Genomic DNA, 63,024 nt, shown 5'->3' on the forward strand with positions numbered 1-63,024 from the left:
GAGCATTATTCGTGTGACTATAGTGCTAATTTCCGTTTTTTTTTTACTTCAACTGCAGCCCTTTATCTTTATGCTGTGTGTATTCTCTGCTTCGAGTGTATTCCTTGTAAACAACATTATTGTAAGTTTCTGATTTTCAATCTTCTCTGCTATCTGCTTTTGTTTTATGGGTGAGTTCATCCCATTTACATTCACAGTTATGAGTTCTAACTCTGTGTTTCCCTCCTGTGTATTTTCCTCCATCCTGCTTTTTCTGCCTATCTTCTCTCTATTTCCTTCCCCCTGTCCCTTCTCAAAAGTGTTTTGCTTCTGACCACCACTTTCCCAAATCTTCCCTCCCTTCTTTTAGCCCACCTTCCTTTGTTTTATCCCTCACTCTCTCTACTTCCATGGAGGGTAAGATAGATTTCTATAATCATCTGAGTGTGTTTGTTATTCTCTCTTTGAGCCAACGCTAATGAGAGTAAGTAAGGTTGAAGTATAGCACCCCACCCCCACCCTCCATTTTCCCCTTCACTGCAAAAATTCTTTTGTGCCTCTTTTATATTAGATAATTTTTAACCCCATTCTCTCCCCTTCCCATTCTCCCAGTGCATCCCTTTTTCTTACCTCTTAATTTTATTTTTTTTGGATATCATCCTATCATAGTCAACTCATACATATACCCTCTGTCTATGTAGACTCTTTCTGACTCCCTTAATTTATTTACTTGTTTTTTTGAAACAAATCCATTTATACAAGTTGATAGGAAACAGAAACAAGAGAAAGTATACAGATGAGAATACACCAGATGATACAGAGCATGAATGAGTTCTCCCTGTGGGAGTGAGATATCAGCTCAACCAAGAGAGAGAATGAATGTCCCAGACCTCACCTAAAGGGAAATTTCCTCAAATTTCTAGTGGAGTAAGCTGAAGATAGTGATATGATAGTGTTGTTAGATCCTTTATGTGTTGGTCTCTTCGAAGGGTCTCTCTCTTGTTTCAGGGACCTCTCCCCAAAGAAAATCAAGAACTTTGTGTCTTTTCTCTCAGAAAGTCTCAAAAGACAGGACTTTTCTTCTCTCTAGCCTTTGACAACTCAGCTCCTTACATAGACTGTGGAGCATAGAGTAATCAGTCCCCACCAATGATAACTCTCATAATTTTGTAAGTCTTAGGACTTACAAATATTGTCTTCCTATCTAGGATGTAAACAGTATAACCTTATTAAATCCCTTATGATTTCTCTTTTCCATTTACCTTTTTATGCTTTTTACACTTGTGTTTGAATGCCAAATTTTCTATTCAGTTCTGTTTTGTTCATCAGGAATGCTTGAAAATCTTCACTTTCATTAAATGCCCATTTTTTTCCTCCTGAAGGGTTGTATTCAGTTTTGCTTGGTAGATGATTCTTAGTTGTAATCCTAGTTCCTTTATTCTCCTATTATATTCTAAGTCCTCTGATCCTGTTGGATGTTGAAGCTGCTAAATATTATGTTTTCTTGACTGTGACTCCATGATAATTGAATTATTTCTTTCTGGCTGCTTGCAGTATTTCATTATTAACCAGGGAACTCTGGAATTTGACTATAATATTCCTGGGAGTTTCATTTTGGGATCTTTTTCAGTATGCGATCCATGGATTCTTTCAATTTTTATTTTAGCCTCTGGTTGTAGGATATTGGGAAGTTTTCCTTGACAGTTTTTGAAATGTGATGCTTAGGCTCTTTTTTAAATCATGGCTTTCAGCTAGTTCAATAATTCTCAAATTAGCTCTCCTTGATATATTTTCCAGGTTAGTTTTTTTTAATGAGATATTTCATAATTTTTTCTTATTTTTTCATTCTTTTTATTGTTACTTAATGTCTCATGGAGTCATTAGCTTTCATTTGCCCAATTCTAATTTTCAAGGAATTTATTTTCTTCAGTGAGTTTTTCTACCTCCTTTTCCATTTGGTTAATTTTACTGTTTGAGGAATTCTTCTCTTTGGATTTTTGTGCCTCTTTTACCATGTGGCCTATTCTGTTTTTTAAGGCATTGTTTTTTGTGTCTCTTTTACCACACTGTTGACTCTTTCTTGCATTAATTTCATTTCTTTTCCATGTTTTTCCTCTGTCTCTATTTGATTTTTTTTTAAAAATTCTTTTTGATCACCTCCAGGGCCTGAAACCTATATACATTTTTCTTTGAGGTTTTGCATTAGCTGCTTTGATCTTATTGTCTTCTGCTGATTATGTGTTTTGACCTTCCCTTTCACCATTGTAACTTTCTCTGGTTAGATTCTTTTTTTGGATATTTAATCATTTACCAGTCTTTTTCTTGACTTTTAACTTTATATTAAAGTTGGGCTCTGCTTAGTGGAGCTGTCTCAAGCTTAGGGTTTTTCTTTCTGCTGTGCTGAGAGCTAGTTCTATAAGTTTCAGTTCTGCCAAGGTGGTATGATCTAAGGAGAAGTGTGGTCAATGTTTTCTTGCTTATGCTCTGGAGTGACCATAAGCATTCTTTTCTGCCCTGGAATTGTGACCAAGGTTCCTGCTCCTGCTAGTCTTCTTCCTTGTCCGGGTGCTGGGACCCAGAACCATGTATGGGCAATGCAGCACAGTCCTGCATCCAGTGCTAGCCAAGGTTCTCTTGTAATCTTCTTGTGATCAGTTTTCTGACCCTCTTACTGTCTATAGGCTGAGAGCTATGGAACCTAACTACTGTGCTGACTCAGTGCCAAGCCTAGAGGCCTGTATTGGGCTACCCGAGTCTTTCTTACCTCACCTCCCGAGGTCTTCGGCTGGCCACGCCGGATGCACGTATGAGAGAAAGGACGTTCCAGAGTCAAACAGGGGTTGAGCTTTATTACAGGGTTTCGGTTACAAGTGCAGGGGGATCTTCTTTCTTAGGAGGAAGAGGGGGAGATTTCCTAAGGAGGCTAAGCTTAAGGGATTGGAAGTAGAAGTACAAGCGGGGAGAGAGGGGGAGGGGAGAGAGAAAAGAAAAGAAGCGGATCCCTACTTTTCTCTTTGGCTCCACACGTGCTAAGAGAGCTTTTAGGCTTCCTCAATCCTACTTAATCTTCAGCCACACAGTTTGCATCTCAATACCGTGCTGTTAGGTAACTAGGTGTGCTCCAATCCGGGACGACCGAGGGCAGGGAGACTCCACCCATCAGGTATCTCCGGGGGAGAGGCAGAAATACCCGAGCTAGCCAAGCTAGCTCGGTCTGACTTTCTCGAACCCCCGCTGTTCATGGAGGGCCTCGTAAGACTCTAAGATTTAGAAGTCCCACTTTTACCTGCCCGAGACTGTCCACACGGAATTGAGCTTCCAGTCCCAACAACTCAGTCTCCCCCAAAGCCTTCTGCTGATTTACTGGGGCATATCCTTCTCTGGTTCAGGCTGTACTGCACTCCATTTTCACCCCAGTGAGACACACTTTTCTTATTGACCTTCTAAGTTGTCTTGGGCTGGAAAATTGTTTCACTCTGTCCTTTTGTTGGTTCTGCGACTCTAGAAATTGTTTTTTTTTAATGCTTCATTTAGTATTTTATTTTTCTCCAGTTACATGTAAAACATTATGTTTAATATTAGTTTTTAAAACTTTAAGTTCCAAATTCTCTTCCTTCCTCCCTTCCCATATTCCCCACATCGAGAAGGCAAGCAATTTGACATAGGTTATACATGTGTAGTCATGCAAAACATATTCATAATAGTCATGTTGTGAAAGAAAACATAGAGGAAAAAACCTCAAGAAAAACAAAGAAAGCAAAAAAAAGTATGCTTCAGTCTGTATTCAGACACTATCAGTTCTTTCTCTGGGGGATAGATGGCATTTTCATCAAACCCATTTCACTCTGCAGCTTCTAGATTGGACCACAATAGGTCCCTGCCCAAGCACTACTTAATTTTTGGGTCCTCCAGGCTCAGAGTGAATGTCAATAGTAACTGTTTATCTTTTGACCAGTAACCCTGAACCCTGATGGTCTTCCCCTCCCAGTTTGATTTTTTTTTTTTTTTTTTAGTTAAAGGGGCCATCCCTTGACTCACTTCTTAAATAGGCCTATTCATTGAATGGGCATTACCTCACTCAAAGTGAGAACCTGAAAAGGCTTTAACCTTAAAGGGCCAGGGTTTTCCATTGCATACTGGGTCATATCCAGTCATCCTAGCCACCCGGACCCAGAGAACTCTGGAGGAGAAAGAGGCACCTTGCACATCCCTCCCTTACTCAAATCAAAGCCAACTGCAAGTCATATAATCATCTCCCTGATGTCATAGTCCTCTTCAAAAATGTAGGACAGACACAGCAATAACAACCACAACCTTCACAGTTGTCTTGGATCATTGTATTGCTGAGAATAGCTGTCTTTCACAGCTGATCATCTTATAATATTGCTATTAGTTTGTACACAGTACATTTCACTTTGCATCAGCCCATGCAAATCTTTCCAGATTTTTTTGAGAGCATCCTGCTCATTATTTCTCATAGTACAATAATATTCCATAATCACATACTACAACTTCTTCAGCCATTCCCCAGTTGATGGGCATCCCCTCAATTTCCAATTCTTTGCCCCCAGAAAAGAGAACTATACATATTTTTGTACATACATGTCCTTTGTTTTTTATCTCTTGGGATGCAGACTTAGCAGTGGTATTGCCAGGTCAAAGGGTATGTGCATGGTTTTATAGCTGTTTGGATATAGTTCCATATTGCTCTACAGAATGGTTGAATCAGTTCTGACCTCCACCAGTGCATCAATGTCTTATTTTTCCCACATCCCCTCAAACATTTGTCATTTACCTTTTTCTGTCCTATTAGCCAATCTAATGTGTGAAGTAGTGCTTCAGAATTGTTTTAATTTGTTTTTCTCCAATTAATATTGAGTTAGAGTATTTTTTCATATGACTATAGATAGCTTTGATTACTTCATGTGAAAACTGTTCATATCTTTTGATCATTTATCAGTTAGGAAATGGCTCTTATTTTGATAAGTTTGACTCAGTTCTCCATCTGTGTGAGAAATGAGGCTTTTATCAGAGAAACTTGCTTTAAATTTTTTTCACAGTTACTATTTGTAACTGTACTTCCCTCCATCCTATTTCCCCTCCTCCATTTATTCCTTTCTCTTTCCCCTTTCACCCTGTCCCTCCTCAAAAGTGTTTTGCTTCTGACTTCCCCCTATCCCAATCTGCCCTCCCTTCTATCACCACTCCCACCCCCTTCTCTTATCCTCTTCCTTTCCTACTTTCCTATAGAGTAAGATAGATTTCTATACCCAGTTGAGTGTGTATATTATTCACTCTTTGAGCCAATTCTGATGAGAGTAAGGTTCACTCTATCCCTCTCACCTCCCCATCTTCCCTTCCACTGTAAAAGCTTTCTTGACTTTTTTATGTGAGATAATTTACCACATTCTATGTCTCCTTTTCTCTTTCTTGCAGTGCATTCCTCTTTCTCACCCTTTAATTTTATTTTTTTAGATATCATCCCTTCATATTCAACTCACACCTGTACCTCCTATCTATATATACTCCTTCTAACTATCCTAATAATGGGAAAGGTCTCATGAGTTATGGATATCATCTTCCCATGTAGGAATGTAAACATTTTAACCTTATTAAGTCTCTTATGATTTTCTTTTCATGTTTACTTTTGTATGCTTCTCTTGAGACTTGTATTTGAAAGTCAAATTTTCTATGTAGCTCTGGGCTTTTCATCAAGAACGCTTGAAAGTCCTCTCTGTCATTGAATGTCCATTTTCCCCCAAAGAATAATACTCAGCTCTTCTGGGTAGGTGATTCTTGGTTGTAATCCCAGCTCCTTTGCCCTCTGGAATATCATATTCTTCCAATCCTTTCATGTGGAAGCTGCTAAATCTTATGGTATTATTTTGTTTATGGTATAGAATTGTTTCTTTCTGGTTGCTTGCAATATTTGCCCCTAAACTCTGGAATTTGACTACAATATTCCTGGTAATTTTCATTTTGGCATCTTTTTCAGGATGTGATTGGCAGATTCTTTCAACTTTTATTTTACCCTATGGTTCTAGAATATTAGGACACTTTGATAATTTCTGGAAAGATGATGTCTAGGCTTTTTTTTTCTGATGATGTCTTTCAGGTAGTCCAAAAAGTTCTCAATTATGTCTCCTGGATCTGTTTTCCAGGTCAGTTGTTTTTCTCTATTTTTTCATTCTTTTGGTTTTGTTTTATTGTTCCTTGATTTCTCATAAAGTCATTAGCTTCCATTTGCTCCATTCTATTTTTTTTATTAATTAATTTTATTTATTTTCAGCGTTCTACAATAACTACCAGATATCTTAGATTATTATTTCCCGTCCTTCCCTCCTTTCTCCCCACTCCCTCCACTCACCCTTCCTGAGACAGCATACAATTTTGTATAGGTTCTACACATACATTCCTATTAAATACATTTTCACTATATTCATGCTATGTTGAAGAATTAAAATGAGTGGGAGAAATCATCTAACAAACCAAAATGCAGTACACACACATACACACACACACACACACACACACACACACAAATGATCTGCTACAATCTGAGATTGAATTCCACAGTTCTTTCTCTGGATGTGGAAGGCATTTTGCCTTAGAAGACCATGGGAAATTTTTTTTAAGTCCTTGCATTGCAATGAAGTTCCAAGTCTACCAGAAAAAACTCTCGCACACTGTGGTCGTTGCTGTGCACAAAGTTCTTCTGGTTCTGCTCCTTTCGCTCAGTGTCAGATCATATAAGTCTTGCCAGGCCTCTCTGAAGTCTTCCTGTTCATCATTTCTTATAGCACAATAGTATTCCATTACATTCGTATACCATAATTTATTCAGCCATTCCCCAATTGATGGGCATCCCCTTGATTTCCAGTTTTTGGCCACCATAAAGAGTGCTGCCATAAATATTTTTGTACATGTGGGACCCTTTCCCATTTTTATGATCTCTTGAGGATACAGTCCTAGAAATGATATTGCTGGGTCAAAGGGTATGCATATTTTCACAGCCCTTTGGGCATAGTTCCAAATTGCTCTCCAGAATGGTTGGATCAGCTCACAGCTCCACCAACAGTGTATTAGTGTTCCAACTCTCCCACATCCTCTCCAACATTTATCATCTTCCTGTTCTGTCATGTTTGCCAATCTGATAGGTGTGATGTGGTACCTCAGAGTTGTTTTGATTTGCATCTCACTAATCAAAAGTGATTTAGAGCATTTTTTCATATGACTATAGATATCTTCAATTTCTTCCTCTGAAAATTGCCTGTTCATATCCTATGACCATTTATCAATTGAGGAATGACTTGTATTTTTGTACATTTGACTCAGTTCTCTACACATTCTAGAAATGAGGCCTTTATCCCCGAGATTAGCTGTAAAAATTCTTTCCCAGTTTTCAATATCCCTCTGAATTTAGGTAGCATTGGGTTTGGTTGTGCAAAACCTTTTCAGTTTAATGTAATCAAAATTATCCATCTTGTACTTCATAATGCTTTCTATCTCTTCTTTAGTCAAAAATTCTTCCCTTCTCCATAAATCTGATAAATACACTATTCCTTGCTCCACCAATTTGTCCATAGTATCCATCTTTATACCTAGATCATGTACCCATTTGGACTTTATTCTTGTGTACGGTGTCAGGTATGGGTCTATGCCTAGTTTCCGCCACACTTTTATCCAGTTTTCCTAGCACTTTTTGTCGAACAGTGAGTTCTTATCCCAGAAGCTGGGGTCCTTGGGTTTATCAAACAGTAGATTGTTATACTCATTGTCTACTGTGTCTTGAATACCTAGACTATTCCACTTGTCTACCCTTCTGTTTCTTAGCCAGTACCAACTGGTTTTGATAATTGCTACTTTATAATACAATTTGAGATCTGGTAGCACTAGGTCACCTTCCCTAGCATTTCTTTTCATTAATCCCCTTGATATTCTGAACATTTTGTTCATCCAGATGAATTTTGATACTATTTTTTCCAGCTCCAGAAAATGATTATCTAATAGATTAATTGGTATGGCACTAAATAAGCAAATTAATTTAGGTAGAATTGTCATTTTTGTTATATTGGCTTGGCCTACCCATGAGCGACTGATGTTTTTCCACTTACTTAGATCTGACTTTATTTGTGTTCCATTCTAACTTTTAAGGAATTATTTTCTTCAGTGAGCCTTTGGACCTCCTTTTCCATTTGGCCACTTCTGCTTTTTAAGGCATTCTTCTCCTCATTGGCTTGTCTGTTTTTTAAGGTGTTATTTTCTTCAGTATTTTTTTGTGCCTCTTTTACCAAGCTATTGACTCATTTCTCATGATTTTCTTGCACCACTCATTTCTCTTCCCAACTTTGTCTCTATCTCTCTTGCTTGATTTTCAAAATCCTTTTTGAGCTCTTCCATGGCCTGAGACCATTTCGTATTTTTTGGAGGCTTTGGATGCAGGAGCTTTGACTTTGTTGTCTTTTTCTGAATGTGTATTGATCTTCCTTGTCACCATGTAATTTTGTATGGTCAGAATTTGTTGTTTACTCATTTTTCCAGTCTATTAGTTGTCTTTTAACTTTTTGTTAAAGTAGGGCTCTGCTTCCTGGGTGAAGGGTGCACTGTCCCAAGCTTCGGGAGTTTTGTGTAGCTATTTTCAGAGATACTTCTAGGGACCTGTAAGTTTTCATTTCCTCCAAAGTGGTATGATCTAAGGAGAGGTGTTTGCTACTCTCCTGGCCTGTGCTCTGGTCTGTGAGTGACCGTAAGCAATATTTTCTGCCCTGGAACTATGAGGAAGGTCCCCCTTCCACTGTAGCTACAAGCTCTGGTGTGTTATTGCTCCTCCTCACTCTGGGACAAGCAACAGAGTCCTTCCTTGGTGCCAGCAAAAAGACCTGTAATAGCTTTCTGACCAGTTGTTCAACACCCTTACTATCTGTGGGCTGATAGCTCCAGGAGCAGCCGCTGGTACTACTGCTGATCCAGTTACTCTCAAGGCCTGATCCTGGATGTTCCTCTCTCACCCTCATGCAACAAACCTTTCTTACTGGCCTTCCAAGTTATGTTGGGCTTGAAATTTGTTTCACTCCATCTTTTTGTTGGTTCTGCTGCTCTAGAATTTGCTTAGAGTCATTTTTTAAAGGTATTTGGAGGGCTTTGGGGGAGAACTCAGGCAAGTCCCTGCCTTTACTTTGCCATCTTGATTCTGTGCCTCTTAAAAAGCAGGAGTCTGGGGGAGTCAGCTTGAACACTAGAAATTAGCAAATGATGCAGATCAGGACTTCATTTATTGATTTGTGATTGGTTAGACTTAAATGATGGAGAAAATAGTAGGAATGCAGATCAAACTTAAAGGTGCATCCTACCCTTCTTTCTCCCCCTGAGAGCTGGTTGTTAAACATTTCTCAGCACTCTCCTGGAGAAGTATCCCAGGTCAATGTCATTCTTTTATTCAGCACTGGACTTTGCTCCTATTATGTGTGATTCCAGGGTCCTATTTTTTTTTGCTCCTATTTATGTGTGATTCCAGAGGAAAACTCTGATGTCTATCCTTTCCCCTTACCTCTACAAATGCTTTCTCCCACACTCACGTCTGATAACATTAAAACCTCATTCTTTAAACTTATTACTTTTATCTCTGTTAAAAATAAAATCCCTTGGAGACATGAAACTCTAAGCTATCATTCATTTATACCTTGTGCTAAATGAAAGATCTGATGATAGTAGTTTTTTTTTTTTATATTTCAATCTTATTTTCAGTTCCAAATTCTTTCCCTCTCAGGCCACTGAGCCATTGAGAAGGCAAGTAAAACAGAGTCCATTAAAAATATGTATAATAATGAAAAATAAATTCCCTCATTAGCCATGACAGTTAGTTTTGATAGAGAGAAGAGAACACTAATGAAGAGAGGGGCACATACAGGGGAGTTGGAGGGGGACTTATTAAACCTATCCAGTCTCATTAATCCCTTTCCCTCAGTTCTCACAAATGTTTTATTAGCACATCTGTCTTTTAGGGGAGCATGTAGACCAGGGATAGAGTTTTCTTCTGGAGCCTCTTGACTCCAAAAGAGATGATTCAGAAGATTGTTGAGGAGCAAGTCTGAGGTTTCCCCTCAAATGTCCTTCTTTAGCCTTTGCCAGTAAGACACTGGCACAGAGATCATAGTGGACGTGTCATGGAGCCATCGAGGTGTCAGTGAGACCTCATGTACAACTGGGAAACCCTGAAGTCAAGATAGTCTGTAAATCTCTTTAACCTCAATCCACAAAAGAAAGGAATTGTGTATTAAGGTAGAGTAGTTACTGCTGATTATGCACAATAGAAAACCAGACAAGCTTCCCTTCTAGGTAAAACCCTGATGAATTAACACTGGAGAACTTTAGTTCTAAGAACTTTCACCCAGCACCCTTCACTCACTTGAGTGAACATAAGCAAACTTTCAGGCTGGAGTCTGGCGGGCTTTAGCCATAGGATCAGAATCTCCTGTAAGAGAACTGGGCAGCTAGGTGACCCAGTGGATAGAGAACCTGGTTGGGAGTCAAGAAGGGCCTGAGTTCAAATCCAACCTCAGACACTTACTAGCTGTGTGACTCTGGGCAAGTCACTTATCTCTGTTTGCTTCAGTCTTCTCATCTGTAAAATGAGCTGGAGAAGGAAATGGAAAGCCACTCCAGCATCTCTGCCAAGAAAACTCCAAATGTGGTCATGAAGAGGCAGACACAACTGAGCAGCGCAGCAGGATCCTCTATGCCAGTGTCTGGCTGGAGGGTGGGGATTCCCCTCACAGTGACTCTGCCTCAATGTGTCTTTACCCCTTCCCCATCCTCACTTCCTGCATATATTAACTCTGATTAGCCACATGAAGAAAAGGAGGAGAGAGAACAGAAGGAGTGGAGCTAAAAGGGAGCAGAATACATAATGGGAAAATGACTAGAAAACCATTTGGGCCCAGTCTTTCTACCTTTTTTCTTTCCCACCCCCTCTCCTCATTTTCCCAGGCAGCAGTTACTGAGAGTACGGATTGGACCCAGCAGTTCCTTTATCTTTCAATATGAGGAGGCTGGTACAGTATTACAGGCCAGTTTTGGGTACTGAGGTGGGATCTGTAAATAGACACTAGTCAAAGGGTTAGTAACAGTAGTGGAGAGTAAAAGAAAAAGAGGAAAACTCCAAAAATATTAAGAGAAATAACATTGCTAAAAGCTTGTCACACAAGCAGATGATTCAGCACAAAGTATCCTGAAAACAGAAAGAAGAATAAGTAAAACATCAAAAAGAAACCAAAACACATTAAACAAATATATCATGCCTGAGGAAAGATAGTCCTGTGGATCCTTCAGAAACTGTGAAACCACAGCAAGAAACTCCAGAATGGTTTAAAATAGAAATAAAAGGTCTGGTGATATTTACAGTATCATACAACTCTTTCTCCCACCTTCCATTCCTTTCTGTAAGGAAACTGAAGTGGAAAGGAGGATGTTTTCTTGTATGTTTTATTTAAGGCCAAGCTTGGACACTATTATTTCACATCATTCAGCTTTGACAGAATATATGAATTCCATATAAGCCAAAGCAATTAACCTTAAAAACAAGATGACAGAGATAACAAGAATATCTCGCAGAAGAACATGACAAATAAAACCCCTGAACATCATAATAGAAAAAACAATCTGAGAAAAACATTCAGGACTTTCATATACAGAGAGCAAAGCAGTGACCAAGAGAATCCAAAGAGTATCAGGAAACAAAACAACACCCTAACAAACTCGAGCTTCAAACTCTAAGACACTTTGTGGTTAAATTTAATGATTTAAATGACAAACAGCAAATTTTATAAGAGATCAAGAAAAAGACCTTCATATATGAAAGGCAACTTGAATAACACAAGATTATTCTACAGTCACATGAAATCAGTGGAAGAATGGAACAGTATATTCTAAAAACAAAGGAGATCAAGCTGCAACCAAAATGACATATTTTGCAAAGCTGAATCTATTTTTCAATGAAAAAAGATGGATGCTCATTTCTAGTGGGTACAGATCAACAGGAAATACCTAGGAAATTGCATTGGGAATAATTACTGGTAAGCAGAAAAAGACTTTCTTGTCCTAGAGATCTTATTAATCCTTAAGATGTTAAGATACTGGTAGGAAACTTCAAATTAGATGAATTTTTCTTTGAAATCTTTCAAAAAGATTTAGAGTTAGAATATCTGGGTCTTTAGATCCTGCTTCCCAGTTCTAGTTGTGTTACTATGGACAATTAATATCACCTCTGAGAGTCTTAGTTTCCTCTGCAAAAAAGGTGACAATGATACTCTCCGTAGTTTTGTTGTGAAGAATATCCTTTCTAAATCATAAAATGCTACAAAAATATGAACAATTATTATTTGAATATAATGAATTTATGAATTAATTTAATTTATGAAATTAGCAAAGATGGCAGAGTAGGAGGAAAAGTATAACCCAGCTTTCCCATTCAAATTCTTCAACAAAGATCTAAGAATATTAGACTGAGTAGTGATCAGGAAATCTTAGGATAAACTACAATAAGTATTTTTTTCCAGCCCAAGGTCACAAATTAGCCCCACAGGCAAGTGACCAAGGCAGGAAGTATGGAACCAAGGGAGAACTAGCAATTCAGTTGCTTTGATACCAAAGGAGGATCTCTCAGTTTCAGGTCTGGTATAGGCAATCTGAGCAGTTGCTTAGCTTCTCTGAGGTTAGACCAAGGCTAGGTTAGCTGCATTATTGCTCTGAACCTGCAGAACCTTTCTACCAATTGACAGGGGTGGGGCCCAGCAACTATCTACAAGAGCTCTGCTGAAAATTTATAGTTGTGTTGCCTAGACTCATACTAAGATCTGAAACTTAAAAAGTCTAGGAGGACAGCGATCAGACTGTGCCCTAGATAAGAATTCTTCGGGACTGCTGAAAGTTTATTCCCTGGCCCAAGCCTCCCCTATAATCCTTGAAGAATATATCACTCCTAGAGAAAGTATCAGCAGGACCCCAGGGAATGCAAATAGAGACTAAACAAAACCTTGACATTCCCTGCAGGACCATGTAGATCCTGGCCCTAATACAAAGTTCCAATCCATGAATTAAGGCTGAAGGAATGATTAAAAAAAAAGACTACTAAGATAAAGAGCTGTTCCAGCAATGTCCAAGAAACAAAATTTGAATAGAAGAATAACTCTAAAGCCTTGAACAAAAATACAGCTTGACCATAAGGGCAATTGGAATTGCTAGAAAAAATGAAGCAAGAGTTTTTAAAAAAATGTAAGCCCAATAGACTGTAAGTCCATCATCTAGCACAGTGTCTGGTGTGTAGAAGATACTTAATAAATGCTTGTTGAATGATTGATCAAATAATGGAGGTTTCTTTATCATCAAAGATATCAATAAACATTTACCAAACCCCTACTTTATGCATGACACTGTTCCAGGAAGCGAGAATTTAGAGTTATGAGGTTCAGTTCTAGCCTTCTAAGAGCTTCCAGTCTCAAGTGGGAGACTCAGATGCATTCACTCCATAATACACTTATATAGCATCTGTGTATGTAAGCCCAGACAAAGTGGGATTTTTGTTGTTTTCTTTTTGGAGTTCAGTTTCCCAGGCTCAGGCTAAATTGTGAGCATCTGAGAGATTGATCTCTTTCAAACCCTGATAATTCACAGCTGTGCTGAGTTATGTGGGTTGTGATGCCTTCTGGCTCTGAGCCTGTTAGTTGAAAACTGTATATACTGGGAGGTTGGCATTTTGCTTTGGAGGTTTGCTTATGAGAAGGATCTTTTGATTCTCTGGATGGGACTCTGAGTAGCTATTTGTTAAGAATCCTCCCTTCCCCGCTCCCACACCCCCTCACTACTCAGAGATTTGTATTCTCCTGGTCTGGTAGTGTATATAGGTGGTTGTATTACTTTATTCAGATAGTAGGAACCTTGTCTGTTGAATCTCTGTGCTAACTTCTCTATGTTTCTCTGTTGTATTTTTTCCATGTTCAGAGTATTGACCTTTCCTGTAGACTAGTGAATGGCATATATCTTTAATTCAAAAAGGATTGTTAACCCCTTTGAAGCCATCTTTCCTTTATAAAGCAGATCAAAGAACCTCTGCTAGCAGACTATCCTGGGTGTGCTAGGGTGCTTGCTATTACATTATACAAGATATCATGCCAGGTACTGGGGGGGACAAAGAAGAAATAAAACACTTTTTTTTTCTTTTAAGGAGTTTATAGTCTAATAGTCAGACCTAAGCATTTACCATTTAAAAACATGTAATAATTTTTTTTAGCTGACTTTGTTCATAAGGAAGTTCATAAGTGATGATCTTCTTATGTAATAATAATAATAGCTTTAGACTAAGTTCAGTCACATCTGTTCCTCTTTTTTATTATACTTGATTATATAATACTTCATATATTATATATACACTTTGATTATGTAATATATAATGATATACTATTAAGAATATTCTTGATACATGAAAAGATGGGTGATGCTAGATGGTGCTATGGATAGAGCCCCAGACCTGGAGTCAGGAAGACTAATCTTTGTGAGTTCAAATCTGGCCTCATACACTTACTAGTTGTATGACACTGAGCAAGTCACTTAACCCTGTTTGCCTCAGTTTCCTCATCTGTAAAATGAGCTGAAAAAGAAAATGGCAAACCATTCCAATATCTCTTCCAAGAAAACCCCAAAATGGGGTCACAAAGAGTTGGACATGATTGAAAACAACTCAACAACAACAGTAACAACACATGAAAAGATAACCAGAATTATAGAGTAGTAGATGCCAGGTAGCAAGGGGTATAGATGATGTACTATGAAAGCTCAAGGAGGGGGAATTCATGGTGAATTGGGACAGCCATGGAATGTAGGAAGAAGTTTGTCCTTGATCTGAGACCTGAAGAGTAGGTAACATTTAAATAGGCAAAGATGTAGGGGCAGAGGGGATGTTCCAGGTAGGGCTCAGGCATTAAATAGCATAGGCTAGTTTGTTGCTTGGCTGGTTGTTGTCCATTCTCAAAGAGGATCAAAATGGCATCACTATGTTAGCATCAAGTTTCAATATGTCTGTCTGAGGCTGATCAGAAAAATACCACAGGTTGGGCACAAATAGTCTGTGTGAACGTTTGGGGTGGGTCCTCTAAATCTGCACATCTGCATATCCTTTGAGCTGTTCCAGTTCAGCTTTGCTCATACAGCACAGCGCCTTCTCTGATGTGGTCATGCCATGCTGAGAGGTCCTTTGCCAGTGTCACACAATCAATTCCAAAAGTCTTGAGAGAGACCCTGAAAGTGTCCTTGTATTGCTTCTTCTGACCACCATATGAACACTTGCCCTGTGTGAGTTCTCCATAAAAGAGTCTTTTTGGCAAGTGTACATTTTGCATTAGAATAACACAGCCAGCCCATCGGAGTTGCACTCTCTGAAGCAGAGTTTGAATACTTGGCAGTTTAGTTCAAGAAAGGACATCAGTGTCTAGTACCTTATCCTGCCAGATGATCTTCAGAATCTTCCTAAGACAATTCAAATGGAAGTGATTCAGTTTCCTGGCATGGCGTTGGTTGGTATACTGTCTAGGTTTCACAGGCATTATAGCAGTGAGGTCAGCACAGTGACTCTGTAGACCGTCAGTTTGGTAGTCAGTCTAATACCTCTTCTCTCCCGTACTTTCCTTCAGAATCTCTCAAACACTCAGCTAATGCATGTGTCAATCTTATTATTAATGTGTACATCCCAGGAAAGTACACTACCAAGGTAAGTGAACTTATCCACAGCATTCAAAACTTCTCTGTAACTGATGGTTCCATGTATGGATGGTGTGATGGTGGCTGATGGAGCACCTGTTTCTTGGTGTTAATTGTTAGGCCAAAATCAGCACAAGCACATGCTACACCCCAAATAGGATAAGTAAATCAGGTAGGAATTAATTCTTGGTAAGTTCTGGTCTTATGAGCTCATCAGTAGAGGGAACTCCTTGTGTGTAAGCTCTTTCTACTGATATAGATAAATAACTCTTCTGTAGCTTGGGATCCTAGATGTAGAGCTTTTGGAAAGAAACTGAAGGACTATCTAGTTTAACTCCTTCTTTTTACAGTAGAGAAAACTGAGAATCAGGAATGTTTTATGACTCACCAAAGTCCACACAGATAGTATATATTAGAAGTAGTACTTGAACCCAGGTCTCCCTGGCTCCTGACTGTCCTTCTATCCTTTATGACATAATACCACAATATTATCAAATAACAGTAACAATAATTCTTAATATATGCCAAGGAGAAATAGACTGAAAACTTTGAGTTTGAATCCAGAGGTCACATTGAACTCATGAAAGTGACACCTAAAAAAATTCCTTGGTCTCTATCAAGCAAGACACATAGAACATAAAAACATAAATAAAGCTTGTGTTTATTCAGTGGTGTTCAACCCTCCATGACCCCATTTGGGATTTTCTTGGCAAGGATACTGGAATGATTTGCCATTTCCTTCTGCAGCTCATTTTACAGATGAGGAAAGTGAGGAAAACAGGGTTAAGTGACTTGCCCAGGGTCACACAGTTAAGGAAGCATCTGAGGACAGATTTGAACTCAGGAAGACAAGTCTCCCTGACTCCAGACCCAGAAGCACTCTGTCTGCTGCATTGTCTACTTACTCATAAAAGAGAAGGCTATGACTGTATACTCTGAGACTTTTTGGCATTTTGAAATCAAGACAGAATGGGAAGAAAACATTTTAAAAAGCATTTAAAAACACCCATGTGATTGCAATCTTAATGTATACTTTTGGAACTGTAAAATGGACCGTAATAGATTTGGAAAATATTCTCACAAACTTTAACAAAACAGAGGGTCTGTCCCCCTAAAGTGGCTATCAAAAGATTAACACTTTCTGAACAAAAAGTAGGGAGAGGATTGATAGACATCCTTAGAGCACATGATACACAGGTCAGAAACTTGCAGAAATATGTATTTTTTACCAAGCAGACATTACTTCATTGAGCAACAGTAAAGGGTAGGAACAGTTACAAGCCACTGGATTTGTCAAATGTAACCAAAAGTGGTTTACCTTCAGATGAGTCTATGAAATAGCTAAGGTCCATGAATGGAATTAAAAGGCCCTACATGGGTGATTTTTTCCTGAACTCAGTCAACTCAGGGTCATGTGGATTTGTTTGTGCAAACAGAGGGGTTTGTGATAGTAATTCAGAACTGAGTCATTGCCACCAGAAAGTACAGAAGAGAAGGGTTATCCTTAAGGAGGCTGGACTTAGTGATCAATGTAGATTATGCAATAAAACATTAGAAACTGTGCGGTATATCACTGTATATAAATATATAAAAATTTAACACCTATTGAATACCTAGCAAAACATGACCTACTGGCTAGAATTATTCATCAGAAACTTACTATCATTCCTGGACTGACAGGTGACAAATGCCCGCACTACAAATATAGATTTCAAAATATCCTGGAGAACTCAACCAACAAACTACACTGGAACCAGACCATTATCACAGACTGAACTGTGACCAATCATTGCCCTTACATAACACTGATCCATCAAAACTTAGGAACAACATTTTTTTTTCTGATGACAAGAAAATTTTATTTATGCTACACATGGATACTGTGCATCCATATGTTGTCTCTTTTCACATCCTTAACTATTAACTAACTGGTTGGTCTCTTCTAATTACAAATTCAGGTGAGGGTACTTGATCCATTATTCTAAAATTTCTGGAATAGTATTGTAGAAGCACCACTTCTCCAGTGCAAATCCCTGAAATATACTGTCTTTGTTTCAAGGCATGGACCATGTGACCAACAATTCTTACTCCAGATATGCCAGTTGGGTGTCCCAAAGAAACAGTTCCTCCACTAATGTTTACTTTTTTGGGCTCAACACCCAACATTTTCATATTTTCTAGTACAACTAAACTAAAAGCTTCATTTACTTCCCACATTGCAACATGTTCTTTTTTTCTTTTCTTTTAAAAATTTATTTATTTATATAATCCTGTATCTGAATATTCATAATATCCAAGCTACTATGGAATGAAAGACTTCACTCACTTTACTATTTTACTGCTATCCTTAGTACTCACAATCTCTAAGCTCTTATGGAATGAAAAGCTTTGAAAGTTATAGAACCTGGCAGAGGAAATCAAAAGCATGTGGGAACAAGATGAGGTCTGGGCCATTTCTGTTGTCTGTCCCCTACTGGAGTTGTATCAAGAATGCTTACTGTGAGTCTCCAAAGTATGAACTCACATCTTAATACTTCTATTTGATTGTGGAAAGCAGTAATTTTTAACCTCTCTGTGTTATAGTACATAAACACTCAATATAAAAGCATGATAGCAGGATAGTGACGTGCCCCAGGATTGTTTCTATCTGGACCTCATCAAAAAGATGAGAAAAGTCAGAAAATAATGATGACAACAACAACAACAATAATAGCTTAGTTATTTAATTCTTTGTTTTACAAAACACTTTACAACATATGATCTCATTTAATTCTCGCAACAGCTCTATGAAGTAGGTACCATTATTAACCTCTTTTTATAGATGAGGAAAAAGCTGAGTGAGATTAAATGATCTGCCTAGGATCACACAGCCAAAAAATTGTGTATTGTCCTGGGAATGGTCAACAGACAAAACTAGAGACCTGGATTGTTGGGAGATGTGATTGGAGAGATGGTAAGACTGTGAATGCCAAACTAATGAGTTAGGACTTTATTCCTCTGAACCCTTGCTCCTCTCCTTCTACCTATTGCCCATACCTCTGTCTGTCCAGGTTGAGCAAGGGAACCCAGTCTGTAGGCAGCAAGATGAATGTTATGACCTCTGGAAAATGAGGCTATTGAGAACCAAAGGGTAAAATAAATATTGAAAGAATCCACCGATCACCTCCTGAAAGAGATTCAAAAAGAAAAATTTCTAGGAATATTGTAACCAAATTTCAGAGTTCCTGGGGCAAGGAGAAAATATTGCAAGCAGTCAGAAAGAAACAATTTGAATATTTTGGAAATACAATCAGGATAACACAAGATCTAGCAGCTTCTACATTAAGGGGTTGAAGGGCTTAGATATGATATTCCAGAAGTCAAAGGAGCTAGGATTAAAAGCAAGAATCACCTACCCAGCAAAACTGAGTATCATACTTCAGAGGAAAAATGGTCATTCAATGAAATAGAGGACTTTCAAGTATTCTTGATGAAAAGACCAGAGCTGAATAGAAAATTTGACTTTCAAACACAAGAATCAAGAGAAGCATGACAAGTCATAAGGGACTTATTAAAGTTGAACTGTTTACATTTCTACATGGAAAGTTAATATTTGTAACTCTTGAGACTTTTCTCAGTAATTGGGTAGTTGGAGGGATCATATATAGACAGAGGGCACAGGGTGAGTTGAATAGGATATCTAAAATAATAAAACTAAGGGGTGAGAGAAGAATATATTGGGAAGAAAAAGGGAGAAATGGAATGGGGTAAATTATCTCTCATAAAAGAGACAAGAAAAAACTTTTTCAATGGAGGGGCAAAGTGGGGAGGGAAGAGGGAAAAAGTGAAACTTGCTGTCATCACATTTGGCTTAAGGAGGGAATAACATGCACACTTAATTTGATGTGACAATCTATCTTATACTTCAGGAAAGAAAGGAGGGGGTAATTAGAAGTAAATACTTTTAAGGAGGGACAAATTCAAAAGAGAGAATAGAATAAATGGGAAGAAGGATAGGATGGAGGGAAATATAGTTAGTCTTTCACAACATGACTTTTATGGAGGTCTTTTGCATAACTAAACATATATAACCTATATTGAATTGCTTGCTTTCTCAGTGGGAATGGGTGGGGAGAGAGGAAGGGAGAGAAGTTGGAACTCAAAGTTTTAAAAATGAATGTTAAAAATTGTTTTTACATGCAACTGGGAAATAAGAAATACAGGCAATGGGATATAGAAATCTATCTTGCCCTACAAGAAAAGAGAGAAGATGGGATAAAGGAAGGGAGGGATGTGATAGAAGGAAGGGCAGATTGTGGGAAGGGGTAATCAGAATGCACAGTGTCTTGGGGTGGAGGGAGGGGAGAGATGGGGAGAAAATTTGGAACTCAAAATCTTGTGGAAATGAATGCTGAAAACTAAAAATAGATAAATAAAGAAAATGAGGCTATTGTTCTTCATACTGTTTTCCCTTTAATATCTGGTCTTGATCACTGCTGGTGTTGAAAAGGGTATGAAAGGTGGGTTTGTGGTATAATAGAGTGCTAGACATGGAATCAGGAAGACCTAGTTATGGGTCCTGACTTTTATGCTTGCTAGATTGTGTGATTATGAAGAAGTCAACCTTGCCTAGTCTCTAGGTAATGCAATGGATAGAGTGCTGGCCTGGAGTCAGGAAGACTCATCTTCCTGAGTTCAAATGTGGCCTCAAACAGACTAGCTGTATGACCCTGAGCAAGTAATTTAACCCTGTTTGCTTAGGTTTTCTCATCTGTAAAATGAGCTGGAGAAGGAAATGGCAAACCACTCTAGTATCTTTCCCAAGAAAATCCCAAATGAGGTCATGAAGAGTCACACAACTGAAAATGAGTAATCAATAACAACAAAAAAACTCACTTTCCTCATCTGCAAAATAAAAATGAAGGTACCTACAGGGCTAACATAACAGAATTTGGGGGAGGCTATCCAAAGTTTCTGAGAGAAGGGATGAAATAATATGGGACAAAGAACAAAATCAGAAGTTGTTGTTCAGTTGTTTCAATCTTGTCTGACTTTTCATGACCCCATTTGGAAATGGGTTTTCTTGGCAGGGATACTGGAATGGTTTGCCATTTCCTTCTTCAGCTCATTTTACAGATGCAGAAACTGAGGCAAACAGGGTTAAGTGACTTGCCCAGGGTCACATAGCTATCAAGTGTCCGAGGTCACATTTAAACCCAGAAAGATGAATCTTCCTGACTCCAGGCATGGCACTCTATCCATTTCACCACCTCACTGACTGGGCTCAAATTCCAGATTGACTACTTTCGGATGTATAACTATGGGGAAGCCTCTTCATATCTCTGAACCTGAGCCTGCTCTATAAAATGAGGCTGCTCTGGGATAGGTCTGATTCAGGCCATTCCTCTGTTATTTTATGTCCAATATTGGAACAAAGTGAGATACTTGTAAGTCACACAACAGTTAACAAAAGGAGGTTTACTTAGCTACAACAAGGGAAGGATATTCAACGAGGATAGATACAGAGGACACCTCACGTTGATTTAGTTGAGAAAAGCTCTCTTGCCTGACTGAGTTGCCCATCATTTTTCATCAACCAAGCCTCAGAGAGTGCCTGGAGATCCTCACAGCTGTTTTGTACTCAGGCAAACAGGAAGTGATATCTGAGCCTTTAGTCCCCTGAGTCAACCAGTTCTCAAGGACGGTCTCAATACCTTTTAAAGAAAAACTAGCTTAACGTGAATGAGAGCCAAGAGTTAGGATATAGCTCCTACCACATAAAGGTTTGGATGAGATAATCTCTAAAGTATCTTCTAGCCCTAAATTCTAATCTGGCATTTAGTCTGGATTGGAAGAGAAAGAGATTAAAATCAGGCAGAGTAGTTAAACTATTGCAATAAACTAGTTTGTTAAGATTTATTGAGAACTAATGAGGGATTGAACTAAGATTATGGCAGCAGAAATGAGAAGGAATGAATCTGAGAGAGAAAGTTTGGAAGTAGACTGGGCAAGACTTCTTGGTGATCTTGGTGCTGTGGAATGAGAGGAAGGGAGTGTGAGAAGTCACAGATGACTCCATGACCTTGGGTCGAGACCATCCTTGAGATTTGGTCACAGAAGTGATTTGCTTAGGGTCATATATGTAATAAACATGAGAGCTAAGATTTGAACTCAGATCATCTGCAGAGTCAATGCTCATTCCAGTAGTCCATACCACCTTTCATCTTGCGGCAGAAAAACTGTTTGAACTCTGGAGAAGAGACTTAGTTGGGAGACAAAAGAGGACTGACTATAAAGTAACTTGGCTAACGTTTTACTAGACAGAGTTTATATAATATGAGCTTATCCTCACAACAACCTTATGATACTACAGGTATTATTATTTCTATTTTCTAGATGAGGAAACAAAGTCACAGAGAGATTAAACAACTTGTCCACGTCACATTGATAGTAATTTAAAACCCGAGCTCTCTTCTGTAGGTCCAGCACTTTTTTTTTCCTATACCACATTGGCTCCCAATGAAGAGCGTTTCTTTTCAGAATGGATTGATAACTAGCCTGGAGTTGGGTAGACCTGGGTTCAAATGCTGCTTCTGATATGTGCTGTCTCTGTGACTGAACAAATCACAGCTTCTCAGTGTGTTAGACTTCTCTCTAAGACTGTAAAGTATTGGTGGAGGTTGCTTCTTACCCAGAGCTCCCTACACTGAAGAAATCACAGGTCTAGGTTCTCCCTGCCACATCATTGCATTTTATTCCCATGAAGAAACACCAATAGACCACTTAGTGTTTGGCATTCTCCTCTATTCTCTACAACTCCTTCCTTCCTCTCCTAGTGTTCCTCCATTCTCTTTCCCAGTACCCAGTCTCTTTCAGTATTTTTGCCCTCTTATCCCTCCCTCAATTTCCTCCCCATCATCTTCCTTTTGTGCTCCATTGTCCATGTGGAATGGCTCTTCTGTGACTGATGGAGAAAAGAGGGTAGGGTGTTCATGGCCAGAGGATGTGTGGTAATGGTGGAGTACCAGTGGGTAATCCAGACTGGATGGCATTGCACCTTCTGGGGAAAGTACAAAGGGAAGAGAGTCTGCATGGCTCTTTTGATTGCCCTAGGGCATAAATAGCCAAATACTGTTCTCCAGTGCCCTCTAGGGACTCAAGATGAGGCTTCTTTGTGTGGTTGGCATTGAGGGACAGGGCTGTGGGGAGAGAGACCCTGGACACTATTGCCCAAGGCCCTTGGGATATCAGGAAGTTCATGAGCAGGCTATGACATGGCATCAGAAAACAGACATTGCTTGAAGGGACCTAGTGGAAAGGTTGATACAGTTGGAATCAGAACACCTGAGTCCAAATCCACCTACTTCTTGTATATCCTTGGATAAATCACTTCCCCCTCCCAAGCCTCAGTCTCCTCATTTGTAAAATGAGGCAGACGATGACATGATTTCTTGGTTTTTTTCTCTAAAACTATGATTCAAAGGATCTCCTGACTGTGGAATTTGAAGGGAAGTCCATGTTTCATGTTTCTGGAAAACTTCAGCTACATGAACATCTCTTTCCTCTTTTTCCCCACCCCAGATTCATCCTTGAGAAATTAGTGCCAGAGGCAATTTGCAAGATGAGATGAGGTCTTCTTGTCTCATTTGGTTTGACTAATCAACTAAATTTTACCTTTGGTATTTCTTTGGGGTCTAGGTATCATTCTGTTTTGGGGGAAATACCATCATTCCTTGATCTTCTCTCCTACTGAATTTACCAGAATTCTCTTCCCATAATTCCTGGGATTGCCATGGTATTGTTAGAATAGCATTAGGTAAAATCAAAAGACCTGGGTTCAAGTTCTGGCTATGCCACTCACTATCTGTGTGATCTTAGACAGATCATTTCTCCTATCTAGACCTCCATTTCCTTACCTACAAAGTGAGAAGGGTTGGAATTGATGACTTCCAATGTCCCTGCTAGCTCCACCAGCCTGCGTCCATCAGCAGAGCTGTTGCCAAGGTTACTGTAAATCAGGGTCATGGGATTTAGAGCTGGCAGGAACCTAAGGGATTATTTAGTCTAACTGTCTCATTTTATAAAGTAGGAAACTGAGGCCCAGAGAGGGGAAATGTTTTATACAGCCAGAGTTACACGGCCACCAAACTGAAGAGCAGACAATAGAATCCAGGTTTCCAACAACCTTTTTATTATGCTGCCGGTGCCTCTAAAGTCCCTTGCCATTCTAATGCCTGTAGTTTTAATCTAAAACCTCTCCTGCTGTGTGTGTGTGTGTGTGTGTGTGTGTGTGTGTGTGAGCGCGCGTGCGCGTGCACATGCTCGGGATTCCCAGCATCTCCCTTTGGCAGTAAGGTAGAAAGGAAGGAGGAGTTGGGAGGACGAATGCAAAAGGAGATGGTGGCCAGATCTGGAAGAATTGGCAGTGGTTAGGGGCTATTCCAGATCACTCAAGCAGTTTTGCTGGGCTATGAGGATTAAAGGTCCCTTGTGATGGGGATCAGAACCAGGGGTGCAAAAGGGAAGGAGGTTGATCTTTGCTCTCTTGTTAATGAGCATGCTCATTTACACAACCACCAGAGCCGCTTATAGAAGTATGATTCCTGCCCCACCCCCCAACTCCAACTTCAGTCCCTGCCACTTTTTTATACCCTACTTCCAGTACCAGAATGCCCCTGGGGTTGGCACTTGTCTTTTCCCACAAAAAAATAGGTGGCTTCTTACTTAGAAGAATATAAACCCACTCAGTCTTCTTGTTCCTTCCCTAAGCAGTGAGACTGGACTTCTATTGAAAGGTAAAAAGGTTAGATGGCAAGGATTTCCTCACCGGCTGGATTTTTTATTTTTTTTTTTGCTTTCCTATTGATTTCGAATCAAAGACAGAATTTCAGAGTTAAAAGAGACTTCAGAAGTCTAACCCCCTTATTCTATGGGTGAAGGAACTGAGGTTTAGAAAAGATTAAATAATTTACTGAAGATCACAATGATACAGGTGGAACTTAGACAAGGAAGTTCAATCAGATAAGTCTTTTCCAACTCTGATTCTATGATGCTACAGACTCAGCTCTCTAAATCCCTCATTGAAAGGCCCTATTCACTAGCCTCAGTGGCTACTGAGGCCTTTGCTTCTCCAGGAGTTCTCTGCAGTCCACTCCCATTGTTTGGAGAGGAAAGGGGGACAGGACCTTGGGAGTGAGTGAGTCTTAGGGTGATATAACATTTATCCTACCAGGCCCAGGAGAAGGAAGCAGAGAATCACCTGCCCTCCTACAGCATCCCTAGGGCAGTGAGACTAGTGCTAGGGGTCTGCCTAGTTTATCTTATGAGGACCATGGGAGAAAGGGAGACAGAAGAAGTACAAGTCTCAGTACACCCGGGGTGAATGTAACTACAGGGAAAGGCCTATCCTCTCATTCCCACTGAAGAGCCTGATGCCCCTTTGCCTTGCCTTTTGACAGAGTAGGCACCCTGCTAACATTTTTGCTGCCCTCTACCATCCCTGCTCCCCTACTTTTCCTGTGCCAGGCCCTAAGCAGGAAACCCTCCCAGTAGGGGGCTGTCGACACCGCTCAAACACTGCTTCCCTGTTCCCCCCCAAAGGAGCTGATAACATGAACTCCGGCGCCAGGGCCCCAGCCCAATGCCTGTGTCTCTGTCTCAGCTGGAGTGGGGCCAGGTTGGGGGGGGGGGGGGGAGGCTGAGGCAGGGTGCCCAAAGTACAATCCTCTTTCCCCTATCCTTTCCTCATCATGGAAGGGTTTTGTCTTTTTCTCATTTTTCCTCAAATACTTGCCAAGCCTCTCAACAGCCTTCTCATTCCTTTCTTTCACCAACCCCCCACTTACCCTACATTCTGCACCCAACCACTTCTCCCCTCCCCAAACAAATTCCTTTTCCCACTTCATTGTTTCAGTATGGGATAGCCTGGGTATTCCCATCTACATCTGCCCTCTAAGGGGGATGGGTACCATAGCCCAGGAGAGAACTGAAATTCAGCTTCTTCTGTCCATTCTACCTTCCTTCCTCCCTCCCTCCCTTCCTTCCTTCCTTCCTTCCTTCCTTCCTTCCTTCCTTCCTTCCTTCCTTCCTTCCTTCCTTCCTTTCTTCCTTCCTTCCTTCCTTCCTTCCTTCCTTCCTTCCTTCCTTCCTTCCTTCCTTCCTTCCTTCCTTCCTTTCTCCCTTCCTTCCTTTCTCCCTTCCTTCCTTCTTTTTTCTTCCTTCTTTCCTTCCTTTCTTCCTTTTCTCCCTCTCTCCCTCCCTCCTTCCCTCCCTACTTCCTGTCTTTCATTTCCCTCCTCCCTTGCTCCCCCAATAATCATCAGATGTTAGGATTGCAAGAGACCTCCAAGATCAGCTAGTTTATCCTGTTATACAGTTTCGGCCCAGAGAGATGAAATGACCTGCCTGACTAGCCTGAAGTCAGTCACCCTTTGAGCCCATAGTAGAGTTATAATTAGAATTCAGTTCTCATGACAACTCCTTAGAGTAGTTCTCTCACTCAGCCCCCTACCTTTGCAGAAGGTGGTGTATTGTCCCAGCAGGTGTTGTCCCATACTGCTATCTGTTTGCCATAAGAGCATACATTTGAGGACCCCCTTTGGGGAGGAGGTGAGACGTCTTTGTTCAGTGGCAAGAACAGTGACTGGAATCAGAAGGCTTGGGTTCACATTCCCACTTTGGGGACCAAACACTATCTTATGGGACTTTGACCTCCTTGATCTCAGTTTTTTCTTATGCAAAAAACCACTCCCTGCTCTGCCATTTAGTAGCTATGTAACTTTGGTTATATAAATCACTTCCCCTCTCTGGGCCTCAATTTCCTTCTTTATAAAATGAGAGGGTTGGATTAGAAGGTCTCTCTGCCGTCCCTTCTATGAATCTGTGATCTAGCTGTTAATCCTGATTGGTTCAACAGGCAAAGCCAGTTGGGATGAGGACTATCAAGAAACTTCCGATAATATGGTCTGTTCCGAGAAGGTCCTTTTCTCCTTTCATTCAACCTTGCCCTTCACCACTTGGAGAATCCTTATGGGCTGTCCATAGGAAGGATGTCGGGGAACAGTGACTCAGACCATTACAAGGGGCAGGGCCTCCCTCTGATAATCCCTCATGAGTGCACAGACACCCGAATAGGATTATCTTCAGATTGAAGATGGAGCTGGAGAGTCTCCCTCCCTGGAGTGGGCAAAAAGTCCGGGGCCATTGGTAAACAGTTGAGGAAGCAAGAATGCCAAGTGCCAGGCCCTTGGAGAAGCTGTTTGTGTCAGGTGCTTTCAAGGTAACTCCCTGGGCTGGGGGTGGGGAAGAACAGTACAGGAGAAGAGAGGGGGAGCCTCCGGAAGCATCTGGGACACATTGGAGGTCGTGGTGACCCAGGTCAGCTCACAAGGAACATCTGGATTTCTGGAAACACTTCTTCCCCCACTGATGTGAGGCCCCTCCCCCAGAGTGTTGGTCAGTCTCTGTAGGCTTTCTGTCTGCCGGTCTTGAAAGGAACCTGGACAGAATATAAAGGGGATGGAGTATATATACTAGGGCAAGAGTAGGGATGAGTCTAGGAGAGAGAGGAATCTATTTATTCATCCTGATTAGGAAGAAATTTTCCTTCTGGTTGCCAATGGATTGTGTGGCCCAAGGGTCACCTAAAAGGGAGGGGTTGGGGAATGCTAGGTTGCCTCTGGGTAGGGAGTTCTTTACCCACATGGCTGTCACATGACTACTCCACCTGGCAAACAGATGGTCTGGCATGTTTGGATTTCTTCCCATGTTCCCAACCCCCTCTACCTAATCCCCCATGAAAGTTTTCCCAGAGTCCCTAAGGACCTAGGGTAGAGACTTTAGGGGAATCGTAGAATTTAGAGATAGATGGGACCTTAGACATCATTCAGTCCAGCCCTGTTTAACAAAGGAGAAAACTGACATCTGGAGAGAGGAAGAAATTTGGTGGACATCATGCCCCTTTGAAGCAGCAGGGCTAGAATTTGAACCCAGAACTTCTGGTTCTAAGTCTAGTGCTCTGACTACCACACCATGCTTTCATTTCTCTAAATAACAGTGGCCGTCTTCCCATTTGTGGTGCCAGGAAAAGGGTTTGGGGGACTCTGGGTGGGAACAGGGCAAAGGGAGAGGGGAAAAGATGTTGGGCACTGCTGCTGATGGGGTAAGGGTAGATCCTTAAGGGCAACGTTAATTCCTTCCCTCTTTTCTTTTATGTGCTGCTTGGGGCCAAGTCCTTAGATAGTCACAGGAGGGCGCTCAATAAATACAAGTGATGAAAGAGCTTGTACTAGGAAGTCTCCTAGGACTGAGAGGGATTGGGGTAGAAGCAGGAGATGTAGGGATTCTTTTTGCAGGGAGATTATAGGAATGGAAAGGGGAAGGGATAAAGATGTGGTAGAAAGGAAGAGAGAAGGTGAGAGAAGGGTTGAGGGGCCAAGAGAGAAGATAAGGCAGAGAGAACAAAAAGACAGAGAAGGGAAGACAGGTGGGGAAAAAAAGGGAAGGAAGGAGGAAAGTGAGAATTGAGATTGGGGCAGAAGCAGACATAAAGAGAGAGAGACAAAGGGAGAGTGCCTGTTCAGATTCATCTTCATTTTAATGGTGACGGGCTTCTGATGGTTTGGGCATTGGGCCTGAGGTTTCCATAAGGGAATTTACAGACTTGCGACTCATGGGGGGCGGGGATCCTTCATGAGGAGGCCAGACCCCCCAGCAGCATCCTGGGTCCCTGGCTTACTTTCCTGAGGTTATTTCAAACCAGCTTTTGCACATAATGTCCTAGGCTGACACCCTCCCCCCCCCCCCCCCCTCTAGGGAGAGACGAAGAAACCCGCAGGGAAGACCATCCCAGTTGGGGAAGGGATAGACTGGGAGATGTTGAACCCTGACACTTGTACCCTAGCAATCCTGAGAATACGTCACCTTAGACATAAATGGGCTGGACCAGGCAGAAGCTGTTGGGGCAAATGTTTCATGACCGAGACTTTAAAATGTTAGGCAGCTGGGTTGAAGGAAAAGTAGGAAAGATTGGATAGATTCCCTTCTTCTTTATAACTTTTCAAGTTAATTCTCCTGGGGCCCTGTATCTTGAGGGTGGATGGAGATTAATGAGGGAAGGTATTCACTGTGGGCTATAAGGAGGCTTTTGAAGAGGGTAGGATAGGGCAGGGGGTGAACTTGAAAAAGTGGGAAATGGGGTAGGCCCTACCATACCCCAGAGGATATGCAGGTATAGCCAACACCTTTCAGGACCTCTGGCAGAGCACACACTCACACACACACACATGTACCAGCACTGATGGTACCTAGTTTGCGACTTACTACCTGGATGACCCTGAGCAAGTCATTTCCCCTCCTCTAGGACTCAGTCTTCTCTCTTGTAAAGTGAAAAGGCTAAGCTAGAACTAGGTGATCTCTTAAGAGATGATATTTGTAAAACTGCTTAGCGATGTATCTTTCACAGGGTGAGTGCTATATAAACACTTATTTCTTTCACCTTCAAGTGATAACATTTTGTGATTGATTGAAGAGTGTGATGGATGGGGAGAAAACCTTACTCCTTGCTTTCTGAGCCTAAGGAGGTAGGTAGAGTGGTGGTGACTTCCCTGATTCCTGGGCCTTTTCTCCTTAACCCTCCCTGATGGTAGTATGTCTGTCTGACCCAGGCATCTGGCCAGCCCCTTATAGATTTTGCTATCCTAGAGGAGACCATTTCATATTTCCAACAGTTAGAAGCTTTATCTTTGGAAAGACCCCTAAGGTCATTTAAGGGGTGGTAGAATACCATCCTCTTAGTTGACAAGGGATAGACACAAAGGCCTTGCTAGCCCAGCGATATGGGTGGGCTTTTTTTTTTATCTATTTGGATTTATCTTTGGGCTGCATTGTATAATTTTTAAAAATCCTGCCAAATGTTTCTGCCTCGTGCTTTCAACTGAGATAGCTTATAGGACCTCAGATTTAGAGCTGGAGGAGACCATCTAGCTCCACGCTTAATTTTATAGATGAGGAAACTGAGGTCTAGAAAAGTTAAGTGATTATCTGAGTCACCAAGGTAATGTGTCAAAGATGGGATCTGATGTTAGTCCTTTGAATCCAAATACTGTGCTTTCTCAACTGCTACAGACTTGAATATGGGGGCTAGGTGTGGTGGGTACTGGAAAAAGCAGGGGATGGAGCCCTTTAGTAGAGAATACACCAAGTAGAATCTTATTTTTCAGCCATTGTCTTTCCTAAAATAAAGAAATAGTAACAGCTTAACAATTTAAGTAAGGTTTCCTTCCAAAGGTCTTTTTTTTTTCCCTACCACAACAATCCTTTGAGGTAGATAGTGCAGGCATAATCACCTCCACATACAGATGAGGAAACTGAGGATAAGAAGGTTAAGTGACATTCTTGGTCATATAGCTGGATTTAAAATCGACATCCATTATTCAAAATCCAGAGTTCTTTCCACTACTGCAGGAGGCCCATTCACTCTCTCTTAGTATGTCTGACCTCGAAGAGAGGCCAGAGGTATTTCTGAAGGGTTCTGGGAAGAATTGCCTCACAAAAAATATAGAATAAGAAAAATTTTTAAATAATTATTCCTTCCTATGGCCTAAAATCCATCATTAGAGATAACATTTCTTTGTGTTAGGCTTTGCTCTTCCCAGGAATCCTCTTGGGCCCTTAGGAGGGGGTAGCATATTAAATCATTAACACCTCATTGTGAATGCTTGTCATCTACTTTCTTGGAAGCCCAGTTGTTAGGGCAGGAGGAGGGAGACCTTAGAGATAATTTAGCCCAACCTCCTCATCAGATTGAAGCAAGTAGGGCTTTTCGACATGATGCTGACTTAGGGGTGAGTTGTATCCTCAAGTGAAGAAGAACCCAATACAATCCCACTCCTTCATGTCTGCACAATAAAGAGAGGAATCACATCCTTTCCCTGCCCCCTTATAGCTCCCATGTCCCTTCCTGTCTCTCCCCTACTCCCAACATTATACCCGAGAGGGTTGATTGCTAAGGAATATCTATTCTGGGGGACCCAAGCCACCAAGATACCCAAGCTAATTTAACAATGGCAGTGCTCTACGGGCCTGGCAAATCCTGGGATTTCTGACTCCCCTATATTTCATCTTCTCCCTTTCACAACAGAATTTATCCCAGGTGCTAAAATTCCCAATTATGGCACTGTTCCCTGTTTCAGTGATTCACACATAGTAATTGCTTAATAAATCCATCCTTCCTTCCTTCCTTCCTTCCTTCCTTCCTTCCTTCCTTCCTTCCTTCCTTCCTTCCTTCCTTCCTTCCTTCCTTCCTTCCTTCCTTTCTCACTTTACTGAGGAAGAAATTCAGAATGAGATAGGATAAGTGACTTGCCTAGAGTCACAGCAGCTTTGACAGAGATAGTACCAGACTGAACCTAGCTCTTCCAATTTTTTAAAACTTTATTGCCTTGCTGAACAGAACAGAGAGCATGTGGACCCTAGGCAAATTGATGGGAGAGGAGATAGGAGTGGGAGACATTGAAGCTAAATTCCACTCTTCCACAGTGGCCCAGAGCCTCTCTCTGCTCATCTGGAATTGTTCTCCTCCAAATCTTCAGGATCCCAGAGATTTTGGCTGAGGGAACCTGGACTCCTCTCCATTCCTGTCTTCTCCAGAGGCTGATGTCCTCTGCCCTCCCCTTTCACCACCAACACAGAAGGCAAACAGCGATGAGAGAGCTGGACCTGATTTACCCTTCTCATGTTTGTTTAAATTCTCTAGGGGAGACTTTCTGTCGCTGAGGGCGGGGAACCTGGTCTGTGGCTCTCCACCAGAGGTAGCTGCATTTTCCCCTGTACTTTGGCTTAGGATGTCTCTCAAGAAACTATGATTCCCCAGAGAGTCTCTTTGAGGGCAGCCAGGTGGCCCAGTGTAGAGGGCAGTGGACCAGGAGTCAGGAGTAAACTGGAGTTCAAATCCAAGCTTGGCCATTTACTAGCTTTGTAACGCTGGGCAATTCACTAACCTCTGTATGCCTTAGTTCCCTCATCTGTAAACTGGGTGATAAAAACAGCATCTTCCTTCCAGGATTGTGGTGAGAATAAAATGAGATAATAAATGTAAAATACTTTGTAAACTAAAGTATTATATGAATGTTAGTTCCCATTGTTACCGTCTCCCTCTCAATTCCTCTGCTTTCTTTTTAAATCCCAAAGATCATTTCAGATTCAAGTAGACAAGGTAGAAAGGGCTAAATTGCAAGTAAGGGACAAGGTCAGGGTTGGGAGTGAGCATCATAATTCCCCGCTTCCTCACATAATCCTCATCCTGGCTAGTCCTCCCTCCTTTTTAAAGATGAATTTCATCTGGAAACAGAAGCATAGAGGGAAGAAGAAACTCACTCAAGGTCCCATAGCAAGTTGATAGCAGAGCTAGAATGAGGATCCTAGGTTTCCTGACTCTCAATCCAATGCTGTTTCCATGAAGCCTTGCTGCCATCAAGATTTCCTCTACCACCTTGCTTGAAGGCTGAATGAGTCATTCTGGAAAATTGGAGGGCAGATTGCAAGGCGTTTGGGTGAAAGGCTTCTTAGTGTGGGAAGCCTTTTCTCTTTGGCCAGCTTGGGGTGTAATGCTTACATTTGTTACCTGTAGTCTAGCCAGGTTAGAAAAGAAGCATGCCGGGGATCCTAGAGGGACCCTCAGGAATAAGGTGATGGTATCTCCTAGGCTTCTGGTATTCAACCTCATCTCAGCCTTGGAGGGGTTGAGAGCAAGGGTGCCTTGGAAACAGCTATCTACCTAGGAGACACTCCCAGTGCTGGATCTCTGACTCTGCTCCGTTTTTCATAGGGCTTCTATAATCTTATGTTTCAGGTTGTCACCTGTCATCTCATCTTCTCCCTTTTTCACCCTGGATACTCACTCGTTAGCTTCAATTAATTCTTCCTCCCTGAATGGTGTTTTTCCTTTTGGTCTCTGTATCTATATTTCCCTCATTATTTTTTTCTCCTGTGTTTCTGTTTTGTCTATATGTCTACCTCTTGCTTAGTTTTTGCAGAGGCTGATCAAGAGAGAGAGTGAAAAAATAGTGAGACCTTTCCTTTTCCAGACTGAATCATTCAATGCAATAAAGAATTATTTAGCTTTTTTTTTTTTCATTTAGAACTGTTCTAGGAGGGCTGGAGGGTGTTTGTGGGTGGCGTCGAAGGGAGGTTTGTGGGAAGGAGGGACAGGGAATACCAAAGAGAAGTAGAAGACATAATCTTATCTTCAAAGAGTTTATATTCTAGCTCCATACATAAGGCACCCACAAGAGACAACTAAGGACTATATGGTTTTACCAAGTTGGAAGTAAAGGAAACCTGAACTCATATCTCATACCTTTCCCCACTTCCTCCTTCTCTATCTGCAAAATGGAGATAATACCTACCTACCTATCTGCCTATCACTTATGGTTGCTGTAAGGATAAATGTGAGGATAAAATGGGGAATATATATATATATATGTCATATACATACCCACATATATATAATATATCATATATAAAAATATATCACATATATATTACTTTGCCAAGTTTAAATGGATTTAAAACTGTCAGCTATTAGAGTAATAGCAATACATTTTGGTGCCTTCACACCTCCTATTACCCACCCCCAATAATATCTTCCTGACTTCCTCATTGGCCATTTCCCCTTCTGTGTTTTCCTTTCCACACCTCAAAAGTAAGGCCCAGCCTTCTTCAGCTCTATCCTTCTTATTTCTCTGGCCATGGTCACCAAATCCTACTTTCCCAGGCCCCCTTGTGCTTTTCAGTCTTGGATGAGAGGGATTCATATTTGCTCTCTGTCCCCTTTACCTTCCCCATACCGGGATATGGCTCTTCTCCTCCCCTTACTGTGAGAGGTACTTTCCTATTAGGAGCCTCTTTGAGAGGTGAAAGGACTTTACTACAAAGTACAGTTATTATACTTATGGGTTGATCACTACCTCCTTTGTCTATGGCTTGACTTCTGGCTCCTGGCCTCTTTTCATGTTCTGCCCTGCCCCCTGGCCCCCTTCCCCCCTGCCCCCATCACCTGGAACAACCTTCTACTTCTCACTAGCCAAACATCCTTCTCTTTCCTCTTTGGATCCCTACTCTAAACTTCCTTCTTCTGCAGGGCCTTCTCTCCCACCCTTGTCCTTGAATTATTGGTTGGGTTGCTGCCTGCTCATGTTCAAGGGTGAATAGTTACTGATGCCTTGTGATGTGAGTGGCAGAAGAGTATACCTTGTTTTAGGTGAGGTGGAGGGGAGAAGATGCCAAAAGATTCTTTTGTATGTACTGAAATCTGCCTCACTTTCCTGGTACTGGCCTGCCATATGACCTTGGGCTAGTCACTGTCCATCTCTAGGTCCCTGGGAGATTCTCAGGCTGTGTCTAGGTGTGTGTGTATGTATGCATGTGTGTGTGTGTGGGGGGAGATCAGTAATCATCACAGCCTCTCCCTGCCCAATGGGGATATGGGGAGAACTAATGAGATTGACTGTGCAGGGGAATTGAAAGCCCAATGGAAGAATTGGTGCTAGGGACACACAATATGGCCTTCTTTAAAAAAAAAATTCTTTGTATATTCTGTGTTGTCTTTATACAGCTCAGGTAAATGTGGTCTTGCTTCATTGTGACAATACTAAATCTGTGATAGCCAGCTGTCATGGAAAAGACAAATCACTAAAGCTAGGTGACAGAAATCTGAAAGTACCAATTTCTGAGTCAATGTTAGTACTTGTCAAAAAGTCTCCAGTTTCACCCCTTGGACCTAACTGAGCTCATCCCTAGAAGGCCAGGTCCCAGAGGGACTGAGGGGTCCAGGTTAATTCCATTTCCTTCCCTCCATGAAAGGAACTGTTTATCTGGGTATGTCATCCCAGCCTGGAGATATTCTCCCTCCCCCATTGTCCTGGGAATTGCACTAAACTTGGTGTTTGAGTCAATATTATACAGTGAAAGCAAACCAGAGGACTTGGGTTCAAATTCTACCTGTGTGATATCTCACCACCCTGGACCTTGTTTTTCTCCTCTGTCATGTAAAAGGATGGACTAGGTGATCTCTAAATTTCCTTCCAGCTATAAATCCGCCCCCCCCCCCCCCAGCTCCTTGTACTTCTGGTAGCTCTGATTTATCCTCTATCACCCTCCTCCATTCACCATAGAACCACTGGGGCAGCTGGAGTTTTCCCCTTCTTTAACCAATTCACATCCCTGGGATGTCTGGGGGTAATTGGAGGGAGCAGAGGAGAGAACTATGACTAAAGTGAGTCATTCTGAGGCCAGACACTCTCACTCTGGGTTTGGAGTCAGGGGGATTTGTCCTGTGAAGCTATTGTACCCAAAGAGCTCTGGTTTTGGGCAGGGGTCCAGGACAGAGGGAGCTTCAGAGCCAGACCTAGACTCACAATGGGGAGCCTTAGCACACTCTCCAATGTCCCCACACCCACCTCATGACCCTCTCCCCAATCCCACCAGCCAGAAAATTATCCTGGGCAAGGAGGCCAATCCCTGGGAGGGAGACCACTAAGGCAGATAATGTACATTTATAAAGTGTAAGAAGAACTAGTCCTTAGCAACTGGGGGTCTTGCCAGCTGGTTGAGAGGGATATAGATGAGAAGGGCAGAAACTATGTCTCCCTCCCTCTACAGAGTTGCTCAGAACCCTATCCCCTTCCATGGTGAGATTGGGGTGACTAGGTGGGTATGAGCGTATGATCTTGCCCTATCTTGGAGCACCATCCTGTGGGGGGGAGGAGGAAAGATATATTGGGGACAAGGCAGGGATCAGGGGGACAAAGTCAGAGGAATGGATAAGATCACCTCTCAGGATTCTCTTACCTTAAATTGAACCCTAGCCTTTGCTCCTGTCCCTGGTAAGCCTACCCCAGCTGTACTATAGTGATTTATGAGGTGATGGGTAGAGATTGGAGAGGGCTGAAAAGAGGGATCCACTGGATTTGGAATCAGGACAAAAGGTTGAATCCTGATTACCATTTGCTTGGCCTCTACCAAGTCGTGTCCTTTCTTTGGACCTCAGTTTCTCCATCTGTAAAATCATGGAATTTGGACTAGGTGATTTCTGTGGTAACTTCCAGTTGTAAACTGATAATCATTCCTGTGAAGATCTCTGTGTACTTTTAGGGTAAGCTCTGTGGTGGGCAGTGGGACAGGCTAGCTTCCTTTCTTCTCACAGGCATCTGACCCCCTAATTCTTTCCAGAGGAACAGTTCAGAAGAAGCTGGGTAAAACCCAACCTGAGGACTGGCTGGATATTGGGGAAAATGAGAGGGCAAGAGGCTGGAACAGGACAGGGGAAGGAGGCTGGGGGAACATGGGAAAAGGGGGGTGTCAGAAGGACATTGGAGGAGATAGGAGAGACTGAAGGGGAGCATTATTCTAAATCCCATCCAAATAACCTAGAATGTAGCTGGAAAGTGGAAATAGTGGGCAATCTCAGTCCTGGACCCTAGGCTAGGGGGTGTGTAGGGAGAAACTCTGGGTGACTGTTGTGTGTAAACGTGCTGCAGTACTAGTGGGGTAAGCCTGAATCATCACGTCAGGCCCAGGCTAGGCTTTCCATCAGCCCTGTGTCCATGCCAGTCTCCACAGCACCATGAACAAGGGCCTCTGTCTCCTCAGCTGCTTCTTCCTCCCAGCTGAGCCAGACTCTGCAGACAGTCTGGTGTGGACGTGGGCTTCAACAGCTCTGCTTCCCCTCAGGGTCATAGCTTCCAGTTAGCTCAGCCCAGTCAGGCCTTGAGATTCCTTCCAAACTTTGCCATCTTCCAAGAAGGAGGCCTGTATTCATCCCACAGGAATCAGCCCCTGACTCTCTGAACTGATGTGACAGGGGCTGCTCCATTCTTGTTATTTTGCACGGATAATGCTTCCTATTAGTTCCAGGCTGGGAGTTCTCCAAAGGGCAGGGGTCCTTGATCTCCCCCAGCAGTCTTTAAATTCCTTCAGGCGGGAAGAGCTATTTCTCCTTTCTGGGCCTCTTCCTTCAGTACCTCTGCTACGGGGACTCAGTGCTTGCATCCACTCTATCAATAACGACGTAGCTGGGGGAAGAGGAAGTAGGCACTTTTAAGAACAAATTACCCTCTCAAAAACTGAATTCCATCAGTAACCCCCCACCTAACAGGGCTCAAACAGCCCTGGGGCTAGAGCTTCAGGGTCTCCCGTCTGTAGCCACTAGGCGGTGCTCCTTCACCATGGCCAGCTTCATTAGCCAGGTGAACTTGGGAGAAAATGGGCAGTCTGCTTCTCTCCTTCCTCACTTCCCCGACCCCCACTCATATCTCTCTTTACTGGGGGTGAGGGGAAATGGGGTGCATAGGAAGAAGGTCAAGGGTCACTTCAAGGTTCTCACTGATTATGGCCATCGCTGTACTCTGCAGAAGATTCCCAGCAAAGTGTGTGTGTGGAAGGAGGTCTGACTGCTCCTGTCCCATTTATCTCCCCTCCTTCTGCCTTTTCCCCTTCCCCCAACTCTGCCAGAGGGGCAAAGAAGGGGAAGAGAGAGAGGGAGGGAGGGAGAAAGAGGCGGGGAGGGGGGGGGAAGAGAGAGAGAGAGAGAAAGATTGTAACTGAATTTCTTGGGGACGAAGGTAATCCTCAGTTTTGATTATTGGAGGGTGGGGAAGAGAAGTTCCCTCTTTAATCGCAACAGGTTTCTTTGGGGAAGGGGAGAGGGTGGGTAAGGTTGGACCCCTAACTTTCATGTCTCCTCACCTGTAGGGAAGAAGTCCCCTATTGAAAGAAGGGTGTCTATACACAGACTTCTATAACGCTAAGGTTGATATAGAAGGGGTGGGAAGACCCCCAACCCCTTGGCAACAGCAGGAAAGGAACAGGGGAATAGCTTGGTAGGGGGACTGGGGAGGAGGGGTTACTAGACATAGAGGAATAAGCGAAATGGCTTTTTTTTTTTTAAATTCCACTTTAGCTTGGGGGTTGGGGAAGGGATGGCTGGAGAGGAGGCGGAGAAGGTATGGGGGGGAGGGCAAGGGCGGAGCTAATTTTTTTAAAGCGATGAGGGGCGCGGGGGCGGGGGTTGGTAAGGAGGCGTTCCTGAAGGCCCAGTTAAATTGACCGAGAGGCGGAGAAACTGCGCCGAGCCGAGCCGGGTAGAGACAGCGAAGAGAAAGGGAAGGACGAACGACATATTCCCGTCTTCACATTGCGCTTCACTGTTGGGGTGGCTCTCGTTTGCTTCACAGTTTTTTTCACCGTCCTCTCTTTTTCCATTTATTTTCTGCTCCATTCCCTCCTTTCTCGCTGCAGTCGGGAGCACTCTTTTCTGGGGGGATCCCCCCCTTCCTTCTCCCTCACTCTCTCTGGATTTTGGAAACCGGCCGAGGGGAGAAAGAGCAAAGAGTGAGAGGAAAGAGGAAAGTAAGTGACCTCGGGGTTTCTTCTAGGGACGGACTGCAGAGCGAGGACTGAGCCCCCGGGACCCAGCGGCTCCGGGGCTGACACTCGGTCCGCACCACCGCCAGCCGCCCCGCCGAGCCCCGACAAGCGGGGGGACCCTCGTCTGCTCGCACGCACACTTTCCTTTCTCCCCGGCTTCTGACGGCGGCGGGCTCGGCTGCGAGCGAGCCGGAGCAGAACCCCGGTCAGCGGCCAGGGGCGGGGGTACGAGACTATGCACTGAAACTTTTTGCCCAACTTTTGGGCTGTTCTCGCTGCGGAGGAGCCGTGGTCCGCGCCGGGAGCGCCGAGCCGAGCCGAGCGGAGCGGAGAGCGGTGCTCGCCCGGGCCCGGATCGGCGGCGGCGGCCGCAGGAGGGAGAGGAAAGAGAAGAAAACGTAGAGGTGCGGGGGCCGCGGGAGCGGCGGAGTCTCGGCTCTGGGGAGCCGGGCTCATGGACGGGTGAAGCCGTAGGGAGCACCGTGAGCGCCCAGCCCGCGAGCGCGCCCCAGGCCCTGGCCCGGGCCTTGGTCCCGGGGGAAAAGGGAGACAGCGAAGCAGGCGCCGGGGGGACAAGGCCACCGACGCCGCCACAGCCGAAGGGCGAGACAGGGAGGAGAAGGAGGCAGAGCCTCGCCGGCCCCGACCGGGCCTCCGAAACCATGAACTTTATGCTCACTTGGGTACATTGGTGCTTAGCCCTGCTGCTCTATCTCCATCATGCTAAGGTAAGCGAGCCGGCGCTGGCAGGGGCGCTTGGTGGCGGCGGCGGCGGCTGCGGCCAGTGTCCGGCAGGCTGGCGGGGTGGGGGTGGGGGTGGAGGCACAGCCCGGCGGTGAAGCATGGAGGGAAGCGGGGGGAGCGGGGGGCAGCGGGATCCTTTCCTAACCTTGGGAGTGGGGTGGTGAGACCTGTGCCCCATTCGTATCGGTGGGCACCGGGCATGGGGGGGGCAATCCCCCCCGTCCGAGTGTGGGGCGGGCTGGGGAGGGGGCGCGCGCTAGGTGGGAGAGCATCTGGTTGGGGTCTCGCCGCCCACGCGGGCCCTGCCCACCCACCGGAGCCACACGCACGTAGGATCCCGGCCGAAGGGAGGGGAGGGAGTCGGAGGGGCTGGGCTAATGCTTTGGCGGCTCAAGTTTGCTCCTTGTCGCCGGGTCCCCCAGCAAACAGACGGGGCCAGGGGGGCGCTGGGAGCCATGCCCCCCCGGTGGGTGTGGGGGGGGGAGATGGGGAGGTGGTCCCCGATCTTAGACTGGGGAGGGAAGCTGTCTGAGAGCGTGCTTGAAGAGGGAGAGCTCCAGGGGCTCAGGCCATGTCACTTTCTCTCCCAAGCTTCACCCTCAACCCAAATGAGTTTGGAGAAAAGTTTGTGGGTGGGTGAGCCTCGGGTGCCCCCAGGAGAGCAGCTCGGAAAGCCTCCCTCCATTCCCCCCGCCTCTCTCAGGTCTCCTTCCCAGTCCCCTCCCTCCCCCTCCTCGGCGCCGGGGGCGCGCTGCGCGAAGCCGATTACATCAGCCCCGGGACTGGCCGGGCCGCGTGTTCCCCTAGGGCTGCCTGGGCCGGAGCTCGGGGTGCTTGGATTGGGAGAGACCTTCTCACAATCCCCCAGAAAACACACAGCCGCACATGCCGAACCCGATCTCCCCCGGGGGAAGGTGACCCCAGCTGGCCACAGCCTGGAGCCAAGGCCAGCACCCCTTCCGCTCCACCAGACCCTCTCCCCGACTTCTGATGAGTACGAGAGAAATTCGAGTACACCCCTTTTTATCAACTTCCTAGCACTGAGAGGGCCCCCCCAAACCCCTTCCCCTTTTTGGAGCCACGAGAGAAAGTCTTCAGCTGCTGTCTGATCCCATCACCCCCCTCCCCATGTCTTGTATTGTTTTTAGTCGAGGAGGGAACATAGCCCCCCAAGTCTCCTCTTTATAGCACAGTAAGACCCCCCACTTTCTTCCCCCTCCCCCCCTTTCCTTCCCGCCCGCGGGGCCTGGGAAAGGGATGGTCACTGCCAGTGGACCCGGCCTGGGAGAGCCCGCCCAGGGCGGCGCTTGGTCTCGACTCCTCCCTTGTAGTGACCTGGTGACAGCCCGCCTCCTGTCCCCTCCCCCACCACCCTGGTGTAGCCGGACCGGGGCTTTCAGACCCGGGGGGTGCAGCGGGGCGCCGAAGGGAGGTATATATGCTGAGGTTTGGATCTCCCAGCTCAGCTCTGTCTTCCCTGAACCTCCCACTTTGTTGAAAATGTTTCCCAAATGCGGTGACATTTGAGTTTCAGGGATAGCTGGCCAGGGAGAGGGGTGTTCTTTTGCTTCTTGGGCATACATGCCCTTGCTTCTCCCTCTTAGGTGCAGGGGCTGGGATAGTAAAACCCGGGGATCCGGACGGCTTCCCCTATTCCCCATTCCTCCTTCCTTATTGCCTCCATATGGTGATTGGGGGGAAAGAAACTGGAGGGAATGAAGGCCAAGCTGGAACCCCTCCCCTCCCCCAGGCTCCGTGAAATATTCTCCCTTCTACACTAACATGCGGAAAGGGGTGTCATTCTCTGGGTTTGAATGCTAGGCCCAGACTACCCTGGAGGTCACTGCCATGAAATTTGGACAGGTGCTCTTACCAATCCTAGGAACAGTTACTTGGACACTTTGCTTGGGTACTGGGTCCTGCTAGATTTTAACTGTTGTGCCAGTGCCCACTCCTTAAAATCACATTGCCTACCTTCCCAGAAACTAGCCACAAAGACTACTCTTCCCCTCAACCGCCCCAGGAAGTTGAGTGGAATTCACTTTTATTCCTATGAACTTTTAAGATCTGGCCTGTCACCCCTCCGCCCCACCCCAAGCTGTAGGCCTCTGGACTAGGACTAGGGAAGGGTTGTCTAGCCATACTTATGACCTTCATAGGCCCCCAGAGAAGGGCACCAGCCGCCCAACCCCTCCCCCAGTGGGCACCGCCCCCTCTCTGTGGCTGTGGTCATGGTGGTGGTGGTGGGGAAGAAGTCTTCCTCTGTCCCCTGGCCTTGGGGACTTGGGAGGTGGGGACAAGGTGTCTGGGGTTCTCAGCCACTGAGAGAATTGAAATATTAGGGAGACATGGAAGCTAATGGACAAAGGGGAAGCAAGAGAGTATCATGAGAGTTAGGTCATGGGGGGACATAGGGTGGAGAAGACTGCCTGGTGCCAGGGAAATCATAGGATTTAGAGCCAGAAAGGATCTTGGGTATATCTAGTTCAAACCCCTTTTTCAGCTGAGATCAAGTTATAGAAAGGGGAAAACCTTGATAAAGTTGGTGGTGTGTGTTTGGGTCTTTGTGCTGTATCTGCTTTTGGCATGGTAGAATTGAGGGGGGTTATGGGGTGTATGTATGTGTGTTTGGGAATTTTATACTGGAGGAAAAACCTAGTGAACAGAGAGAACTGGGGTGTAGGACTCTCTGAGATGAAGGAAACCCCACCTGCTGCTCAGTTGGCCCCAAAGGGTCTCAAGGTCCTTGAGGGGAGATAATAAGGAGGGGCCTGGCACCCCTTTCCTGATCTCCTGATACGGGGGTTGGGCCTGAAAGGGGGCATCCATTTTGTCAGTGTCCTGGCTCTTGTCTGTTGACCTTCACAGTCAGTGGGGAGGGGCTGACTGCCAGGAGTTGGGGGTGGGGGAGACTCAGTGTCCAGAGTGTTCTGGAAGATAAGCAGCCTCCTTGGGACTGGTTAGTATCAGGGTACAAGAGGATCTGGGGGAGCGGGAGAAGGGAGTGACAGGTATACTACATAAGTGGTAGAACTTGGAAGCCCCCAATTCCATGGGAGAGAAGAAACCAGGAAATAGGGAAAGGGTTTGGGAGAGAACTTGGAAATAAAGACTGCTTTGGACTTTGGGGGTGGAAAGGGAAATGACAGTTTGAAAGGTATCGGCCCTGTAGCCGTATTACTAAGCTTTTCTCTTTAGCTTAGTATAGCTTTTCCCCCGTTTTCTTCAAACTAAGCAGCCCCTCACCTTTTCCCTTTGAGGGTCAGGTTGAGCATTTCTGGGAGGAGAGAAGGGATGGATCTTAGCTGTCCAGGGGTGTCTTAGCTGTCTTCCATTTCCTCCCCCACCTGACACCACCTTACCCCTGGCATTTGTCATGTCAACTAGATAAGGTCACCCGTGCTGTTTTTCTTGCTGGATCCTTTCCTTCCTGTCCAGACTCGATCATGTTTTTTCCCCCTTTGATTCTAGTTACTGCTTTTGCGACCAGCATGTGTGTACTGAGGAGGTATATGCTGGAGAATTGGTTAGATGAAATGATTAGGGTTTTTTGAAGGTGATAGATAGGAGTGAGGAAGGAGTGCAAAAGAACTGAGGAGGGGGTTGGAGAAAGTCCTGGAGACTCTGGACAGAATCTCATCTCTCCCTGACTACCTAGCTAGTTAGCTTCTACTAGTTCTATTTCTGAGGGTGGGGTGGGGTGGGGTGGGGTGGGGGGGTGGGCCCAAGATTCTCTCCTCTGATGCTGTGCTGTGGCTGGAGGAGGCCCATTTCAACACGTTTCCCTGATGCAGGACCTCAGATATGTTTGTGATGGGGTAAGGGTTAGGACCAGTGCAACTGAGACACTGGGGTCTGTAACTCTGGGTTGTATGGCGACACTAGGGGAGGGGCTAAAGGGAAGCAGGGTGAAGGTCTGGGTCTGGCTTAGCCTTCGTAAACCTCCATTATGAAGTCCTCTCCTATTACCCCATACGCCTATCTCACTCTCTGTTTTATTTGCAGTGGTCACAGGCAGCACCCACCCCAGAAGAAGGAGAAAGGAAACCCACCGAAGGTGAGTCTGCTCATGTGTCCTAATTGCTTCCACATCTGGGATGGGCACTAGATGGGAAAGGGGCAGAGTAGGGAACCCTGTCTCCTTCAGTCCTTGCCTTTTACTCTCTGGTCTAGATTCCTCCTGGGGATGAAACAGAGGGAAAGAGAGCGGGGTTGGTGGGGGGCAGACAGAGGGGGCACCATGACATTTATTTAAACTGCTAGTTTTCTATGAGTTCCAATCTATTTCTTGGCTGGGCAAAACCTTCTCAGGCACAGGTAGGAAATGGACCTTTTATGCTTTTATCCTCTTAGAAATTTGAATTTTTAGAGAGAACAGTGGCCAGGCAGGGGTCCCAGGCTGAGGAGCAAGTTATCCATTCCCAGAGTCCCCCATGCAGGGAGAGGGTTGGGAGTTCTTTCTTTTTTTTTTTTTCTTCCCTTACCAAACCCCCACTTAAAAAAAAAAAAGGAAGAGATGTTATTGGGGTAAACTTCCTTTTGGTGCCAGCAGAGGGCTGTAGCTATGAAGCTGACTCACCACCCCCTTTCGCCTCCTAAACCCTGCCTGTCTTTTGTCTGATAGGGCCCCCGTTCTCTGGGTATCCCCGACTCTTCCCACAACCCTTGAACCCTTACTGCGCTCTCCTTTGGTATTTTAATGGCAGCTCTCCCCTTCACTTTCACCCATCACTCTGCATGTCTATGTCCAGACACAGGGATTGTGCTTTTCTAAAGGGCCATACCAGGCTATTTTCCCATTCTTCTTGGGAATGGAATCCCTGATTAGCTGCACTTTCTCCCATTATTCTATCTCCTGCCTTCTTCATTAGCTGGAAAACGATTCTCTTACCTCTGTCCCACTCATAACCATACTGGATCCCTTTAGAGATTCACTCATCCCCCCCACCTTCAAGAACCCCGCCCCCCCAGCTTTTGCCAGTGATCTCTGTAGCTTGGGACAAGTGGTCTTTGTTTGCTGGAGAAAAGGTTGTCTGTGATAAATAAGGAAAACCTGAGACATTTGGGGCTAGTGAACATGGGTGCTTTCGTGAGTGTGGATATACTCTTGTTTGTGCGTGTGCTTGAGCATGAAGGAGGTTTTTAGTTGGAGACAGTGGCAGGAGCGGGTAGGGATGGGTGCTAAGAGGAGTTTTCTGACCATTCTAGGATGATAAACTTCTTCCCTCTCTGCCTTGGAGAGCCTAGAATTCCTTTTCCCTTGTGTGGGGTCCTCACTGGCTTGTAAGGGTCTATGATCTCCCCAGCTTGTAGACCAACTGGTTTTTTATACCACCCTCTCACTTTAGGAGCAGGGCCTTGCAGGGTGGGGGTCTGTCAAACCAGCCAGAGATGTAGAGATTTACTTCCCCTCTCCCCCCAAGCCAATTAGAACAAGGGTCAGAAACTCCCAAGATTAATTATCTTTCTCAGTGCTTGATTTTTAAAAATTATGTCCTTTAAGAACATTTATTTTCCTAGCCATCCATCAGGGATGCAAAGAATGTTCCTGCACAGAGAGGGCTGAAAAGCCTGTGGCTTGTTAGGAGTTGGTGCTCCGATAAGAACCCAGGTTTTCCTGAGTTCCAGCTAATTATTCCCCTTCTTCCTCACCACCAACCCTTTTCAGTTCTCTATCCATATGAACTTGGCAGGATGAAGTAGAGGAAGGGCCTACCATCTCCTCTTGGCCCCCAGATATGTATATATTATGAGAGGAAATTTAGTGTAACATGAAAAACAGAGGAGACTGGAGTCAATAAGTTTTGAGTTCATGTACTGCCTATGCCACATACTGGCTGTGTGATCTTCCCTAAGACTTAAACTCAGTGCCTCAAGCAACTCTTAAGACTAAAAATGGGGGCAGCTAAGTAGCAAAGTGGATAGATAACTGGACCTGAAGTCAGGAGGGCCTGAGTTCAAATCTGGCCTTGGATACTCACTCACCCACACACAGAGTCAGTTGGAAAGCTGGAACTAGAATCCAAGCCCCCTGATTCCCAGGGTTCCATACACCGCACTGAGATTGGCAGGGCAGGTAGGGGTCCTAGGGGTAAGAGACTGGAACCATATGGATTTGACTTGTGGGATCATGGATTTCAAGTTAGAAAGGACTTCAGAGAACATTTAGCCCCCTCATTTTACATGTTAAGAGGCTGAGGCCCAGAGAAGTTAAATGGATCCCAGTGCTTAGCTCAGTGCCTAGCCTAGAGTAGATGCTTAATACATACTGATTGATCGATTGATTATTGATTGGATTGCCCAGGGTCATGGTAAGAAGCACAGTTGAGATTTGAACCTGGGGCTCTGAATCCAGTCTTTCTGTCCCTCCCTGGGTTCTGTTTATACTTTTTACTTGAGTGTGCTTTGCCACCTCTGAGTGCCCTGTCCCCTTGAACCCAGGTTACCCTTTCATGCTTTACTGCACCCCAGGCCTTTGTTGCCCCTTGTCACCTGTTCAGTTCCTCCAGAAATGCTTAGCCAAGGGAGTAGCAGCACAACTTTTCTTTTTTTTCCATGATGCAAGCAGTTTGCTCTTATCAGGTAGGGTTATTGGTCTCTCACCTGGCAAGCTGAGCTGTGCCGGGTGGCTACTGACACTTAGGGCTGCCTAGCTGAGGCCTCCCCTCCCTGTTTTTTCCCTTAACTTCTCCCTCTTTCCAGCAAGGTGGGTCTCCCAGGCACATGCTTGGGGTGTGGAAGGCCAGCTTCTTGCCCTGTGGCCTTGCTCCCCTGAGACCTCCACACCCTCTGGCATTGCTTCTCTCCTTGTGTTGGGAAAGTCTTGGGAAACCCTAGAGGTCCACAGCAGGGGTGAGAGTGGAAGGCCTAGGCATGTGAAGATTGGTTTTTCCTTTTCTATTTCAAGATGATCATGACCAACAGTCCTCTGTTCCTATTTCTTCTCAACACCCCTCCCCACCCTGTCAACCTCCTCTACTAGGACCCAGACTAGGGAAGAGAAGCAGCTGTATAGGCTTAGGGTGTGGAGCAGAGTGAACCTGAGTTTTGTAAGGATTAACTCTTAACAGAAGGAGGGAGGTCGGGGAAGTCCTGAAACAGGTGGGACACCTACCGCTCCCGCTCTGAGAAGACTGTTGTCCCTTCTCTCTCCTTCATCTGCATCTCGTTCCCAGATTTTCTTCTCCAGCTTTCTATAGCCTATTAAGTGTGGCCGAAGGTGTCCCAGGAACTAGCATCTTGTTAGGGTTGGCCAGAAGAATGAGGCATAGAATCTGGGCCAGAGTTCTGAAGGGAGCTGGGGTTAGAGGTTGGGGGAGAGTGCTTAAGAAAGGGACTTTAGTGCTGAGAAATATCTTAGAGATCCTGGAGCTCATTTTAATGGATGAGAAAACTGAGGTTTTGAGAGGTAACATGACCAGGGATCATGGAACTTAAGGGAACCCTCAGGAATTCTTTTTTTTTTTTTTTTTACATCATGGATCCCTTAGGCAGTCTGGTGATGCCTATAGATATTTTTCTTAGGATGTTTTTAAATGTATAAAATAAAATGTGTAGGATATAAGGGAAACCAATTATATATTCATCCAAATGTTCATGGATTCCATGACATAGTAGATAGAGTGCTAGGTCTAGAGTCAGGAAGACCTGAGTTCCAATCTGGCCTCAGATTCTTATTAGCTATGTGACCCTGGGTAAAGCATTTAGCATCTGTTTACCTCAATATCATCTGTAAAAATGGGGATAATAGTATCTACCTTGCAGTAGGTTTATTATGAAGATCAAATGAGACGATATTAACAAAGTGGTTGGCACAGGGCCTGGCACATAGTAGGTATTACATAAGTGTTATTATTACTCCTGCTTTAGCCCTGCTTTTTCATTTTACCAATGAGGAGACTGAAGCCTCGAGAGAGGAAGAGTCTTGCTCAAGGTCACACAGCCAATTTGTGGCAGAGGCAGGTTTGAAAACAGGTCTTTTGACTTCAGATTCAGTACTTTTTCCACAGGGCAGCTAGGTGGGGCAGTGGACAGAGTGCTGGGCTTGGAGTTGGGACGACTTCTCTTCCTGAGTTTACATCTGGCCTCAGATATTTATTAGCTGCGTGACCCTGGGCAAGTCACTTCACCCTGTTTCCTCATCTGTAAAATGAGGTGGAGAAGGAAATGGCAAATCATTCCAACATCTTTGCCAAGTGAACCCCAAATGGGGTCATGAAGAATCTGACATGACTGAAAACGACTGAACCAAAAAAATACATATATGTGTGTACACCCACACCCACATATATATGTAGAGAGAGAGAGGGAGGAAAGGAAAGAGAGAGAGAAAGAAAGAGAAGGAGGGAGAAAGGGAAAGAGAGAAAGAAAGAAAGAGAGAGAGAGAGAAAGAGAGAGAGAGGGAGAAAGGGAAAGAGAAAGAGAGAGAGGGAGAAAGGGAAAGAGAGAGAGAAAGAAAGAGAGAGAGGGAGAAAGGGAAAGAGAGAAAGAAAGAAAGAGAGAGAGAGAGAAAGAGAGAGAGAGGGAGAAAGGGAAAGAGAGAGAGAAAGAAAGAGAGAGGGAGAAAAGGAAAGAGAGAAAGAAAGAAAGAGAGAGAGAAAGAGAGAGAGAGAGAGGGAGAAAAGGAAAGAGAGAGAGAGATATTTCATAACTTTGGAGAGAACAATTTGCGAATGGGGTCAAGAAGAGTTGGACACAACTGAAAAATTACCGAACAACAGTAATTCTTTCCTTCCCTTCCCCTTCCTTATTCAAGGTTATAAAGCACTGGGGCCAAACCCTTTTACAAAGGAATATTGACTGGTCAGAAGACACATTTAGATGTTTTCTTGGGATCTTTTAGTTTACTCATTACCCATAAGTTGCCTCTTCTCCTTTAGTGGTGAAGTTTCTGGATGTCTATCAACGCAGCTACTGCCGGGCAATCGAGACCCTAGTGGACATCTTCCAAGAATATCCAGATGAGGTGGAATTCATTTTCAAGCCGTCTTGTGTACCTCTGATGAGGTGTGCTGGCTGTTGCAATGATGAGGGGCTGGAGTGTGTCCCCTATGAGGTGCACAACATCACCATGCAGGTGAGGAAAGCTGCCTTGGGTGGCTCCCCATGAGGGGGAGAGGAACTTCCTCCCGGGCTAAAAGAGTTCAGACATTTATTTTAAGTTTGACTTGTTTTATTTTTTTTAAGTTTTTATTACAGTTTAAACATTTTTAAGGGAGATTTTTTTGGCAGCAGGAAGGTTTGAGATCTGAGATTTCTTTCTCAGGAGAACAGGATAGGCAATTGTCCTTGTGTCCTGCTTTCCTGAGGTGCCACTGGTTGAATGGGGGGAATCCTGCTTGGAGGCAGGGGTGTGGACAAGATGACCCATTTGGGACCTAGGCAGGCTGGAAAGAGAATGTTCCTCTTTAGAGGAACAGAAGCCTGCCTTTAGGCACATCCCTCTACCTGTTTTCCTGTTGTAGTTGAAGCCTTGGCCCTGACCCTTTAACCTGTTCTACCTCTTCCCCCATCTGGGCCCCTTGCTCCTTGTTTCCTGAGGCATTTGGGGGCAGGAGGCACGGTGTCTGTCCCTTTTCTCCCCACCCCCTTCTTCCGGGAGGCATTTCCCTAATGTCCTTGGGACTCTGCTCAGCAGTTGTGAGACAGTTCTGGCTGGTCAGGACTTACGAGGCTCACCAGGGATGTGGGTTTTGGGGAGTTTAAAAAGTTAATTACGACGTGCAATCGCTTCTCTAGGAAACTCTTGCTTTTTCTTAGAACTCTCTCGTTTCTGTACTGTCATGGTACAAAACCTCAGCCCAGGTCCTTGGCTTTGCCTCTGTCCCTTCCCTCCCCTTCTCTCCTTCCCCTTCTGGTTTTGGCTCCTCCTTTCTGTCCTGAAGGTCCTGCCCTTGGCACTGCTTCCCAGTTATGCATCTAGTCCTAGGGAAACTGGCAGCACTGCCCTCTGAGGCACAGACTTTAAGAGACCAGGCATTTCATCCCTTGGTTCTCAGGTCCTTGAAAATATTGAACTCTTGTCTCCCTGTGCTCCTCTCTCCCCATTTCTTTTCCTGACAACGTAGGAATGTGTATCTGGGGAAGGATTTGTTCTTCCTTAGGCCAGTGTTTTTTGGGGGAAATGAAATTATTCCCTCAAATGGGGCATGAGCAGGGTGAAAAGAAGCAGATTTTAAAAAAATTTTGATGGGTACCAGGAGTCTGGTTGTGGGCATGGTGTCGGGGTAGGGGGGGATAAGGGAGGGTCTGGAAATGGTGCCATCCCAGGACCCAAATTCCCAGCTCGGCCAACCCGAAGCAGCCACATCAGCTCCCTGAGGTTATTGGAGTTGGGAGGTAGGGGAGGAGGGAGTGGGGCTCTGTGGCTTTGTCTTATTGACAGCCGTTAACCACCCTCCTCCCCCTTACCTCCTTGACTCCCTGGGGACTTATCCCTGGAGACCCTGGGGTGTTGAGTGGCAAGAGACCAGGGGGGTGTCGGGCGAGTGGCTGGCTGGGTCACTAACTCCTATGTTCTCCTCCTACCCTCCCAGATCATGAGGATTAAGCCTCACCAGGGCCAGCACATTGGGGAGATGAGCTTCTTACAGCACAGTAAATGTGAATGCAGGTAAGGGAAGATTCATGGATAAAGGTACTCTTGGGGAAATGAAGGGAAGCCTCAAGATGGGGAGGAGGTCAGAGAGGGGAAGAAGAGGTTCCAGATGAAAATGCTTTCAGTAGGTACACATGAGAGGGCTGAAACACAAATGAGCAGGTCCTGCAAGTCAGAGACACAGAAACAGGGTGGAGTGGGTAGGGAGAAGATGGAGATATGGTTCTTTGAAGGAGGCCTTTTCTGTTACGGGCTTCCTAGTGAGGCGGAGGGTGCAGCATGTTACAGATCCAGGAAATGAATGAGGGGCATATATTTAGGTACAGACCCATTTGCTTCCTCCAGTAGAATGTCAGCTCCTTGACGTCATGGGCTATTTTTCCTTATCTTCCCAGTGCCCAAGCTGATTGAGAGGTGAATAGAAGTCAAGAACATGGAAGGGGAGGCTGGGTTGAGTAAGGATGGGAAAAGGAATACAACTTCTTGAGTGCTTTCCTAGTATTGGGGGGAGGGGTGGGAGAGAGAATGTTCAAGGTGGGAGGAAGCCAGTTCTCTTACTTTCTCCCTCTGTTCTTTTCATTTTCTCATTTTTAGACCAAAGAAAGATGTCAAAGGAAAACAAGAGAAGTAAGTAGACATAACTTTTGATTTTTTTCTTTCTCGGCCGATTGTCTTACTGATTTTCTTTTCTTTTCTTTTTTTTTTGGACTCTTTGCCCCTTTAATTGGTCTGTTATTCAGGATTATTATTATTCAGGGTTATTCAGACCTCCCTAAATCTAGGCATAAGTGTGGAGAGTTGATCGGTAGGCCCAGGAAGGTTTGGAGGTGGAGTGGAAGGTGCCCTATTTCTTGTGTGGTCTAGATAGTTCCCTTTCTGCCTTGCCACATGGAGAACCCACCAGGTTCCTACCAGGATTCATTAGGTTCTGAAATTTGGCTGGAGAGTTACTGGAAATCCTGGCCCAAAGCATTTACCAGCTGGGAAGAGCTGTTAGCCCCTGAACCTGGCCTCCATCTTCTATACAGCCTTGCTTAATGTTGTTGTGGTGTCCTGGTGCCCTGTTTGCTCACTAGTTTGACCCCCAGGTGGGTTGTCAACCCTAGAACACTTGATACCCTGCCACAGGGTAGTAGTGCAGGCAGGGGGTTGGAGCTATCAGGAAAACAGGTGGCAGAGTGTGGAATATTTCCATTTGCTATCTTGTGACTCAGTTTTGGAGGCTGTACTTGGAGGGGAAGCAGATTCTCCTGGGGCTTCTACCTTGTCATTGCCCTTGGATGGTTTTGGGGTCAAAGTGAGAATGTGACACTCTTCTGGATTAGATGGTAGATTTGCTAGCTTGGTTTAATAGATTTCAGAATTTGACCTGATTAGGTTCCTCAGTTTTCAGGGGTTCCATACTCTGGAAATGGGGTATCATTAAGGGTGGAGGGCTAATTCTAAAGGCATAGTAGAATTAGACAAAAACTGATAAATGTTGAGGGGTGGTTATTAGGCTACCGAATGAAAACTAAACCCCTGAAGGCTGGGTCCATCTGCTGAGAGCATTGGAGACAGAAAGAATATATTTTCTCCCTTTTCTCTGTGCCTACCCTTACACCTTGCTCTAGCAGCATTTGGGCTTATAGATGGATAAGATTCAACCTCCTTGTCTCTCTGCTCCAAGGCCATCATGTTCTCTTAGTGCCAGAGCATAAATGGTGATGGGGTGGAGGGAGGGTAGAATGTTGGAAGTACTCTGTAGAGAGACTGTGGGTGAATGAGCCTAGCTTCCTAGGGCTCTCCCTTCCCTTCTCCCTACCTTGGTTATCTATTATTACTCCCTGTGCATTCTCCTCAGGAGACTAATGGAGGCCCTCTTTCCCCTTTTCTCCTCCTATTCCCTCCTTTTTGGCAAAACTCCCTGGGGTGTATCCACCTTCCCCAACTGTGGGACAGTTTGGGGAATGATGGTTTTCTTTTGGTGGGGTGAATCAGGCCACATCCCGCCACTTCTCCCCCTTCCTCATTCCCTATGAGTCCCACCCCCTATCCCCCACCTCAGCCTGTTCCCAGGATATGCCTGCAGCTAGAGAGGGGTAGCTTGGAAGAAAAATTTGTGAGAAGGCAGACAGGCTCTGACAGGGCCTGGGAAAGATACCCTGCCAAGTTACGCCCCAGCCTTTCCCCTCCCACACCTCCTCCACTCCCCCTGCCTCACACCCACAAACCCTCTTTCCCCCAGGCTCTGGGGGGTGGCCTTTTCCTGTGGGTAGACAGTTGCCACTGTTCATGAAAGGGGTCCCCACGTAGTGGCTGTGCTCAGCTCATTCCTCAAGCACATATACCACACACCATGCTCACTCCCCAGTCAATACCTTAGACTCTTCGACACCTCCCCCTTTATGGTGAATCCTAATGTTGCTGAGTGGAAAGCCAGGAGTGTGAGTCAGGGCTGTTGGCCCAGCCCCCTCACAGTTCATATACTGTTTTACATGGATATGGGGTTGGAGGGCATCATTCCTCCTGGCCCCCCCAAACCCTGTGCTGCTACACACTTTCCCTCTTGTTGCCTTGCATCCTTTCTTAAGGGCATTTCTACCACAGTCTGGAATCATGGAAACTTTGCCCAATACTGGCCTCTTGCTCCCTGCCCTGTTCCCTGTTTCTGGGGCTAAAGGAAGCACCCTGATTTGGTAGAGGGGTGGTACGTCCTTACCATTCCTCCCAGAGTGCCTGTCTCCAGAGGTCTGGAGTACTCTGAATGGTAACATTAGTTACTCACTTTCAAAGCCCACAATGTGTTTTTCTCCTAACGACCTTGTGAGAGAGAGGTAATAAAAATGTTCTCGCTGTTATAAAGATGAGGAAACTGAGTCACTGTGAAGTGGCTAATGGGAACTGAATCTTCTGATTCTGAGTTGGGTGTGTTTTCTACTAGACCATGCTATTCTAGGCCTCAAGAGCCACGACTGGCACTGTGGTGGTAATAGTAATGAGAACGATGTTATTACAGATTATGATATATTTATTGTACTGTTTATTAATATTTAAACAGAAATATGTATGCCACTTGTAATTACAACATTATGATATTATAACGATAGATATGATAATAACAAATCTCTGTCTCAGTTTCCTCCTCTGGAAAATGAGGCTAATAACACAACCTCCCAGGTTGTTCTGAAGATCATATGAGATAATATTTGTGAAGCTTTTGCAAACCTTAAAGAGTGATATTAATGCTGGCTATTTTATTAGTATTATTAATATTAACAACAACAATAGTAGTACAAATTTCCTTTTATGAGGGAGAGGCTCCTCGAGGCCCAGAAGGTAGGTAGTTCAGGCATTAGTATAATGCCTTTTCATACATGAAGAAACCGAGATACAGAGGATTAATTGACTTGTCCAAGGATTACAGAGTTAGTAAGTACCAAGCTAGGATCTGAACCCAGGGCTAATCATCAAGGCCAATGCCCTTTCCACTCCCATCACCTATAGATAGGGGTGGGGTAAATTGCCAAAATATAGTAATGCTTTAGGATCAAATGTGCTCCCCATGCCTTTTTCCCGTAACCTACTCTCCTTGGATCTAATGCCCTTGAAGAGAGCCATGAGGGTGATGGGAAACTTATCAACTCTCTCCATCTCCTCAAAGTCAGCAAAAAGATGAGAAAGGACTTGAGTTATGGTGCACACGTCTATGTGGCTAAACTGCAGAGCCCCCTTCCCCTTCCCCCCAGACCATCCTCCCTTTAGCCCTCTTCCTTCTTTTGTTCTCCCCGAGTCTTGGGAGAGAAGCCATTGGGATGTTGGGCTTAGGAGGGGATGTATGTTTCCCCTTACCCCAACCCTTTCTGCTTCCTTCCCTTTCCTCCTGCCCCTCCTTGGCCCCCACCTGTTCTCTGTCTGTCTCTGTCTCTGTTTTTTTATTTTCCAGAAAATCAAATCGAGGAAAGGGGAAGGGGCAAAAGCGCAAGCGAAAGAAATCCCGGTATAAATCCTGGATCGTGTACGTTGGTGCCCGGCGCTATTTAACAACCCCTTCCCCTTAATCTCCTTTTCCCATAATCAGTCCCTCAATTTGTATCATCCCATGACACCCCTACCTATCTTTTCCCCTTCCTTCCCCTCCCTAGTGTCTCCATTCTTTCCACTTGACTAATTGGCACCAATGGGATCAAAGTGGTGGTGGCCATCTGGCTAGGCCCTGGGTTCTCAAGGACTAGGGTGGGGGCTATGGCTTGGCTGGGCACAGACTTTCTCACCCACTGGGCACTGGTGGTGGGTCTCTGTTGGCATGGGCACTGGGAAATGGTGCCAGCCCAATCTAGCTCTTGGCTTATGTGTTTGTTTGGAAATCTAAGACCCCCATTTGGGAGTCTTAGATAAGGATGGGTATGGGATCATTTGAAGAGGGTTTGGGAAAGGAGTGTGTGAACATAAGTGGATGACATTGTGACGATGTGGAAGATGGAATGGGATAGTATCGGGGGTGGAGAGAGCTTCTGAAGAACATTGTGATTGCCCTCTTTTCTCCTCCTATCCCATGGTCGGGTGAGGGTGTAGAGGGGCCAAAGCAGGAAAAGGTTGTCTGGTTGTAAGTTTTTCTAATTCAACCAAGGCTGCAGTCATTAACATTCCTTGAAGAATCTTTTCTCCTGTTGTATCTTTAAGGGAGCAATGAAATATGTGCCTGGGGTAGAGGGTATACCCTGACTTCTTATACTTAGTCAAGAGAGAGGGAGTAGCAGTGGCTTGAGGCCCTGGATGGTCTTGGCTTCTTGGGATTGTGCTTGGCTGGTTCTAGGGAGGGTACTGTGGCTTACTTCCCACCTCTCTTCATGCTACAGGTTGGGAAAAGGTCTAGAGTCTGTAAGACTCTGTGTCTCAGGGGTTATTGGAAAGGATGATACTTGCAGTATTGATTCCTTTTTGGGGGAGAAGTCAGCCCCTTTTGGAGTCAGCTCCCTGTGTTAAACAGTAGTTGAGAATTGGTGGGATGGGAATTTGCAAATGAGAGTCCCAGATTCTTTTGCTCCCCAGTGGGATTTCTTGGATAAAACTTTCTGTCTTCCTAGAATCATAAGATTATAGATTTAGAACTGGAAAGGACTACCTTGTCAAACCTCAGTCCCAAAGAGATTAGGTGATTTACCCAGGGTCACACAGCTAGTAAGTGTCTGAGGCGGGATCTGAACCCAAGTATTCCACAATATCTCTGTGGAGCTGGAGGAATTCTTGAATTTGCAGGCTAGCTCCACACCCCACTGCACCCCCAGCTCCCCACAGTGTGCAGAATAGTGCCTAGTTGCAGGTCTTTCTCTGGTCTGTAACATTTTGGCATGTTGAAACAGGAAGGGAACTTAAAAGTCATCTAGTCCAACACCCTCATTTTACAGAGGAGGAAACGGAGACCTGGAGCGGCAGGTGATTTGCTCAAGTTCACACAAGTAGCGAGCTGCAAAATCAGGACTTGAACTCAGCTCTCCTGCCTCCAAGTCCTGTGCTCTTTGCCCTATACCATGCCACAGAAGGAAACCCCACCTCCATTTCTGGGAGTCCTGAGACCTGCCTTTGCTCAAGCACGCTGTGTCTTCTCCTCTTTTGCCCCCTCAGACCAGCCTCTTCTTTCTGGACTCCTTTCCTATCTATCTCTCTGCCCAATTGGGCTCTTCCATGCAGGCCTCTCCAAAGCTGCCTCTTTCTGCTGTAGCTCTCTGATATTGGGAATGGGGAGTGGGGTCGGTCATGGCACGACCGGGAGAGGGCACTGAAGGGAGGTGGGAGCCCATGATGGCAATGTGTTAGGGGTGGGGGTATATTGCACGGGGATGTTTTTTTTTTTCCCTCTGCTGAAGCTCTAGCTTAGATCTCTTTCCTTTTGCCTTTTTGCAGTCCCTGTGGGCCTTGCTCAGAGCGGAGAAAGCATTTGTTTGTACAAGATCCGCAGACGTGTAAATGCTCCTGCAAAAACACAGACTCGAGGTGCAAGGCGAGGCAGCTTGAGTTAAACGAACGAACTTGCAGGTTGGTTTCCCGAACAGAGAGAGACAGAAAGAGAGATTGAGAGAGAGAGAGAGAGAGAGAGAGAGAGAGAGAGAGAGAGAGAGAGAGAGAGAGAGAAGAGAGAGAGAGAGAAAGAGAGAGAGAGAGAAAGAGACAGACAGACAGACAGACAGAGACAGAGACAGACAGACAGACAGACAGATGCAGACACAGACATGCAGAGAAATAGACTGCTCGCTTGGCTTTTAGCTCCCTGCTCTATGACTGCTACTTTCTCCTGCTCTCAGGATCCCCCCTGTGGAGGGTGGAGTGTCGGGGTTCTGCCCCCGTTGGCAGGGCGCACAGACTGGCCTGGTTCCATGTGGTGATGTTGCCGTGGAGGGTGACACCCTGTGATGTGCTATGTTGTCTGGGTCCAGGTGGTTGTATTAATATTAACGTGTGTTTGTGTTGCTTTCTTATCTCTCATTGTTTTTTTACCAGCATTGTCTTATTGGACCCTCATAACACCTCCCCACATCCCTGAGGTAGGCACATATCGGACACATAAGGAAACTTAAGTCCCAGAGAATGGAAGAGAGCCATGACTAGAACCCAGGTCTTCTCACTCCTTGTTTGCTGCTCTTTGTACCATACCATGATGTTGTTGGGGCAAATTGAGTGGCTCTTATCTGCCTCTAATGTTGCAGCAAATAAGGGTTCAGGGTGGCGGAGGTGAATGAAAACCCTAAGTTGCTTTCCTCTCCAGCTTGGTTTTTCCCATTTGTTATTACTAATAAAGACCTAGATACAATGTCTGCCTGGGCTGCCTTTTTTGTTGACTCACCCAGCATCCCTGGGATTGTGACTGCCTGGGGGCAGGCATGCTGAGGACCAAGACCTTGAGATGTTGGTGTGGGGAATCTGGTTGTCCCAGGAAGTGATATGGAACTCAGAGTGTGTGTTGGGGGGAGGAGTGGGAGATAGCTGAAGCATATTCTAATCTGTCTTCCCTGGGGTTCTAGGAATAGCTGAGGTCCTTGCAGATGTAGCCAGGTAGAGAAGACCTATCTGTTTGCTTCTCCTAGAGCGAAAAAGGTTTGATGTAGTTGGAGTTGGGGACAGAATGTGTAGTGGAAAGTATCTGAGGCTACTGGGCACCTGGATTAGACTGAGAAAGCAAATGAAGTCACCTTCTTCATAGGCCCAGCTCGAACAGCCTACTTCTACTCTCCCACCCCACCCCTCTAGTCTACCAGATGTTCTCCAAAGAGATGTTGTGGGTGATGGATTGGTCTTTTTAGGGTCAGGAGGATGGAAGAAAAGGCCTGGAGTTCCCTTCATTGAAAGCATTCTACAGAAGGATTTCCTCCCTTTTCTGTTCTCCTTTTCCTTTGTCCCCTCCCCTAAAACCAATGGACGGTATACTGGGGGCAAGAGGATGCCTGGCATCAGTCTCCATATATTCTTCATAGAGGTGTTTCCCAGATATGCTTCACTAACTCTACTTTGATGTAGCCCACAGACTGAGATAGAGGAAGAGGGTCACTCCCAGATAATGCTTGGCTTCTTTGTGTCACCTGCCCTGCCAACATTTAAGTGTTTCAGAGTCTGGTTCTTGTCTGGCTTTGGGGGACCATTCAAATCCTACTCCTCACTTTTTACTTCTCAGTATGGCCCCTCTGATACTATCAGTATGCAAATATCAGTATTCCCACTGCCAAACTTGTGTAATTCCTACCTGATGCCTGGAATGCCCTCCCCGCTCCGCTCTGTTAAACCATGTATTACCCTTAAATCCCTTAGCTCACACCCTTGAGTTGCCCTTTCCTGTTTGATTCCAACTAACTGATCACTCCTGTACTTTGTCCTGTTCAACATTATTACTAACAAAGAAAAAATAATAGTAAAAGTTGATGTTTTTATAACACTTTAAAGTTTATAAGGTGCTTGACACATAGCGTTTAAATTAGTTGATCCTCTGTTTGTTGGTACTTGCTGATATGTCATTTTGTAAATGTGAGTCATGTCTGTTTCAGCTCAACCAGAATGGTAGCTCCCTGAGGTCGGGAACATTATATCTTCCTCATCAGAATAGAATTGCCTTGAAAATGGGGATTGTCTCCCCTATCAGCCTTGGAGTTTCCTTGAGGGCAAGAACTGTATTTCCCTCATCAGATGTGGGGTGGGGCTCCCCAAGCTTAGAGACCTTGTTGAATTAGAAGCTTCCAAAAGTTTCAGACCACATCTCCTTGCCCAATCTTTATTTGCCAAGTATAGGACTGTGCATGGGAAGGTGGAAAGTAGAATGTTTGGACTGTCTCTAACCCTTCTGGTCTTTGTCTCTCCTTGCAGATGTGACAAGCCAAGGCGGTGAGCCCCCTTTGGCATTTCCAGAGCCAGACCTCTCAGACCTGGAAAACAAAGAATCAGAACAATTAAGAGAAACCATAAGCCACCACCACCGCCACCACCGTCACCAACACTGACAACCCAATGACGATGAAACTAACACTAATCCAAAAGAAACCTTAAATGAAGGATGAAGAGAGGCGCATAGCACTTTGAGTCCGGAAGGTGTGACTCCGGCAGAAGCATTCCCGGGCAAGAGACCGAGCAGGGGTCCCTCTTCCAGTTGGATTGCAATTCTGTTTTTCATGCTGCTAAATCATGGAGCCAGGAAGATTAGAGGGTTTTATTTCTGGGATTCCTATAGACACACCCACACGCGTACATGCATTCATATATATATACATATATAAAAATAAATATATATATTTTATATGCGCATATAAAATATATATATTCTTTTTTAATAATTAACATTGCTAACGTTATTGGTGTCTTCACTGGATGTATTTGACTGCTGTGGACTTGAGTGGGGAAAAAAATATACCCACACAGAATCCAGCTGGGGAAAGATGGGAGCAGTGATATTGGCATGGTCACCTTCTTTTGGGGGAGGCTAGAGCTATCTATCTGTGCCTTCCACTCTGTCCCTCCCTGGCCTGCCTTGTCCTGCTGGCCCCAGGAAGAATGACTGAACGAGAGGTCCAGCACCTGGAGGTTGAATTTGAATCCTGGCTCTGGGTTTGGAGGGCGTGTTGACACATACCCAGCTGTGGCCCCCATATTTTACTCCTCTATTGGATTGCACCTTGGACCTGTCCCCTAGGTTGTTGTTGTTGTGTTTTTTTGTTTTGTTTTTGGGTTTCTTTTTTTTGGTCAAGGAGGGGGAGAGGGTTGGGAGATAGAAGGAGAAAAGAAGCAGCATGGTTAGGAGGAATGGGGACCAGAGAACGCTACAGTGCTGGAGTGCTCTCCAAACCCCTCTGATGACAAGACATCTTATCCCCTGGGTCTAAATTGCCTGGGTGCCCTTCACAACACAGTGGAACATTTCTGGAGAGGGATATTACAATGAGGTGGAGACAAGGGGTGGTGCGTTTTATGTGATAATACATCCCTCTCCCCCAATGCAATCCTCTTCCCCAAACCTTTTCCCAAGGAGGAGAAGCTATCCCCCTCTGTCTTTCTCCTGCTCACTGAGGCAGGCTCCAGAAGGCAGAGATAAACCCTCAAGACTACTAAACCACTAGGAAGCTTCCCCCGTAGTGTTTGAGTTGGCTTGTCTGAAAGTAGGCAGGCACGAAGGGTGAAGGGTGAAGGGTGAATGGGTGGCTGTGGGTGTGGGAGTGCTTCCCTGACCCTGGACCCTGACCTTGCCTCCCACTCCACAGTGGGGAAAGACAGAGCAGGATCCATATGCCTGGTATGGAGGCAGAGAAAAGAAAAAAGTGTTTTATATTACTTATTTAATATCCCTTTTTAATTAGAAATTAAAACAGTTAATTTAATTAAAAGAGTAGGGCTTTTCAGTATTCTCGGTTAATATTTAATTTCAACTATTTATAAATATACCTCTTTCTCTCTTTCTCTCTTACTTTTTCTTCTATTTGTATTTTTTTGGGGGGAATAAAGTTTATGTTTCCAGTATCTCCCCGCCTCGACTTGGGGGGGACCATTGGCGATGGTCAGTAGCATGCCCCGAACAGATATTTAATTTTTCTAACACTTGCCCCTCCCCGTTTTCCCTGCCCCCCCCACACATTCCTGTTGAATAAGGTTTCAATATACATCTACATACTATATATATATTTGGCTACTTGTGTTTGTATATATATATATATATATATATATATATGTTTATGTATATATGTGATTTGGATGAAATAGACTTCGCCATTCTGTTTTTTTTTATATGTAAAAAACAAAATAAGAAAAAAATAGAAAATTCTACATACTAAATTTCTCTTTTTTAATTTTAATATTTGTTATCATTTATTTATTGGTGCTACTGTTTATCCATAATAATTGTGGGGAAAAAAGATATTAACATCACATCTTTGTCTCTAGTGCAGTTTCTTGAGATATTCCGTAGTACATATTTATTTTTAAACGGCGACAACAACAACAAAAGAATACAGCTATATCTTAAAAAAAGCTTTTTGTATTAAAAAATTTAATTCTGATCTCAAAAGTTCCTCCCGTTTCTACTTCTGGTTTCCATTTAATTCACTTTACTTCCTTCCCTTATATTCCTTTACCTCCTGTTAGGAATCTGGGATTTCTTCTCTTGCCTTGGTGGGTAGGGAGTTGTGGAGGTCATGAGGCCCTAGTTTCTGGGAGGACCTCATTGTACTGGGCTTTGGGTAGGGGACTTAAATCACTGGGTCTCTAGCTGGAAGCCACTCTGGGCATAAAAGAATCGGAGGTTAACTAGTATGAATGGGAGGAGCGGGAGGTGTAGGGAGTGAAAAGGGAATCAATGTTTCTTAAATGGGATCTTGGAGAAATACAGTTTAAGGGCTAGTTGATTTACCTTCAGCTCTGCCACTTGGTGAGAGGATGAGGAGAAGGTTGAGTTGGAGTAGTTTGGAGTTCCACTAGAGAGAAAGGAGAAAGAAGATGGGTCAATTCATGGCTTTCCTCTGAGTTTTCCCTTCCACTGGGGCAGATTAGTGGGAGATGAGAGTGGAAAGGTTTGGTGGTGGATGTGGGTGGGGATGATCTATGGGATCTAGTCAAGAACTCAGTATAACATAGTTCTGGTCAGAGATGCTTCCCCCTTGAATCACTTGCTTGACCCATAGAATGAAGAAAGCAAACAATTAGAATGGTTATATTGGTTGGTTTTGTGACTTTCTCACCCCTGCCCTGATTTCTTGTGAATGAATTCATTTTTGTGAATTATGAATGAATTCATTTTTATTCTGTCCTCAGTGGAAATGCAGAATATTTTGGTAGTAGCAGTTCTGGGTGGTATTGAATAGGGCTGTTAAATACTCTTCCTACTCTTATCCCTGGTGCTAATATTCTAGTTCCTTCCCTGCTTCCTACTCTGGTTACCTTCTCTGTTTCCTCAATCACTGAAGGAGTCAGAAGACCTGAGTTTGAATCCTGGCTTTGTGGCTCGCAATTTGTGTAACCTTATGCCTTCCTTCTCAGGACCTCAGTTACCTCATCAGTCTGATGAGAGTTTTGGGGTATGTGATCTCTAAGGGTCCCCTGTAGTTCTAAATTCTATTCTCAATATTACTGAATGTCTCTTACATGTCCAGACCTATACTTGGGTGGGAAGGTGGTCAGGGGATACAAAAATAGAAGGCCAGCCCCTTCAAAAATCTAAAGGATGTCAAAAACAGAAAGCAGAACAATTAAAGGACAATTAAGCAATTTGAATACACGGTAAACCAAAGTATTTACTGAGCAACTACTGTATGCAGAGCACAGTGCAAGGCACTGGAGAATATTCAAAGTTGAGATGAGACATGGCACCTGATCTCATGAAGCTTATATTCTAGTAAGGGGAGAAGACCAACACAATGTGACATGATGAGAGTAATAGAGATTTGCAAAATGAAGCATTTTGTGCAGTAGGAAACTTATTGACTGGGGTGATGATAGAAGTTCCCCAAAGGGGTGGTATTTTCAATAGGCTTTAAGAAATGGATAGAAATTAGGCAAAAAGAGGAATAAAGAGCATTCTAGACCGAAGGGATAGATTGGGCAAAGGTACAGAGATGAGGGAGTGCAGCTTATGTTCTAGGGATGGAGAAATGTCCAGATTGGCTGGAGCACAGAGTACTTGAAAGGAAAGTGATATTTTAAAGATTAAGATGGTGGCAAACTGTGAAAGGACCATGAATGCTAGGCAAAATAAACTGAATTTGGTAGGCAATTGGGAGCCACTGAAGATTTATTTTAGCAGAGGAATGACATGAAATCTGGTAGTGAGATAACTGAAGGGAGGTGGAAAATGGGAAAAGTCAGAGGGAGGAAGACTTCATTAGGAGACTACTACAATAGTCCAGATGGATAGTAATGACTGTAGTAGGATGGCATCCACTTTATGCCAGGAACCGTGTGAGGTACAAAGATGTAAATGACAATCCCTGCCCTCAAAGAACTTTTAGTCCAATCTGATGACTATGAGTGCAATAGGAGAAGGTTGGAGTAGTCTAGGAAGACTTCTTAGAGGAGATGGAACTTGAGGTGAGCCTTGAAAGAATGTGCAGGTGGGGGTGGGGAAGAGTATTTGGACAGATGACAGAAATGGGAAGAAATTGCTGTATTGAGGAGTGGTATTTGCAAAGTCCCAGACAAGAATGTTAACAATTTGCCAAGTAATATAGTCTAGAGTAAATGCAAACAGGCAAAAGAAGGATAGGATGGAGGTTGGAGAAGAGGAGCTAAATAAAGAGCTGAAGCCCTGTTCTCATGAGAATAGCAGAGAATAGCCAGCCTTTGTAGAAATATTACTGGGATCACAAGGCTTAGAGCTTGAAGGAATCTCAGAAATCATTTGGCCAACTCCTCATGGTACAAATGAAGAAACTGAGGATCAAGAGAGTTAAATGCCTTGATGATGGTCATCAGTTGAGTGACAGTTGGGATTCAAACGAAGGTCCTTTAACGTGTTATATGTTTTGTCTATATTGTTTCTCTCTAGAGAATGTAAGCTCCCTGAGGACAGGCATGGTTTCATTTTTATCTTAGAGTTCATGGCTTATGTATCCAGAGCTGGAAAGGACATTAGAGATCATAGGATCCAATTCCTTATCTTACAGAAAAACAAACTAAGTACTACGGAAATTAACTCAGCATTAGTTTAATACAAGTGCTTTGTAAATCTCAAAACACTACAACATCTCCCTCCCTCCCTCCCTCCCTTCCTCCCTTCCTTCCTTCCTTCCTTCCTTCCTTCCTTCCTTCCTTCCTTCCTTCCTTCCTTCCTTCCTTCCTTCCTTCCTATTCCTCTCCACTTTTTTCTATGCAGAGCTCCCTGTTCTTGGTAACATGGGAGGTACTGAAGTAGAGGCCATGGTTTCCTGTCCTCAAGTTGCAGGTGCTCTAGTTGAGGAGGCAGAATCCCCATTTGACACAATTAGGCATTCAGACAATCAGTCTCTAAGGCTTGGGATAGAAAAAAAGAGGGATTCTCTTCCATTGAAGACAGACAGCAAGATAAGCTTGATTCTAGCATGAGATAAAGTTTAGATATAAGGAAGAACTACCAG

At 44.4% G+C, this 63,024-nt stretch overlaps 1 protein-coding gene across 4 annotated transcripts; it reads left to right on the forward strand.

Annotated features, from left to right (window-relative positions):
- Window positions 1-38,726: 38,726 nt before the first annotated feature.
- Window positions 38,727-59,984, forward strand: VEGFA (vascular endothelial growth factor A). Of its 4 annotated transcripts, none has more exons than XM_072642286.1 (9): window positions 38,727-38,858; window positions 42,880-42,931; window positions 47,754-47,950; window positions 49,410-49,486; window positions 50,066-50,098; window positions 53,397-53,468; window positions 55,355-55,486; window positions 55,949-55,992; window positions 57,800-59,984. In XM_072642286.1, exons 1-8 carry the CDS (start codon window positions 38,793-38,795, stop codon window positions 55,989-55,991), a joined length of 672 nt encoding a protein of 223 aa, XP_072498387.1. In that variant the 5' UTR covers window positions 38,727-38,792; the 3' UTR covers window position 55,992; window positions 57,800-59,984. The 4 variants fall into 4 exon arrangements, with proteins under 4 accessions (XP_072498387.1, XP_072498388.1, XP_072498389.1 ...); XM_072642287.1 differs by having other exon boundaries at window positions 53,397-53,450; XM_072642288.1 differs by lacking the exon at window positions 55,949-55,992 and having other exon boundaries at window positions 53,397-53,450.
- The last annotated feature ends 3,040 nt before the right edge of the window (window positions 59,985-63,024 follow it).

This window comes from Notamacropus eugenii, chromosome 2 (assembly GCF_028372415.1).
Source record: "Notamacropus eugenii isolate mMacEug1 chromosome 2, mMacEug1.pri_v2, whole genome shotgun sequence".
Classification (NCBI taxonomy): Eukaryota; Metazoa; Chordata; class Mammalia; order Diprotodontia; family Macropodidae; genus Notamacropus; species Notamacropus eugenii.

Coding starts and splice junctions, on each gene's coding strand:
- VEGFA (XM_072642286.1), top strand. CDS start 38,793: ATGAACTTTATGCTCACTTGGGTACATTGGTGCTTAGCCCTGCTGCTC. Junction 38,859..42,879: donor TCTATCTCCATCATGCTAAG/GTAAGCGAGCCG, acceptor TTTTATTTGCAG/TGGTCACAGGCAGCACCCAC. Junction 55,487..55,948: donor TTAAACGAACGAACTTGCAG/GTTGGTTTCCCG, acceptor TTTTTTTACCAG/CATTGTCTTATTGGACCCTC.